Raw genomic sequence first — 72,089 nt, 5'->3', positions numbered from 1 at the left:
ATATATTCAGTAGGCTTTTACTGCAGGACACCTTTATTCCAGTTTCATTACCAAAATAACATTTTCACATATACAGAAAGTCAGGATTTCTATATACAGGAGTCCAGGATTTTCAAATATTGGTCACATCAGGAGATTTCAGGTATAACTTAATTCTTCAAGCAGCTGAGCAATCGCCTTAGAAGAAGATTTAAAGGACAAAGACAGAGATTTCTTTGACACATGCAGCCCAAATGCCTTCCAGTTGCAGACACAGCTCTGTATTTATGATGGATTTCCAGCATTAAATGTCCTGGTGGGGTGGTGCTGTGGGCTGGGCTGGGCTGGGTTTTTCCTGGGCACTCAGCTCCAGGGATGGTGGATGGGACAGTGGTGCCATCCTGCTGCTGGTGGCACTGGCTGATGCCACCCTGAGGAGCTGAGGGCTGTGGTGGGGAACTCACTGAAGTCATGGAAATGCTGCTGCAGGCTGCTACAGCCACGTGCTTTGGGCTATTTTTTCCTTTAAATACAAAAACATTTTAAAGGTTACCATCTCAGTGACATTTCCATGTCTCTCCTCTTGCTGGTGGTGGTGCAGCTGACAAATTGAAGGCAAAGTGTAATTGGAATTACTGTTCTCTGGAGTGCCCTGTTCTCCCTTCTTGGCTCCCTCTGAGAGCTGGGCAGTGTTCCTGGGGCTGCTCAGAAATGCTACAGAATGCTGAATGCTGAATTGGACCCCTCACAGCCCAGAGAGCATCTGTCAAATCCCAAAAAAACAGCTCCTGACTAATGGAAGAGCAGATAAAAATCTGTTAAACACACGTGATCATATGAGAGAATATCCAACGAGGCTATTCCATGTTTTATAACCTTTAATAATTGTCATAACACTTTTGGGGGGGCTGTTCACAGCTGTTCTGTCTCAAATTTAACCTCCAAAGAAGCTATAATTTTTCCAAGAAAGCTTTCCCTGAACAGCTCCTGCAGAGAGAGATCCCTGCCTCCCTTCCCTGTGTCCCATAAAACGGGAGCTCAGGCTGCAGGCCACATCCCCAGCTGGTAAAACTGAGCACTTCTTGTCCAGCTGACGACAATTTATTGATTTTACACTACTAATAAAACCAGTTTCCTCCTTTTATTTTATTTTTTAGGGGGATCTGGCTACAGGTAAAGAAATATTTTTGTACCTCTCTGTACAACGTGCACCCTTTAAATTACAGGCACCTATGTATGCACACACATTTAAATTGATGTGTGCTTGTAACATGAACAGCAAGTCTTCAGTTCACATGCAGGTATTGGGTAATATATTACTATATACATTAAAGTAATTGAGGTAAAGTGTATGGGGAATAACTTTTGTTAGATCAAAGGCTGGAAAAACGTAGATTTAGAGGCAGGTGAGTTTTCTTCAGGTCATTTTCAGGGCTCATGTACCTCCAAACTCGTCTTTCTTCCCTTTTTGATGTTAGGTAAGCTAAAAATAATTGTATTTGTAGCCCCAGCCCGTGTTTCACCTCCATACCTTAACCCATCCTGGTTACCCAGGGCTGAGCACAATTTGGTCCTTTCTCCTGGAGACATCACAGGCCTGAAACAGCCCAAATTTCCTCTCTTTTTGACTTTTCTGGGTTTGGGTTGTTTGTCTTCTCACAATCCCAGAAGCTGCACAGCTCCTCTGTCTGGGGCCTGAGATCTGCTAATTTCTGTGGTGACTGAGGAGAGAAGGGTTAATGAAATCTGTCCATTAGGAGGTGAAAACTTCCCCTTTTTTTCCTTTTTTTCCAATGGGAAGATACACAAGTAATTGCCTGTTCCTGTGCCACCTTCTTTATTGGGAGGAATTGCCCTCTGGCAGTCAGAGAGAAAGGGGGAGAAGATGTGGGGCATTTGTCCAGTTTTGGAAAAGCTTCTGGGAACAGCCTGGGAGAAGTTCATCAGTTCTGCAAGAAGAAGCTCAGAAGCTGAAGCCTTTCTGCTTCCCTAAGAGCTGGCTAAAAGTAAACCAGATTCTGCTGCAATGAATTATTAAAAGCAGTTCATTTAACATCATTGTGATTTGGCCGAAGTACAGAGAGGGCAAAGTGTTTTCCCAAATCTTATTGACTTCCCTAAGTGTCCTATTAGAGGACAAAAATGGGAGTTTGTCAGCAAAAAAAAAAAAAAAAAAAAAAAAAAAAAAAAAAAAAAAAAAAAAAAAAAAAATCTGCTAGACAAAACAACACAGAGTAAAATGTTCTTTGGAGAAAGAAGATAATTGAATTGTAGCTCCTGGTGAACAAACAAACAAACAACAATTTTTAGAATGGCAATATTGTATTTTTAAGTGGCTTGATAAATAAAAATGTGCTCTGAGTGTTGTGTCACACATCAGATTCCCCCTCTCTTTTGCCCTTTTCTGCTCTGGTCACGGTCACCACAGGCCTTCAGCTGGGGAATAATTAGCATTGACTCCATGATTGCAGGAGGCTGATCAATTGCTTCATTATATCATCTTATACTGTATTATAGTATCCTTATTAAGAAACTCAGTAACCTTTACAGTTAGTTTGATACAGCTTTGACCTAATTGGTCAATCAATCCAAACACCATCCAGTGCCTAATTAAGAAATCACCCTTTGGTAAACAAATCTCCATGACACGTTCCACATGTGCACAACAGCAAGTGGAGGTAAGAATTGTTTCTCATTCTTTTCTCTGCTCTTCTCACAGCCTCTCCCAGGAAAATGCCTGGGAAAGTCTGTGCCTGCTCTCTGTGCCCAGAGAGCTGCTGCCACAGGTCACTATTTTAATAATTCACCATCTGACTTAAGAGCTGACTGTGTGTGAACGTGCATGGCAGAACTCAGGGAATCAGAGAATGGTTTGGGTTGGGAGGGACCACAAAGATCCCCCAGTTCCACCCCTGCCATGAGCAGGGACGTCTCCCACTAGACCAGATTGCTTTGAGTCCCATCCAGCCTGGCCTTCACTGTTTCCAGGGATGGGGCATTCACCACCTCTCTGGGCAGGATGTTCCAGAGCCTCATCCTGCCCATCATAAAAAATGTCTTCCTCCTGTCTAATCTAAACCTACCCCGAGTTAGAAACTATTGCCCCTTGTCCTATTGCAACAGGCCCTGCTGAAATGCTGCTCTGATTCTTCACAATTCTTACAGCAGATTTTTTTTTTTACTTTCTCCAATTGTTCCTTCCTTGCAGTTCAGTTTCTCCCAGCCCTATTAGCTTTGTCTGCAGGGCTTTTAACTTCAGGGCTCTGCAACCACGAGCCTCAGATCACTGAGCAAAACCAGGGTATGCCTAAAATCCAGGCTGTGAAGTTCAGCCTCCAAGGCAAAGCTCCCATTAATTCAGGATGGCCAGAACTTCTTGTAATGGATCTCACATAAAAATGTGATAGTAACTCACGTTCCTAAGTGCTTTAATAAATGGATAATGATGCAGAAAGGCTTTAGGGCTCTTCGTTTCTCTCCTTCCCTTTTTCTGTTCTTTAATATATGACAGAAAATAATAACTATCTCTAAAACAATTAATTAGAAGGAAAAAAGAACCCTGTAAATACACATTACCAACTGAGCTGTTAAATAAAGAAAATTTAAATACACAATCCCTGAAGACAGTTCCAATATGTCTTGCATTGCTGCTACTACCAGGAAATAAGTAAAATATGCAGAGAACCAGACTCAGTTTGTATCTGACTAGAGATTTAAAGGGCTCTGTCAAAAACTATTACCACAACCATTTGTTGAATTTTTGTTTCCTTCTGATTTCCAGCAGGACAGTCCAAAAAATGTCTCTGAAAACTGACATCTTCAACATGAATTGTTGTCTTCAGTAAGTTCTAACCATGGAAAATGCTCTGATGTGTAGAAATCATGATGCTTTCTCCCAGCTGAGTGAGAACAGCTGCTGGAATTCTTCATTTTCATCTCTTTCCTTCCTCATTTTCCCTCATATTTTATTAGCATTTTGTACAGCACTGAGCAGTGGCATCTGTAGTGAGGGGTCTGTCCCTGTGCCCCCACAGGTGAGAGCCCACCTGCAGAGCTGCCCCAGCCCTGTCCCAGCCCAGGGAGGAGCTGGAGCTGCTGCAGAGAGCCCAGAGGAGGCTCCAGGATGAGCAGAGGGCTGGAGCAGCTCTGCTGGGAGGAAAGGCTGGCACAGCTGGCATTGTTCACCTGCACAGGAGAAGCTTTGGGCTGAGCTCAGGGTGGCCTTGCAGGGCCTGGAGGAGCCCCAGGAAAGCTGGAGAGAGACAATTTCCAGGGGATGCAGGGACAGGACACAGGGAATGGCTTCACACTGACAGAAATTTGGTAATAGGAAGGAATTGTTCCCTGTGAGGGTGGGCAGGCCCTGGCACAGGTGCCCAGAGCAGCTGTGCCTGCCCCTGGATCCCTGGCAGTGCCCAAGGCCAGGTTGGACACTGGGGCTTGGAGCAGCCTGGGGCAGTGGGAGGTGTCCCTGCCATGGCAGGGGGTTCGAACAAAACCATCTTTAAGGTTCCTGCTAACCCAAACCATTCCATGATTCCATTCTCATATGCTCCTTTCTCAAGCAGGATGGGCAGTCAGGATTTTTAACATCCACAGGCAGGGAGATCCTTGGGAAGCACCACAGGAATGCTTTAGCACCACACTAAACCTAGGACAGGTAGAAGAAGGCATATGGTGCTTTTAATTTCTCTACTGATCCTGGTAGTTCTCTCAATCTCTTCCAGAATCAATGGAAATTAGTTTCCTAAAGAACTGCATTTCTCAGCTAATGGGAGTCCTTGGTTTTGGTTATTTCCTAAATGGAAAAAAAAAAATGCACATTAACACGAATATTCAAATGAGACTGCGAATCATTAAAGACCCATTTGTTCTACAAATAGAGCTGCAGTGGCTTTTTGAATAAATTCCTCGAGAAAAGCAATTTTCTATAGATGTGAGAGGCCAGAAATTATTTACTTACTCACAGAAAAGGGGGAGGTATCTGTTGTTTTGAAAGAGAGTAACTAAACAGACCTAGGAGATCAATCTGTTTTTCTGCCTAGGTTTTCATAATTGCTGGGTTTTGCCATTTTCAACAGGATAATCAAGTCCCTAGGTGAACTTGAATAAAATTCTGTGTTCTTTTGAGTTTGATGGACTGGTTATTTTTAGTCAGGTTTAGATGCTAGAAGCAAATTCAGGTTTTTTTAGAGAGTTTGCACAGATCCTTAAGGATTTTTATAACACTTTAGAAGCACAGGGAAAAGCATTCTACTGCACTTATGATGCTTTCAAAGTATTTTAAAAAATGCTTTCATGAAAAACTTTACAAAATCTTGCCAAGAAACAGGAAATATGCAAGAAAGGTGGAGAGAGATTATTTACAAGGGATGGAGTGACTGGACAAGGGGAATGGCTTCACACTGAGAGAAAGTGGGGTTAGGTGGGATATTGGGAAAAAATTGTTCCCTGTGAGGGTGGTGGGGCCCTGGCACAAAAATGTGGCTGCCACATCCCTGGAAGTGTCCAAGGCCAGGCTGGACAGGGCTTGGAAGACCCTGGGATAGTGGAAGGTGTCCCTGCCCATGGAATTGGATGATGTTTAAGGTCTTTTCCAACCCAAGACATTCCAGTGTTCTAAATATCTGTATATACATATATGAGTATTTGTATTCACATGTCCATGTGTACTGTAATACAAAAAAACGTTGTTAAAACAAGGGGAAAAAATGAGAGGAGCCCAGGTCAGCATCCTCAGACTACTTCAAAGTATTTTGGTCTCCAAAAATGATAAATTTGAGTTGTACCCTTGCATATCCACCAGTGTGTGTGTGTGCAGCCTAAGGCTCTGGGCATTTGTAAACCACAGCTCTCAGATAATAAACATTGCATTTGTAAACCACAGCTCTCAGATAATAAACACTGCACAGACTCCTGGTACACCCTGCAAATTTCCCTTCCTATTTCCTCCTTCTTTTCCTCCTGATTTTGCCGAGGAAGTTCACCCGTGGATGCTGAAGCACTAAAACAAGAGGTTTGCTCTTTCCTTCACCAAGGCAGGCTGGAAGTGCATGTTTTCCTCTTTAGATGGCTTTTAAGGCTTGGAAAATGGATGTTGCCATCTCAGTGCCCAACTGATGCACGGTGCACAGATGCAGAGCCTTGGAAAACATTTGCATTGACTATCATGATGCTTTCCTAATTAGATGCCTCTGAATACAGATCTATTTCCAGCTTGGTTTTTACGTCGAACTGCACAACAAATTCAGTTCAACTGGCAGTTTAGCTTATCCAAATGCCATCCACGGGAGTGAGCTGAAATAAATTAAAGAGGCAGTAATGTGCTCGTAGCGTTAACATTAGCATTTCGTGGCCTTTAGCTAGCTCAGGCAATAAACAAACCCGGATTGTGAAAAGTTTCCTGCTTATGTGGACAGAAGGGTGTCTGATGGCTGAGGGCTGAGTGCTGCTCCTCGTGGGGCCCTGCTGGCACTCCCCTCTCCTGGCAGGGCTCCTGAGAGCCCTCAGCACGCTCAGAGAGGGTTTCACCCTCCAAGAGAGGGCTCGAGGTGGGAAATCAGTGGATCCACGGGAATTTCACGTGGTTTCAAGACCTGGTGTAAGGTGCTGCAGCTGGACCTGGTAAAAACAAAGCTGGGGAGGACAAAATCGAGAGCAGCCCTGGCAGGAAGGATTTGGAGGTGCTGGAGGGTGAGAGGGTGGACATGTCCCAGCTTGGCAGCCCAGAAACCTCCGGGCTCATCTCAGTGTAGGCAGCAAGTGAAGGGGGATTCTGTCCCTGTGTCCCTGTGCTCAGGTGAGAGCCCACCTGCAGAGCTGCCCCAGCCCTGTCCCAGCCCAGGGAGGAGCTGGAGCTGCTGCAGAGAGCCCAGAGGAGGCTCCAGGATGAGCAGAGGGCTGGAGCAGCTCTGCTGGGAGGAAAGGCTGGCACAGCTGGCATTGTTCACCTGCACAGGAGAAGCTTTGGGCTGAGCTCAGGGTGACCTTGCAGGGCCTGGAGGAGCCCCAGGAAAGCTGGAGAGAGACAATTTCCAGGGGATGCAGGGACAGGACACAGGGAATGGCTCCCACTGCCAGAGGGAATGGGATGGATGGGATATTAGATAGAAATTCTTCCCTGTGGTGGTGGCAAAACACTGGATTGGGTTGCCCAGAGATTTGATGGCTGCCCCTGGATCCCTGGCAGTGCCCAAGACCAGGCTGGATGGGGCTTGGAGCCACCTTGGATAAAGGAAGGTGCCCCTGCTCATGGGAGGAATGTTAGGACAAGATGATCTTTAAGTTTCCTTCCAACCCAACCCATTCTGTGGATCCCTCATTCCATAAAATAGAACAAAGGGAGGCAATATGGGGGGTGGATATCAAAGGAGCCCTGCTAATAAGCTGATGGATGAGCAGCTCAGCAGCTGGGGATGCAGCAGGTTCCCCTCCCCGGGTGCTGCCTGCAGTGATGGAGGTTTGCTGACAGAAACCAGCCAGGGTGGATTGCAATTAAGGGTTTTTCCCTCTGGTTGTCCTTCAGCAAACAGCTCGTGTGAGACACCCGCTGCAGGGAGAGGGAGAGGACCTCTGTCAGGATTTCTGGTGAAATTCAGAAGAGGCATCTGTGTTTCTCATATCATCCTACTCCTTCCACAGCTGATGGAAGCAAAAATTGCTTTGAAGTACCTGGAGCTGCAGATATAAATTACAGATGAATTGGGATTTTAAACACTGCCTTGGGCTGGTTTCCTGGAGTCTCAAACAGGCAGGGACATATGTGGCAGAGTACTTGCTACTGATAGAAAGTGGTTTTCCTAGAAATTACCCACCATCGAGAGAAACATGATTTTGCTCAGTAATTAATGTCATGACTTTATCAAATTGTGGTACAGGAAAGGAAGGGACAGTGCAGAGCTGGCAGAAGGCACAAAAGGGATGGAGGAGCTCTCCTGGCAGGACAAAATGGTGCCAAAAGCTGAGCACAGATGGAAATTAGATGAGGAGAGAAGGAGAAAAGGAAAAATCTCACCTTTCTGAAAGTCCAAACTGTGTGGAATTGCTGTCATTTTATATCAAATTGCCTCTTTTTCTTTTTCCTCCCTGAGGAACATGGACTACCTCAAGTACTGGGACTAAAGAAGTACTGCAGCAAAGGAAAAGCTCAGAATGGAGTTATTTAAATAGGTGAGCCCTATGCTTCCCCAGGAATTGTGTGCTGGAGCCCCAGACTGGGGAAAAGAAGGAGAGCTGTTTTCTGCCATGCTTGAAGCAGATTTCCTGCCCCAGGTTTAACTTCAGATGAACAGGAATGAAGTTGGGCTCCGAGAAGGAACCCTCAGGCAAAAGGGAGCAGGGACAGGGGGGGTTTGTGGCCCCTGGGGCCCCTGCCATGCCCTGCTGCTGAGCCTGGGGCTGATGGAGCCCTGGAACAGCTCCAGAGAGGGGCAGGGACCTGGGATGAGCCAGAGAGTGATGGTGAGAGCTTCCCCAGCTCCCCTCAAATCATGGAATGGTTTGGGCTGGAAGGGACCTTAAAGCCCATCCAGTGCCACCCCTGCCATGGCAGGGACACCTCCCACTGTCCCAGGCTGCTCCCAGTGTCCAACCTGGCCTTGGGCACTGCCAGGGATCCAGGGGCAGCCACAGCTGCTCTGGGAATTCCATCCCAGCCCCTCCCCACCCTCACAGAAAATAATTTCTTCCTAATATCCCATCTAAGCCTGCCCTCTTTCAGTCTAAAGAAATGTCCCCTTGTCCTGTCACCAAATGTCCTTGCAAAATGTTTCTCTCCACCTCCTGAGTGTCTGAGCTGGCCACCACATGCTGCTTTTTTTCCCCCAAATGAGGCCATTGCTTGAGAACCAATTCTAGGATGTTATCACAAAAAATTTACATATTGCCACCAAAGGATCGTCAGTATTTCCATTAATTTATATAAATACGCCTTCAGCCACCACGAGGACTGCAACTCCAAAGAGCAAACATTTTAATCGTGTTCCAGAAGATTGCAGTTTGCTCAAGCACCTGCCAGCTTAATCCTGGCAGGCCAGGCTAGGATTGCTCTGGCATTTTACTGTGGCTTGCTGTTTGATGATCAATTTATCCCATAATTTTTTTTCTTTATTTTTCAGGCAATAAATACTCACTGTGTGTGGCAAAGCATCTGGAGCCACTTGTTAGTCCAGCACACAAGGGATGCAGAGCAGTCAGCACAGCCACTGTCTAATTTTGAAGCTAGAATTTATTTATTTATGTCAGCTGGTCAAGCTACATCCTTTCCTGTACTGTGACTGTAAAAGTAACTTTTACAGTCGTGGTGGGTGACTTTTAAAAGCAGAAATGGCCCATCAGGGAGGCAAGCAGCACAGAAAGGAAGGAGAAAGGGTTCCTGCAGTTCCTGCAGCCAGCACAGGACAGGTTTGCATGGCAGAGCAGGGAACAGCCCTGAGGTTTAGCTCAGCTCCAGCTGAAGGCATTGGCAGCTCCTGGCATGGGGCTCAGCAGCAGAGCTTGGGAGAGCAACAATTCAAAACCCACTTCTGTTGCCTAGAAATGTGGGAATACAGCAGGTAAGGTGAGTGCTGCACCATAAAAAATACAGCCTGGTGTTGTCCAGGCTTGATCTCATCTTTTAGCTGGACAACGACAAAAGGTTGTTTTCCAAGACTTTACACACCTTAAGAAATGAAAACCTTGAAGTTTATATAATAAGAAGTGCATTCCTTGCATTGTATCAGCTGAGGAAGGTGGCAAAGAGTTGTTGAAGAGAGGGGAGCTTGGTTTGGTGTGGTCACTGCTGACTTGAGTTAAATCCGTGTCAAAATGTTCCCAGAGTCTGGTGTACAATTATTTCAAAGGGGAACAGGTTTGCATGAATGTTTCCAAGACTGGAGTGGATGGTCAGCACTGTTTGCAAACACAAACACTGTGGCACCATAAAACTCTTTTCGTTGTGCAGCTGGTAGCACTAAAATCAACTTTTGAAGAGATCCCTGCGTCTTCAAATGGAAAAGGGAATTACTGAGTGCTTGTTTAGCTCAGGCACTGCAGGAACAGCAGCCACGCTCTCTCTAAGACAGGAGATCAACTTCTAAAGAAGGCAGGACAGGAGGTTTCTGTCACGTTTCCCTCCTGCCAGCAGATTGCTCCTGTCAGCCTTGACAAAGGGGAAACTTTGAGGCACAGAGGGCTCAGCTCTGCACGTTCTGCAGATACAGCACATGACTCTTTAATGTTAATTTATATTTGCTAAGTTGTGACTCTTAAGCCTCTTAAAGATGGTGAAGATGCAGATGGGCAAATGCAGATTTTTTTAATACTAAAAACTATGACAATCTTATAATTAGAACAATCTCATCTTGTACGTGCTGAAGTTTGACACAGTGCATTAGCTAAGGTTAAACAAAGTACAGCTGGAAAGTTCAGAAGAGTAAAACTTCTCTAAAAAAAACCCATAAAATTATTTAATTCACTGCCACACATTTGTTCTCCAGTAGCTGGATTCACATTTTGATTTCTGGGAGGGAAATTTTCATTCCCTGTTCGAAGTAGTTTTTGAAGGAAGGAATAAGGTCACTTTGAAAACTGTTGATGTCTGCAAACTGGGGAAAACTCCTGATTGATTTATGTTTGTTTGTACCATGTGTGATGGGAACTGAAATATTAAGCAAAGGGTGTGGGGAGGGCATCAGGAATCCTGTATTAGAGAAGGTCAGGTTCTATTTTCAAACATCTTAATTTTTCAGGACTCTGGCTTTCTCTCACACTTAATAGTTATGGCATTTGCTGTGTAAATTCCTAACTCAAATATCAGCAGAAAGATGACCTTGCCAGATTGCAGAAATATGCTAAACATTAAATCCCTTAAGGCTTAGGCTTCGCTCACACATGCAAAGAAGTTTCAAGAAATGATTATGAAATACAAATACGCATCACAGCTACACTGAACTTACATAATAACTTAGACAAGAAAGTTAAGTTCTAATAACTGACTTTTAGATGTCACTGCCACAGGAAAATTCAGGAAAAAAGATCATCTTGGGATGCTAAGGGAAACATACTCCACCAGATCCCCTATTTTTCATCCAAGAAAGGCAGAAGCTCTCTTAGTTTCCCTAAAACTTGAGCTGAATCAAAATACCAAATCAAAGTGCTTTTATCTCCCAGAATTCTTTAAATGTCCATGTGTTTGTGCCCACATGGGCAATATCTGGAGTTAACACAACAATTGGATGCCCTGGCCAAGAACTCACCTCATATCTTCATATCTCAGGGCTGCTATAATCTTTAATTGATTGATTGTCCAGAAAAAAAGAGCTGGAAATAACCTGTGCTTTGACTGACAGTTCAGTTAATGAGCTTAACTGGATAATCCTGCGAGGTCTGAAGATAAATACCACAGCTAAGGAAAGGCAATACCCCTGCTTTTCTCCTCACTCTGACTTTTCCCAGTGCACAGGTCCAAGACAAAAGACAAGGGGCACAGCCCAGTGCCCAGAAAAAAATCCCTGCTACTTCAGTTGTTTTGTTAATGAGGAACAAGGACAGCCAACTTCCACCAACATCTCAACCAAGTTTTAAAATGTGGCTTCTCTTTTTTTTTTTTTTCCTAGGAGAAATTACGTGACTCTTGAAACTACTCTAGTAAACAAAAAAAAAAAAAAAAATTAGAAAACCCCACAAACAGCAGGGGAAAAAAAGAGAGAAAAAGACCTTTTAACCCCAGAGACTGAGGCTTCTTATTTTAGTATTGTAGCTCTTATCAAGGTAAGGTAGCAGATGTGCATTTCTAAAACTTCAGCTGAATCCAGAATCTCTCATGTTGCACTAAGTGGGAGAATAACACAGTTATTCTGCTGAACAGGGTATTTAGAAAGAAATCTCTCTTAGCTCAATTAACTTGGTTGACTGTATGTAGGCGAGAAACAAATTTCTCTGAAATATTTGGCCTTAGTTAATCAGAGAATTGATCAGGCTGTGTCAGTGTCAGGCTGTAGCAGTGAGCTCTTTTCCTTTCTTTTCAGGTTAGAGGAAGAGGGATCCTGTAAAAATTGTCAATTTTCTCAATTATGATTCCCAACCAATTTTTGACTGCAGAATGAAAATCCCTAAATTGCCGTGAAGTCATAAATACCCTGGGTTATATAACCCAGCCTCACATCCTCATTAAAAGTGATGTCTTCAGCATCATTTACTAATTCCTCCTTTTTTCCCAACTTTGGTGAAAACTGCCTTGCAAGGAGCCCACCTCCAACACTTGGCCCCTGTCCTTGAGGGGTTTTTTGGATGAGCTTCCAAGCCTCCATTAACTGTGACTTTCCAGTCTATTAACTATTTACCTCTGGTATCACATGAGCATTTCTAACATAAACCCTGCTGCAGTGAACGTGGATGCTCGTTATAAATAAGAAAGGAGCAGTGGATTGGATCAGCTCCATCTGGAAATGGGATAAACTCCTCTCTGTCTCACCAAACTCAGGTGATTTTGCTGCAGAATGAGGCTGGACACTTTCAAGGGTTGGACGCCAGACTAAAGCCTGAGGAAAGGCTTAAATATGTAGCGAGTCAGCTTTGTTTGCTGTCTAAAAAAAGGAATTTCAGCACCAGGAAAAGGTCCTGTTCCTCCAGAGTTCCTCCAAACTCTCTCTGCAGGCAATTCCTTCACAGCTGATAATAAATGCTGATATGTAACCAGACAGAATTTGTTTGGATTTGTTTCTGATGCAACAGACATATCAAAAAACAATCAGATGTCACTGCAGCTATATTTACAAATGGATGGCTAATAACTGGAAGCTGGTGCAAATTAAGTCAGATTTATTTTGCTCTAGGTGAGAGCTTGTTAATAACAGTGAAATACACGAGGAAGAGAGGCTCTGCTAAATCTCCCTGCTTGGCAGAAGCCTCATCCATCACGGAATTGCTGCAGTTGAGTATGGCACATTTACACAGTCTGTGAAAGATTTGCAAAAGCACCCAGGGGATTAAAGTGCACGAGTGCCAATGACTTTAAATGGTACTTGCTTTTGCAAATTTCATCCCCTGAGACTTCAGTAAACTTAATAATGCACAAAAATACTGTCTGAAGTGCGATCCAGCTTTACATAAGTTGGGCAAGTCTTGCTTTTGTTTTAGTTTGATTGATATTTTAAGGGGAAGACAAAAATGACTGGGTTTTCTGGGTTTTTTATGAAATGATCAGACTGGAAAATAGATCTTTTAACAATGCTTAACTCCAAGGCTGACAAATACAAAAGTTCCTAACAGCCAACAGATCAGATTTTTTTTTCAGTGGGAATCAACAGGTTTTATGTCAGAGAAGAGACAGGCAAAAGGAATTAAGTGGCCTTGACTAATCATCTCACCTAAAGAATATCACTGCTGACAGAGCACAGGAAAAAGGAGTTACAAGAGGGAACAGAATAGCCTAAAGCACACAAACAAAAGTAACCTTTTAAAGTTGATTTGCATCAGAGGCTGTGGACCATTGTCTAAAAATACTAATGTTGACTCCAGCAACCCAATCAAGCCTTATGCAGTATATCAGGAGAAAAGCTTTTCAGCTGGGAATGCTTTAGCAAGGAGCAGCAGGAAAATTGAGAGTGAAATTCGGTTGCTAAGACAAAGAACAAGCAACCCATGCTCATGCCATGATAACTAAGGCATGCCCTGAAAGCCTGGAAGAGCTGAGAAACCAAACTTTCTGTGTGCATGAGTCCTCCTTGGCCGTGTGGTTTGATATTCCTGAGCTGCAAAACATTTCTCAGTGGCGTTTTGCAAGTCCCAGATCCATCACCTGCTTATTGTCAGCTCTTTCCAGGGCAGAGAGGGAGAAGGACACTCCAGAAGTGGCAAGCAGGTGGGGATGTCTTCAAGGTTTTCTGCTGAATTATCCTTCTGGATGAAGCAGTGGCTTCCACACACACACAGAGGGTGACCTGGTTTGTATCACATATTACAATTTCACTGGGGTCTGGTAGGGTGGGAAGGCACCAAAGCAGCCCAAGGGCTGCCCCCCTGTGCCTGCAGAGTCACAAATCCCAGAATCACTGAGGCTGGAAAACCCCTCCAAGAGTGTCCAACCTGTGACCCATCCCCACCCTGCCAGCAGCTCAGAGCACTGAGTGCCACGTCCTTGGACACCTCCAGGCACGGGGACCCCGCTGCCACCCTGAACATCTGTCCCAATGTTTAACAATCCCTCCATATGGAAGACCTAAATTTCAGAGGAAATTCCTCCTGGTGCCCAGCCTGAACCTCCCCTGGCCCATCCTGAAGCCCCCTGCCCTCCCCAGCAAGGGAGGATGAGCTCCAGCGGGCTCTCAGCCCTGGGGTGATAAATTCTGAGGTGATAACTTCCAGCAGCAGGAGCCAGGCAGCAGCTCCAGGAGCTGTATCTCACCTTTATGGAGCACATCCTCCCTCGTGCTGCAGCCCTGCAGTGAGGTGGCACCTGAGGAAAATCAAAATCAAGGGCAGGAATGAGGTTTATGTCGTGCTGGTGCACCCAGGGAAGCAGCTGCTCGTGGCTGCTGTGCACGCCAGCCCGAGCTCTGACTGTGCAGATGAGAAAGGGATGTTTATTATTTGGGTTCTTTTTTTTTTTCCTCAAAGGAGAATTATCTGTTTCTGTGCAGGCAAAAAAATACAACCAACTGTCATCGAGAGAATTTCCCCTCCTTGCTGGATACTTTCAGGATTTCCTTTATTCTTTTTACTTTTTTGCTTTGTTGCTAGTCCTTGAAGCTTTGGCAGCTCTAAACTGAAAATACTATTGAAAATTAGTACTATTGATTACAAAGTGTGCAGGATTAAAATTTCAATGTGCAGCACAGAATCAAGATAATGGACTTTTAATTCAGATGACAGGCACTAAGTCATGTACATCTGTGAGAACGAAGCAAAAGCAGGTAGCTCTCTGATGCCAAGAAAACTTGTATTAATGGAAAGTGCTTCTATGAAAGGGCCATTAACTTCTTCTGTATAAAAGTATGAAGAATATGATGCATAATCCAAGCTTTCCCCTTGTGGGCATCCACACAGCAGTTCTGAAAAAGAGCAGAAACAGAGGAGCTAATCATCCATCTTCTTGCTATGCAGCAGATGTCAATAAACTGGAGTTTGTGTTCCATTCCACTAAAATCCCAATGTCCCAGGCAATAACCTGTCCTTCAATAAACACAGGGCTAATGTCCATTGAGATGTGAGCTAATGCTGAGTGGAGAATGACTTCTCTGTTTACCTACACCCAAATTGCATTTTATTCATTTTCATTTACCAGATAAAAACAATTGATTGCCTCGGCTTATCCTTTGTAAAGAAAAGGCCTTTGTGAACAGGGGAACACTGATGGCACAAGAATTCTAGCGGAATAAAATTGCTCTCCCCGCAAACAGTGATTTTAATTTCTCCACAGATGATGTCTCCCAATTCTTTTAAGCCCTGGATGCAAGAGGTGGTTTGGGTGCTCTCCAGAGGCTGTAGGCACCATATGTCAGGGGGAAGTCTAGAGTGCAAACTCCAGGCTGGCTGATCAAACGGTGAGGCTTTTATTTTTAACTCTGCCAGAATTTGCAGTGCACAGCTGTGCTCCTCGCTGCCTGCCAGCTGCCTTGCATAACCTGGGCACGCTGCTGACACCTCAGCGCTGCTCCCAGGTACCCCTGAAGGCACCACCACGTGTCCCGTTTTACATAACCAAAGGGGAAATCTCTGAAGCCGTTCCCCACCCATTCAGCACGAGAGTGAGTGGGAAATGAAGAGCTGCAGCTCCCCGGCACCAGGCAATCACCTCCCTCCCATCCCTGCCCACCCTTCCTGCCAGGCTCTCTGCCCACACCCTGTGCCTCCCCTCAAAGAGCTGTTGTTACACCTGTCCCCTTCACCTTTTCCAAACCCTTTCCCACTGCAGAAATCCCCTTCCCTGCTCCCAGGCTCTGCTGCCATCTCCCCCTGCTCTGTGCCCTGCCCTGCCAAGTGGTACCCGATGCTGCTCTGGGCTTTTAGGGCAGGGTGGTGACTCCACAGCCCCGTGGCTGATCAGCTCAAAGCTCTCATGCTGATGCCTCTTTTGGCCTTTTTTTTGGCAATGGGATTTGCCTGTTCAGCTCACCCAGCCAGGCAGGCAGGTACGTGCCCCCATCAGCCCCTAAAAGGCTCCACCTCAAGGTTTGCAGGGTCGGGGTGAGTTTTCTCAAAACACCTGATAATGAGAGATGTGACACAAACACAGAGTGCCTAAAGGGCACTGCTCTATCCCCATTGATCCTGAAGTGGGGAGCAGACCCTGCAGCCCCTGTGCAGAGGTGGGGGAAGTGGGATGGTGCCAGCCCTGGGCAGGGGCACAGCACGGCAGGGACGTGGCCAGAAATGTCCCTGGTGCCAAGGAGAGACAATTTGCTGCCACTGCAGCTGGGTTTGGTCACAGCAGGGGGAGGGTGACAGCTCTGCCCGTGCCACACAAAGGAAAGTCTCACCGTGGCTTGTGTGCATGATCTGAACTAAACGTGCTTGGAGAGATCATGGAGTTGTGGAATGGTTGGGGTTGGGAGGGTCCTTACAGATCATGGAATTCCACCCCTGCCATGGGCAGGGACACCTTCCACCATCCCAGGCTGCTCCAAACTCCATCCAGCCTGGCCTTGGGCACTGCCAGGGATCCAGGGGCAGCCCCAGCTGCTCTGGGCACCCTGTGCCAGGGCCTGCCCACCCTCACAGGGGGGAATTTTTTCCTAATACCCAATCTAAGCCCACTTCTTTCCCCCTTGTCCTGTCACCAGTTGCTTCCAGTCTTTTGGAAACTTGTCAGTTTTCCCCTTGCTGTAGTAATTATTGTATCTGTTATTAATCATTGCCATCATCTGCTGGTTATTTTATTTTTTCAATAATTCACTCTATAAAACACAGGCTTGGCTCCCAACAAGAAATTGCAATGGCTCAAGGAATCCAGGGATATAATTTCGCCAAGATCTGCAAACCAAGCACAGAAAGTCACTGTACTTTGTGTACTTGATGAGGCCAACAGATCATGTGCTCACACCCCCTCCCTTTGTCACATTAGTCCTGAAGATTTCTGCAGGAATATTCCTGCTGGAAACTACCACTGAATGTGAGTAATAGTGTAAGTTTGGCCTTTGTGAAAAGATCATTAAATCACAACGCACTGAGAAGGGACAAGAGTCCTCAGGCTTATTTCAAAAGCTATTTTTAGCTGTGGATATGAAGACTTTTCTTATCAAATAATTAGTCATCACCAGTAAAGGCAAGTTAACTTTTTTGGAATAAAATAGGAAGTCATTGAAACCTTTTCTGAGTTTCCAAAAAAGGTTGATTTAGAGATCATTGAAGCCTCTGCACCTGACTGTCATTATTTAGTAACATAAAATGGGAAAGCACAAAAAAAATTGAAACTATTACAATTCCTGCCTTATTTGAAGGAAAAAGTGCTACATATGAAGACATTTACCCAGATTTCTGTGTCATCCCAGTATTGCAGAGGTGCAGGGGGAGTTATAAAATTAAAAAAATAAAGATGTTTTACAGCCAGAGTAGTCTTTTGCAGAAAAAAAAAAAAATAAAAAAAAGGTGAAATGAAATCCTGACCAGCCAGAGAGATCACAGAGCAACTCTATATTCTTGGGAAATGATGTTCTGACTACAGGCCAGCAAAATAATACTACCACAAAAAAAATGCCAAAAGCCGTGTAAATTTGAGGGGCTCATCACTTGTAAAATAGTGGAGATAATTGTGCTGCTGTGCCTGGCACTGGGTACATTTCATCTGGATGGCTGCATTTCATTCCAGGCACAGATAAACGGGCAGAGTTCAAAGGAGAATAACAGAAAATAACAAAAAGGGGTTGAAAAGGAGACCCACAAGATAAGATTAGGGAAACTGGGTATAGCTGGACTGGAACAAATTAATCTAAATGGCAGGAGGGAGGATTTAGGTTTTAAGTACAAACCAACCTTTATAGCTTTAAGAAAAGTTCAGCCATGGAACAAGCTGCCAAGGAAGGTTTTAGCCTTACCATCACTGGAGATACTAAAAGGCAGGAGACCATCTGTCAGGGAGAGTTTAGGGATTAAAAAAAAAAACAAACCAAAACAAAACAAACCAAAACAAAACAAAACAAAACAAAAAAAAAAAAAAAAAAAAAAAAAAAAAAACCAGAAAAAAATGAACTGCCTTAATTTAAGAATTGAGCTAAATAACCCATTCGTGACTAGACTTTAATGGATTAGAAATGGCAGAGCTTCTCTTTTGAGGGGAGGTTCCTGGATCTTCCCCCTCTGAAGATTGTCTTGATCATATAAACCAATACAAGGGATTTCTGCTGTTTTCAGATTGAGAAGGATATTTGCATTTAAATGCTTCCAGGAGATAGATGTCTAAATATTAATTTCATCATATTGATAGTACACTCTGCTTTTTTCCCCATCAGGCTTTGAACACTTGTATAGAGCTAATATTGAGAAAAGAATTATAGAATCATGGAACGTCCTGAGTGGGAAAGGACCCAAAGAGATCATCCAAGCCCAACTCCTGGCCCTGCACAGACATCCCAAAATCCCCCCCTGTGCCTGGGAGCATTGTCCCAACACTCCTTGAGTTCTGGCAGCCTTGGGGCTGTGCCCACTGCCCTGGGGAGCCTGTACAACAAATTGTCACCTTGTTTTTCTGTGGGATCCTTTGTTCCCACACCTCAGCTCCTCTGAGAGGCACTCAAGGCAGTCCTGTTAAAACTTCTGGAAAAATCCAGGTGTCCCTGGGTTCCCAATTCCCACCTGTCATCTCCACCAGCAGCAGGTTTGGGAATCACAGCTGCCAGGTGGTGATGTATCATGGCTGGATCACATCATAGCTTTGGTTCTCTCTCAAGACTCCTAATGAAGTTGCTCTTTGGAAATCCCTGAATTCTGCTAGAGCCCTTTCTAAATGACATTTCTAAAATATGTTGTTAATTTTCCCTGGAGCTGAGCAATGGTTTGAGCAAGGCGGATGTTGTGCATCTGAGCTCCTCCACCAGCCAAGGGTGAACCTCGTGCACTCCTGGTGATTTGTTGGTATTAATTTGTTGATACTAAGAGGGTCAGTTCAGATGGGATATTGGAAAGGAATTCCTCTCTGGGAGGGTGGTGAGGCCCTGGCACAGGGTGCCCAGAGCAGCTGTGGCTGCCCCTGGATCCCTGGCAGTGTCCCAGGCCAGGTTGGACACTGGGGCTTGGAGCAGCCTGGGACAGTGGATGTTCCCTTCTTATGGAAAAGAAGGTCAGAAAGAGCTGAGCTTTAAGAACCCTTCCAACCCAACCCATTCCATGCTTGATTCTATGGTTCTGTGATTTTCCCAGGTTGCTCCAAACTCTGAGTTGTGGGAGCCTCTGCTCTGGGCAGTAATCCAAAACTCATTTCTACTTTCTAGAAAAGTAAAACTGTAAAACTTCCACTTCCCCCACAGGTTTGGCTGTGGCTTTTCTCTCCTTAACTTGACAGACTCCACATTCTTTGCTGTTTCCCTCGTGTGGGCATTCCTGTGCTTTTTCAGGGCTTTTGGTTCCTTCTCTTGGTCTCCTCTGTGTTTACTTCCACAGGTTATTTTACGGTCCAGGCAATGATGTGAACTAAGGATTTCACAGGCTCAGGCAATTGTTCTGATCACTCAGCTGTAGGTTTTTCTCTTTTGGGAAAATCTGGCAGCAATTTGGAGCAGAGGCAGCATGGATGTGTCTGGGGAGGGTGTGGGTGTCAGTGGTGGGAGCCATAACCCCATTTCCTGCAAAATCTACTGCTCTGAATATTCTTCAGAATACCTATGAGAACTTTGGGGTTATCAGCACAGGTATCCCTCTAATTTAAATCTTTCTTTCCATTACTGCATTACTCAGAGTTAGGCAGAGCTCAGTAAGTGTTGGGAAGTTGTCGGGAAGTTAAAAGACCCACATTATCCCTGGAATATTTAACTGTCCTCCTTCACCCATCCTGGTTGGATCCAACACCTTTTCTCACCTCAGCCAAACCCAGAGAGGTCTTTGAAAAGCGTGAGTTAGTGGTAAGAAAAGAAATTAACAGCTGTCACCTTGGATATGGGCAAAAGATGAGTGAAGAGCAAGACTCAGGAGCAAGAAAGCTCTCCTGGGAACATCAACCTGTGTGCAAACACATTTACATAAAAAGGAAATTGTCTGGCAGGGGCAGCCACAATTATTCCAAATTTCATGCCAGATCACCGTTCCCTCATTATGTTTCTCTGTACATTAGGGCTGTGTCTGTAAGATGCACTCTGAACTGCACATTGAAGAAAAGCCCTGCTGCTGAAAGAGCTGTAATTCATTTACTAACAGCCCCTGTTGCTGTGCTTCAATAATGCAATCATTTTCTCTGTGTCCCGACCATATGATTATTCCTGTTGTGTAGGAAATTTAAGTCCAAGGAATGTCAGATCAAATATAAAAGCCTAGTGCTTACCCATAGTTTTTATTCAATTAAGTAGCCATTACAGAGCTCATGCTGTTTCAAATGACATAATGCAGAACACAAATGCAGTCTTTTATTACAAATATATGTTCATCTAAACAAAATGGCACCAAAACAATCCAAAGCCATTACAATTTTTAGATTATTATGCTTAGGCTATCATTATATGGTGAGCAGTTGCTGTGAAAGACAAGTGGGGGAACTGGGGCCTCCACAAACCACACTTTGAGCACAGCAGCACTGTTATTTGAGGTTTATTTGTGAAATTCGTAAATGCAGAGTGCTGATGAAAAAAAAATAATGAAAGCACTGAGCTGCAGCTTGGAGGACACTGACTTTGCAGGTGATGAGTGGGAAAGTCATGCCTAGGACCTGACACACAGAAAGAGGTGCCACAGCAGGGTCTGGGTGTTCCCCTCCAAAATGACTTCTAAAAAACCCTGTGATTTCCCACCCAGTCTCAAGCAGCTCACAAATCATGTTTGCCCATGCTTTCTTCTCTGCCCACAGGATTTCTCCTGCTCAGCATCCCTGAGGTCTCCCTGTAGCCAGCACGGGGCCAGAGCTCTTGGCACACCACCTCTAAAATGATGCCCAGCACAAGTGCCTTAACCTGCAGAAGGTTTTTTTCCTTTTCCTTTGTAATCCCACAGCTCTGCACCTCTCCAGCACTGCTGGGCTCCTGTGGGAAGGCCATGAGATCCCTCCTCTCCCTCTATTCCTGCCCCCTGACCTGGCCTTCTGTTTGAAGGTGACTGCATTTGTCCCTTGCCCTGGTGATCAAACACTCCTGTGGAAGGTGGGAGAGGAAGAAAAGAATCCCCCCTGGGCAGAGCTGGGAATGACACCTGGATCTGTGCCCCCTGAAGGAGTGAAAGGCTGGCAGGCTGTCACCACTCACTTCCCCATTTCAGACACGTTGTAGCTGCTTTTTGTTGACCCAAATTTGGGCTAACACAGCAATAAAGGGGCTCAGAGCTGAATACAGAATCGTGCAAATGGGAAGCCTGTTATGATTTACTCCTCAAACACTGAAAAATAATATGGAAACAGAGAGATGGCACAGAAACAGTCGCTGATTATGCAGAGACTGAAAAACTGCATCAAGAAATAGAGTTTAGAGGGTCAGTTGCTATTTTTACGGACAAAAATCAATCCCAAACTTCCAAAGGTATTTTGTGTCTGGTTTATTGTTTTCTTTCCGTAACAGTCAATGCGGTCCAAGATCTCTGAATGTTATCATGCAAAGAGGAAGGACAGGCACAATTTCCCCACTCAAACCACTTCATTGATACACTTGCAAGACAAAAGTAAACTGCTCCCTGCTTCCTACACCCCTCATGCCAGCTTCTTCTTCATGCCAACTTTTCTTTTTAACTTTCAGCTCATTACAATAAAGTCATTTTATTTTCACATTTTGCTGGCAGCTGGAATTCTCCAGATGAGGGAAGCAGGGCTGAGATGCATCTATCTCATCCCTCAGCAAAAATCCCTGCAACATACGGTGCTGTTATGACTCTGAGCTTTAGGTGGAGAGGGAAACAGGCATCTGGGCTGGGTTCATTTGTAACGCTGCACTTGCTGGATTAATATGGAAAGACAGATGAAGGCAGACACTTTAATTACTTCACCCTAACTTTTTATTACAACATCAAGTAAAATGGTGAGTTACAGAGGATAATGGGCGTGAAACATCTGGGGGATGAAGTCGCACACAAGCTCATGGGTTGTTGTCTGCCAATGGGGTTTTAAATATTGATAATTTCTGTACATGCATCTTTGTGTTATTTCTGATCTTCTTGATAAATCATCTCAGGATTACTTTGTTTTGAGCTGTGAGGTAGCTACTAGGACTGGGACCCCGCCTTTTTCTTCTGGAATTTTCTGAACTGGGACTGTATCGCCACGGCCGCCCGCTCTGTCTCTGGCGCGTCCATGTCTATGTCAAACTCCTCTTGGACCTTCTTTTGCCCATCTGCTCAAAGGAAACAGAACAAAAACATCAACAGCTTTTTCAGAAAGGGATAATCAGTGAACAGCACAGGTGGAAAATTCTGCTGCTTTCTCCTTCTTCCTAAAGATCCTTATTAAATACCGAGGTAAAAGCCCTTTTTCCCTTAACCGTATCTGGCTCTCAATTTTCAGACCAAGGAAAAGGCATCAGTAGACACAGCCATGGCAATGGGGAGCAGATTCAGGGAAAAAGCCTGCACAAGTTACATCAAACCCCTCCCAGTGACATCCCGTGGGGAGCTGGGCACTGAGGAGCAACATCCAAAGGGTGCTCAGCACTCATCCAGCACCTGGCCAAGTCCCCCCAGCCAACGGTGAGGGACAGAGGGACTCCTCTGTGCCACCCAGCAGGGAGAACTTGAAGGTCTTTTCCAACCTAAATTATTCTATGTTTACTCTAAAAAAAGAGATGGATTAAAATATTTTAAAGTAGAGGCATTAAGACCCTGTTTTTATCACACCTCCAACATGAGAGGAAGAGATAATACTTCCTTAAGGCTAATTTCCATTCTATCCACTCATTTCCTGCCTCATCCCTTCCAACATGCACAGCTCTTCCCCTCTGAATCATTTATGTCCAATCTCTCCACCACTGTGCTGCTTCCCTCACTTCTCTCCAGGCTCTGCTCTTGTCTTTCATCCTAAATCCTTGGCTCTTTGCCTTCCTTTATTCCCAGGCCTCAGCTTTCCCTTCAGCTGCATTCAACCTCCATGTGGACAACCCAGCTGACTCTGCTGAATTTTCCTTCACCCAACCCTAAGTTTAAACCCCCTGGGAAAATTCCTGCCCTGGTTGCAAAGATAACCCCAAACTGCCTGGGCTGAGTTGGTGGGAGCACACGTTTGCCCCACTAACCTCATCACAGCACTGAGTTTTTCACCATAAATTGGTTTGTTAAACTCACTGATGTAACTGTTGGGTGCCAGCCTGCAGTGCACATCACACCAGGAGGCTGCAGGGAGCTCTGCTTGGGGGAATTCACCTATTTTGATCCACTTTGCTTTTAATTCTTGACATTAATATCTCCAGGATGCTCATCCCCAAGTACTGTTAATGCAAATAAAGGCAACACGTCCAATGTATTATTAAAATGAAAATAAACCTATCCTATCATTGTCTCTGTCCTGCACACTAGAAAACAGGGATGCCATTCCATGGTTTTAGCATGAGTCCTGCAGGATTTCTTGCCTTTACTTCTCATTCTTACTCAGAACTCAGTTTTTGTGTCCATTTTCTATGGAGCATTCTAAACTGAGGAAATATTTAAAGAGAAGGTTTTGCAATATCCCATATTGATTTTATTTTAACTACAACAACCAAATAAATGCAGCTATGCTAATGTAAGAGAAATGTTCACTTAGTATTTTGTTTTATTTAGAAAACATTTAAGAAGAAAGATGAAAATGGAAGAAGAAAGAGAAAATCTGGATAAAAAAGAACAGCTTGAGAGCTCACCAAATTTTATTACACAGGCTAATGAAAAGCTAAGCTATCAAAACAAAGATTTTTGTGGAACAGAATCAATCCATTAACTTTATGTCATTAAATCACAGAATCATGTCATTAAATCCGAGAATCTGCATGCTTTGTGTAACTATTCAAGCAATGCAACCACCCTAAGTACAGAAATACAATTATACTTTATCTTCGGTGGGGAAAGGCACGAGAAGGTCAGAAGTGACACAGCCAAGGAGAAATTGGAACTGATTTTGATTTGGTATTTATGGGTTAAAGGCAACCTAAGAGTAGAAGTGGAGTCTATCCATCGATTTTAGCCTTTCAGTGTAGTAATTACTTTCCTTTGGAAATGCCAGTTGGGAAAACCAGATGGGTGGATGAATAGACACAATTGGGTCTGTACCTCTTGATGAAATCTGGCTTGTACAGCTCATTTCCTATTACAGCTAAGTTTTAGCACTATCTTAACTTTCAACAGTGACTCAGCAATCTCACGTTAAGACTTAAGAAAATGCAGCATTTAATGTAATTTGTCTCTAAAATTTCCAGGATACTTAAATCTTTGCTTGATGTGTACCGTCCTCACTGACTTAAAATCAACAGTAATACAATAATTTACAATATCTTAAGGTTTCACTTCCTTTTATTTCTTTTGACCTACAGTTGTTGACATCAAAACCAAAATTCCATATGATCTCTTCCTATATTTCTATTTTCCTATCACCACTGAGAAATTCTAGGACAAGAAGTTTTCAGCCATGACTTAGACTTGTAATTAAGAAATTAGAAGTGTTCAAATGGGCCAAGATATTTATATGAGTAAATAATAAACTCATAATTAGCAGATGGTAGGGAAATATAATGATTACACATATGTGCATAATATACATTATAAAACAACATGTGCATTATCTATATATGCAATGTAATGTAATAAACATATATGTATAATTTTCTTTCTCCCTATGCCCATATTTCACTTTTTTATACATGTATGGTCCATCCACATTTCCATACATAGAGAATACATATTAATATATAATTGCACTGACATATTTGCTTAAAGAGTTTAAGTCTTATGTTAAACTGAAAAGAGCTGGATTAGGTATTTCCCAAATTTTGGGAGTGGATTTTCTTGGAGTTCTCCCCAAACCATTTCCTATTGATACCTGTCACAGCACAGATACTTTACCAGATGGACTATAAATCTGGAGAGAAAATTCAGTGGGGTGCCAGCTTGGGCTTTGTCTAAGGGAATAAAATTTTAGCTTTTACCTTGAGCTGCTTCCCTAAAAGCAGCCTTGTGATTTAAAAAGCATCACACCCTGCAAACGACATGGTTTTACTGGTTAGGAGCAGGAGTTCCAACTCCCTCGTGACAGGGGAGCTGGAACCAGGTGATCTTTAAGGTCCCTTCCAACCCACACCATTCTGTGATTCTACAAATTAAGAATTAACCAATTAATTACAATGAAAACCCAGCCTGGGCTCAGGACCTGCACAGACTAGAAATCACTTCACTGCACTGATAAAAAGATTAAAGCCCTTTTGCACCCTTCCTACTCCATATCCACCCATGCCACAGTAACTTTTACCTGTCAGTAGTTGTTCACATATCTCAAGCCTGCAGGCTGTTGGATTTGAGTCCTCAAATCATTAAATTTCTGCAGAGAGTTGAAAGCAAGCCTGTAGAAATGCTCCTCTTTCATGCACTCCTGGTTTTCCTTTCACAAGGGATAATTAGCTTGGAAATGGTCTGAAAACCCAGGAAATTCTCACTCTCAGCAGGCCAGAGCACAGGTAAGCACTGGCACAGGTTTTACTCCTGGATCTGATTGTTTTCATTCCTGCTGGTGGGGGCCAACCATTCTGATAACAAACCACCTTCTCCCAAGCTACCTTGGTGTGGCAGTCAAGGTGGATCAGGATTCCCTCCCCACCCTCTGCCACACACCTTTTGTTGGTATCTTCACTTTCTAAATTACACGATGATTCCTTCCAAATGGATATCTGAGGATCCCTGGACCACACCCACCCCCAGGAGAAAACCGGGAAAAACAAAATTCTTGTCAGCAGACTTAAACCCACAAGCTTCTTGTGATTTTTACAGGGTTCAGAGATGGTTGATAAGCCCTGGACTGCATTTTCTGCTTTCTGAGGGGGGATCTGCTTTCATTAGCACCATAATAAATAAATCCCCCTAACCCTTCCCACTGAACTCAGCTATTTCAAGGCTTTCCCTGAAAGATTCCTTCATACTTTGCTGGACTCTTCTGAACACAGCCTGACAAAGCAGGGCAGCCAGTGCATGTCCCTGCTGGGCTCTGATCACTGCCAGCAGGGGAGGTGAACAATGCCACGCCAGCAGTTGTTGGCCATAACAAAAGATTGTTACCCAATGAATGTCCCAAAATCACGTTTAACCACGAACTGCCTCTGTGCCAATTGAGGCAAATCTGATCAAAACTGATCTGATCTGAGGCAAAACTCCTTGGGGCGCGTCATCAACTGCCTGCTGAAAAGGAGCACCCCACGCCCCAGCACCATCACACTGCAGGCCTGAAGTCAGGGACAATTTATAGGGCACAGGTTTTCCCTCACCACAGGCAGCACTCATCCCAGCAGGAGAGCCTGAAGCAGCAACTAATGAGCTGCTTTCCATGTCTCCCATCATCTTGCACCACTGCAGCTGAAAAAAAAAGATCTGTGTTTTCCCTTTCCAGATGAAACAGCATTAGAATGCTGCCTCCATGATCAGCTACAGAGCCTTGTGATCCATGGCAAACACTGGATGGATAATGAAGCTGAAGGAAAACAATAAAATCTTACACATAAATCTACCCATCAAACTCTGAAGAAATGTGGTGCAAATATAATTATTCACAAATGTGCCTCCAGCTATTTCTTTCATTTACTTTTCAGCTATGAATTGTGAAATGAATTGTGATAACGCTGGGAAAAGGAAACATTGCTTATTCCATATGGGCCAAAAGTTTAAAGCAGTCCTTTGTGACATTTGAACACATCCTAAACAGACCAGTCCTTCCTAAAACTGCTCAGGGAAGGGAAAAGGTTAGTGGGGTGGAAAAGGGGACTCGGTCTTTATTCTCAGAAATTCCCATCTTGCAGATGAAACAGAAATTGCTCGTCACATTCTGGAAAACCATTCAGCATGAAAAATCGCACGGGCTGAAGCCTCTAACTGGCATTTCACGTCTCAGGTGCCATCCTCTGCCCCTGCTCACCCTGCTCACATCCAACAGGAATTATGGGAGCAGACCGAAGATGGAATACATTCATAAAAATACTGCATTTTTCAGGAGCTAAACTGCAGCGTTTGGGAAAAAAAGATTCAATGGAGTGTGGGACAGAATCACAGGGCCAGAAGCAGTGCTTTGCCTCAGGCAGGATCATTACCTCCCACTGCTCCAAAGATTTTTCAAGCTGTGACAATCTTTATCTCAAGCTACTACACCAGCCTGTCCAATGAGGCAGAACAGCCCCTAATTAAAGAGGACCAAAATGGGCAGGATTCACATGGATGTTGACATCCATGTGCAGCATTATCTTTATGTGATGGGAAGAGTCATTTTGTCTGCCCAGAATCCACAGAGCAAGCAGCCAGCACATGGATGCTCAGAGGTGTGGAGGCCACACTTTAACTCCTCATAAGCAACACTTTTAAAAGCCAAGAGGTGATGTTGGCCATTCTTTCCCCTCTGTATCTACTTGAGGGTGAGGAAGTAAAAGACTCATTTTTTAGGAGACTACAGAATCATGGAATGGTTTGGGTTGGAAGGGACCTTAGAGATCATCCAGTGCCACCCCTGCCATGGGCAGGGACACCTGCCACTGTGCCAGGCTGCTCCAGCCCCAGTGTCCAATGTGGCTTTGAACACTTCCAGGGATGGAGCATCCATAAAATTTCTGGGCAAACTGTTACAGCTCCTCACTAAGGTCACAGTAAAGAATTTCTTCTAACATCTAATCTAAACCTAAACTCTCTGTCAGTTTGAAGCCATTCCCCCTTGTACTTGTAAATTCTCTCTCTTCCCAGCTCCTTCAGGCCCTGCAAGGCCACCCTGAGCTCAGCCCAAAGCTTCTCCTGTGCAGGTGAACAATGCCAGCTGTGCCAGCCTTTCCTGCCAGCAGAGCTGCTCCAGCCCTCTGCTCATCCTGGAGCCTCCTCTGGGCTCTCTGCAGCAGCTCCAGCTCCTCCCTGGGCTGGGACAGGGCTGGGGCAGCAGAACCTCACCACCCTCCTGGCAGGAGCTGTGCAGAGCCACAAGGTCCCCCCTGAGCCTCCTTTGCTCCAGGCTCAGCCCCTTCCCAGCTCCCTCAGGAATTCTCCAGCCCCTTCCCAGCTCCCTTCCCTGCCCTGGACACGCTCCAGCCCCTCCAGGTCTCTCCTGCAGGACCAGAACTGGACACAGCCCTCGAGGGGCCTCTCAGAGCCAGCCCAGAGGGACAATCCCTGCCCTGCTCCTGCTGGACACACAATTCCTCACCCAGCCCTGCTGCCAGTGGCCTTCTTGGCCACAAACATTCAGCTTCTTCGTTAATAAATACACATTTTTTCTCTAATTAGATAAGGAACAACAATAATTTTCCTTCCTGCTCATTAGAAGTGCTGCAGGGTGAGATGCTCGTTTTGTGACAAGGACTCCATCCCTAAAGCTGTCCTTGTTTTGTCACTCCAAAAGGAACCCAGGCATTCCAGGGCCACTTTCCAGAGTGCAGGGCTCCCTGTTGTGTTTGTCAGGAGAGAGGCACTCGATGGTGGGGAATTACAGCTTTACACAAGGGGTTTTTGAAGGTGGAATTACAGCTTTACACAAGGGGTTTTTGTTTTCTGGTTTTTGAAGGTGGAAGATGCTGGGGAAATGTAAAGTCCACAAAGGAACCATCTCTGAAACTAAAAAGCAACCCCTGGAGCTCAGCAGTCTCCTGAGACTTCAAAGGTTCCATGTGAAAAAAAATAAAGGTTATCATTAATGATAAGACTAAATGTAACAGCTATTTTTATCTGAACTACACCAACTGGCCCCAGAATATCACTCAAAGCAAGCCAAAAATAATTAGTATCATTTGATTCAACTGTAAATTACAATTTGGTATAAAGAACATGACCTTATTAGGCAACCAGAATCTTTTATTTTTCGAATTGACCTTTACTTTCAGAATATGGTGTTGCTATCTCGAACTTGAAAAATTAGTTTTGCTGTAGAAAATAATGGTTGTTCTTCTATAATTTTAAAAATGTTATTTCAGCATGAGGCTTTTGAATTGTCTGATTAATCTTTCTTTTTTCCTAGCTGTAATAATGTTGGAGAACAGGAATATTATTTCTGACATAAGATAAACGAAGTAGCACAAAAAATATGTACATTGGGGTAATATAATGGAACAGAAAGGAATAGCAATAAAATTCAGTTTACAAAAATTGCATTCTCAAGTAGATTGTAGCCAACTACAGATGAATTGATTTTGCTCAACAATTAATATAAAGACAAATATTGTTTTTCCTTAAATGCTAATATTATGTAAGCAATTATTCCTCATCTTCAAAGTAATTAATGGATCACTGCCAGCCTTTTAAAATGGTTTACAAACACATAACTGATGCACAGATAGGTACATAATTCATGGGAGGCATTCTGGGAATGAAACCAGAGGCCCTAATTCACATTCCCACATGGAGACCAAACTTTGTGCAAGTTTAGCTGGGAACCTAGCAAATAAAACCAGCCTGCTTTCAGCTCTATAATCTCATCTCTTACCGGCTAAAGCTGTGTCTGAGGGATGCTAAACTGGCAAATTCAGTGGGAGCATCTGGGATCTGAAGGGAAGTGGTGCTGGGGATCAGCTGCTGGCACCGACACAGAATCAGAGAATTTCCTGAGCTGGAAGGGGCCCCCAAGGACCGTGGAGTCCAGCTCCTGTCAGGCCCCTGTGTCCCTGCAGAACGATGCCCCACCAGCAGGGATAACACACCCAGCCCTAACTCAGCCTCTCCTGCAGGTCAGGATGCCAAGATCCTCCTCCCAAATTCAGCCCAGAGTTGTGGGAGTCTCGTTCTGCAGCTGCCCGTGATGCCCAAGGCCCTGGCCAAGTTTGGAATGGGAATTGTTACAAGGCAGTTTTAATTTCCTCTGCCATTTCCAGGTCTCATTTCCCAGTTAAACACTGTGCCTCTAACCAGTCTTGCTGTGGAGGGAGCTGCATTTCAGCAGTGCACGAAGCAAGCTGCCCTCCTGACTGGCTCCTCGACTGCTTGATTAATATATGATCAGTTATTTCCCTATTATGGTAGCATGCAGGCGCTCCCAGCCCGAGCTGGGAGCCCTAATGTGGTTACAAATGCAGAACAATAAATTCTTTCCCCTCCACCACCCCTCAGTGCTCTGACCTTTGCAAAAGTGTCTTCAGCAGTAACGTTTAAAATAACAACAGGAGAACTTCCTCAGGGCTACCTCGACACATTATCCAAGGCCCCAGCACAGCTCAGGCATCATCCACAGCTTCCCTAAATATCTGAGAGCTGGTGCAGCCACGGGCATGGCTGGGATTCTTCCAGACAGACTCTGCCAAGGGACTGTGGTGGCACAGGGGGGGACCCCTGGGGTGTTGAGGCAAAGAGAGTTCAGCCCTTTTGATTCGAGCCATGCTGCATCACTTTCCAACAAAACCATATAAAAGGCTCTAAATTCATTTTGCTTTCTAAGAGGGATGTTGCCCCCAGCACGTCCAAACACTTTCCTGCTCCAGATTGCAAAGGAACTGCCTCAAAATGAGTTGGCACTCGCTGCTAATTGCAGGATGACCAATGATACCTGAGAGCAGTCGCCAGGAAAGCACAAAACATTTTGTGAGGATTTTATCTTCCAGTGTGGCACTGCCTCCCTCGGCTGTGCTTTCCAGGGATGCTCCCTCAAGAGCAGCTGGGGAAGAAGCTCGGAGAAGTGGCAGTGATCACAACATGCCACACAGGAGTGGCAGGAAAGGGGGATCAATCCCGTGCCTGCCAAAGTGACAGGAGCTGGGGAAGGTGGCACGAGTTACAGAGCAAAACCTGTCAGTCACACAAAGGAGAGGAATCAATCAAAAGCACCGTGGTATGGAGTCAGAAGATGGTTTTTTCCACACACAAAGAAGAGCGAGACTTTGCCCTGCTCATCTTCAAAGTGGAAAATAAAGGCATTTTCTTGGAGCCACTGGATAGCAGCATATCTGTTAGCAACTAATGAGAGGCTATTTTAAGTTTACAGGGTAGTTTTAATAAAAACTACTTTATCAGCACTTGGAAAGTCACAGTGAGAAAACACTCTCCTCTCGTAAAATCTATCACAGCTTTTAATTACAAATTACTTAATCCCACACTCAGAGGGAAGGTGCAGGAACGGAGCTTTGCCATTCAAAATCACATTCTTAAGCAAAGGAGATATTGCAGAGAGATTCCTCCCTGGGAAGGTGGGCAGGCCCTGGCACAGGGTGCCCAGAGCAGCTGTGGCTGCCCCTGGATCCCTGGAAATGCCCAAGCCCAGGTTGGACATTGGGGCTTGGAGCAGCCTGGGACAGTGGATGTTCCCTTCCTATGGAAGAGGTGGTTGGAACAAGATGAGCTGGAAGAACCCTTCTAATCCAAACCATTCTATGATTCCATTTCAGTATCTTCTAAGCTTTGTAAATATTATCAGTAAGAAGCACTCACTTTGCTGCACTGATTAAGTGCAAGAAACAAACTTTAATAATGGCCAAACAGTGCAGCTTTTATTTGCACAAACGTGGGTATTGCTCATGATGCAATAGGACAAATTAATTTACCACAATCACACCACAAAAAAAAGCCACTGCTTGAATACATGTACCATGTTTTTTTAACATCTTGCACTACCTGCCAGTTTGGGGATACTTGTGGAGGCAATTAGTCCATAACTGTGTAGAAATGGAGCTTGTGAGGTTAAAATGCCCAAGGAAGTACCTGGAGTCCTTTAGTGACAGAATGGAATTGTCAGAGGGTAAAAACGGGCTGGGATGAACAAACCTGCTCTAAGACATTCCTTTAGGAGCGCATTTGGCAAAAGGAAGTTTGTCACCCCTCCATAAAACCAAACTCATCTCTTCAGGGGAGCCCCAGAGATGTGATGGATATAAAACCCAGACTTCTGGAGCAGCTCCAAGGTAGTTCAACCTGAGCAAAGACCAGGAAACTCTGATGGACATCGATTTACCATGAAACTTGGCCTGCCACTGGGTCTCAGGTGCTCCTGCCTCACTTGGCTTTGTCACTTCTGCTCCAGCATCCACAAGTTCAGCCAGAGTGCAGGACAGACTCAGTCTGACTAGAAGTTGTACTGAATGCTCCACAGGATGAAATTTTCTCACAAAAGGTACAGAATTTTAACATCTCTGACTCCTGAAAGCAGTCACCCAGCTGTAGTTTTCCACCATAAAGCAAAGAAACCCTGTTGCAGGAGGCTTGGTTCTAGGAAATTTCCACTGTTTTCTTTTGCTTGGGCTGTTACCCGAACAGAATCATTAATTTGAGTTTACATGCCTCCGCTGAACGCAAAAAGCCCCATTCTCTGTTTATTTCCCCTGCAGGCTGGCTTGCTTAACTTTCCTAGGAAGAGAGGAGGGGCTCCCCAGGAGAATGTAGGATTACACTGAAACAGCAGCAGATAAATTAAGATCCAGTGGCAATGTGGCTCTGAAAGAGGATGAGAAGGAATTAAATGCTGGAGGGTACTCTGAGTGTGTTCCAGGCTGTCTTGCCCAAGAGCCACTTGGAAAGCCATGTTACATGTTCTGCAGAAGCTCGTTAAGCCAAATATTTCAAAACCAGATTCTAGGTAAAAAGGTCTGGACAATTTCTAGGGGGGGGGGGGGAAAGATCCTTCATCTACTTTAGAATCATAGAATCATTTAGGTTGGAGAAGATCTTTGAGATCATCAAGTCCAGCTATAAAGGAAGCCAAACTTGCAGGTGTTTAGAAATGGAGAAAAGCAAGGATTCCAAGGGTGCAATTCCAACATTTTTTGGACAGCATGAATCTCACCCTTGAATCCCCTTCCTACACTGGTTAATTTTAATTCTCCATTAGTTGTAAAGGCAGCTCAGAGGTTCAGATGTAGGTATTGTTCTTTAAATGAGTTACATTGCCTGAGCCTGAGTGATGCCTGAACTACACACTGTAGAATTTCAGATGAACACACTTATCTGCTATTTCATGAGAAATTCCTTCTCACCAAATGAATTATTTAGCCCTTATGAAAGGTACTGCACTGAAACTGCAGCAGCTAAGAAATCTTGTTTGCTCCAGGAAGGAAGAAAATAAAATAAAGGTAGGCACACCTTCTCCCCCAACTCCATCCTTGTGCTCTGATCCCATGGGATGGAGAAGAGAACAGCTCACCTTCAGTAGAGGGTCAGAATGAACATTTGTTCCCTCTGCTGAGATGGCCAGGGAAGCTGCCAGTTGTGCAGCTGATCTGGATCCTCTCATGCTCCCTCAGGAGCTGACTGAACAGTGTGCATACACTTTTCTTTTTATAGAAATATAGTTGAACAGACAAAAAAAAACTCTATCAGCACCTCGTGCTCTCCTTTCGATTTAATTCAGATAGTGAATTTTTGTGTACACTGTGTGCCTTTATGTGTATATCAATAAGACTCCTTCTATACCTCTAATAAGGGATTACAGCTAACACCAAGACAAGCAATATCAAATGCTTCATGTGAACAAGCAGCCAAATGACATTTTCTGTGAGAGCTGTAATTGAATTCACCAGCCACAGCAAACACCAAACCTCTGCTCTGCTACTTAGCCAAGAATGAGCCAGGTGATGGCTGCTGCCATCCTGAAGGGTGGAGGTGCTCCAAGGAACCTTGCTGAACCAAGGAACCTTGCTGCACCCAGCATGTGGCAAAGGCAGCCAGAACAGGGCTGAGAATGCAGGAGGAATAAAACGTGGGTGTCAGATGTGCTGGGTGGCCACCTGTAGAAGACAAGAACACTTCAAAAGGTATTGCCATGATTCTCATGGCTGATCCAAGCCAAGCATTGCTGACATCAGACTGGGATCTGCATGCAGAGCTCAAAAAACCACAGTGACCACCTCCTAGTGCAGCTCCCCAACATGGTGCACTCAATAGAGAATTCAGATTTCACAGCACAGTTGCACTCACATGTTCCTTACGTGCCAAAGCACACAACTTACTGCTTCATCATTCCTCAATGGAAGAAATACAGCCCCAGCACACATCCTTGCCATGCTTTTTTCTTTCCCCTCCCCTACTGTGGAAACTGATGCTTAGGTGGACACGACTCTTGGCTCTGATGCAGAACTGGAGCACAGCTCTGCTCTTCCACTCATTTCCTGTCCCAAAGTAATAAAAAAGACCCTATTGTCACACAGGACAATGTACTGTTTAGCAAAAGGGAGTAAAAAATGGCAGTGAACAGATCCTATAAAAGAGGGGGGAATGAATCCAGAAGGGCAAGGTGTCCTTCTGAGCAGCCTTTTCATTACCTAAAGGCAGTTACTGTACTGGGAGGCTAAAGCCTGGAATTGTAACGAGTCAATACCAGAGCTCTGTGGGATTTCTTGTCCCTGCCTTTAGCCTCTGTATTTATTGAGTGAGGACTGATGGTTGTAGGGTAATGTAATTTTCCAAGCCTTTCCAAAGCAGCAAAGATAATGAGCAAGGTCGGGCTCCAAAGCCACTAGACAGTACTTCAAATCCAGCTTCTGCATTTTTTTTTTTTGCCTTTCCCCCACCTCATAAAAAAACAGAATTCCAAACCTTCTAGGTCCTAGGCACTGACTCAGCAACATCCTCTTTTGAACTCGATGCTATTTCAGAAAAGGGTGGAGGGGTTGTTCTCCCCTAAGAGTGCAGTTCTGTGTTCTGACAAGCATCTGACTAAAGTGTAGATCATTAAGGCTGCCTTGCAGTGGGCTTATTCTCAGGAGTGTAGCAAGGAGGAGTATCTACCTTTTTATAGCCTGTGTATTGATTAATCACACCCACACATCTTTTTATTTTATTTTTTTTTTCTTGTAGGTAAAAGCAAGCATGTTTTTCCAATAAAGCCCCTGCAGAAGGAGAAAGCAGGTCCATATTCCGAGCTCTTTATCTACATCAGGAGGTTATGGAGCAGGGAAGTGAAAATGGTCTCATTATCCTGACAGATGGTGCACTTTACAAACCCACACAGAACACTGGGGACACAGAGGAAGGTTGTACGTGCTGGAAGTGTGGTGCGTTTTCAGCTGCCAGCAAAGTGGTGTGTGAGGTACCACACTGGCCCTCCAGCCTTGCTGCTTTCCAGTCCTCAGAGCTGGAACAAATCCCTTTTGTCATCCCCTGCCTCCTTCTCCAGAAAGGACTGTCCCCCCTTTTAATCCTCCCATCCTGCAACATCTCAAAGGAAGCGCAGAAAGATTCCTCTCTAACTTCAAGGGGTTTTTTTTTCTTTTCAATGCAAAAACATGTTAAGGCAAAACAAATCAAAATGCAAGTTTTATTAATATGAGCTGTCTAGAAGAAAAGGAGGCTTCCTATTCATCTTATCTTGGTTTTCACCTCAGTAAGTTTTCACCTGGTGCCTTTTAACAACAGCTATTTAAAATCAATTTTATCAGGATGGATGGCCATTGATTTAGCTAAATGCTGCAACTGCAATTAGAAAGTTATTAAACCCTGTGCCAGACAGACTATGACATGAAAATCTGACTGAGGCCAGGGGAAAAAGGTTTCCCTCCTGCTTCAGCTGTAAGTTTATTGCACACATAAAGCTATGTGTGCAATCAAGAACATTCAGGTTACAAAGCTGAACATGAGAAAGTTAATAAATGACAAAATGAACTGATACCATTAGGCAAAATTAACTGTATCACTGAGTGGGCAACTTGAATTTTTGACATTGAAACTTTCATGGTCTTAGGAGCACAGTGTTTTCTAGATTTAAAGCAAAAAAATATATATTTTGATGCAACATATGGACACCCACATGGCTCCTCAGCACTGGTGCTTGGAACTGTTAAATCAACACCAGTTTTAATGGAGTAACTGGCAGTGGTGGGAGGCTGTTGTCCTGCTCCTGAGTCAGCAGGAAAGGGAATGAACTTGACTATTTTTTGGGTGGGATTCATGAAGCTGACGGGAAAGGAACAATGAGAAGACTCTGATGCCCTCAGATGTGGTGGCTGCTCCTGCTCCACCTCGTCCATCCCAGCTCGGGGCCAGCCCCAGCTTTGCCCCAGCCCCCATGGTCACCACGGCTCCCAGCAGACCTCAACAATGCTGTGTCTTTATCTGGCTACTCCTGCTCCCCAGAACTGCTGCAGGACATTCCCTAACCTCTAAATTCCAGCCCAGCCAGTCCATATTCCTCCCTCCCGCTCCCGCTTTCCATCCCAAAAGTATCAAATCCTTGTGCTTCCAGCTTCCTGAGGAGCCCTACTGAATTCCTTTGTCATCCCATCCTTTGTCCTCCCTGCTCCAGCTTCTGGGACCCTCTGCTCCCAAGCAAGGAGGCACATTTTGTCCTAAGCAATTGTGATGTTTTGGGAGCACAGAAAGGGCACAATCCTGCCTTTGGCTTCAGCTCCTGGCCAAAGCATCACTGAATGTAGCAGCAATTAAGGAAAACTATGATTTCCTTAAGCCTTTAAAAGACAGTGTTGGTTTAATTGCTTTAGTGTTTACTGTTTGTCTCAGTGATGTTGAGTTTTCACAGAAAAAGAAAAAAATAATTAACTGCTTCACTGAACTCACACAAATGTAGGACTTGTATAACAGATAGAAAAGTCACATCCCAGATGACAAATCTTACATTTCTGTTCAAAATTAAAGGCTCAAAGCAGTCAGACAAAAGGCCACCAGAAATTGTTTTTAATTTCTTCATGTGCTAACATTTTGCTCAAGCCTCATTTTTGGAAACTACTGGAATGACTTTGCTGAACCCTTCCAAAATAATTCTGCTTGAGGCAAGCAATCAAAATGACAAATTTCAGCCTGAGCAATTGGATTTTGGCAAGGTTGTGTGCAACTGAAAAGGGAGCTTTTAACCAGCAGAGTTCAGCAGCTGTTAATCGGCCTTGCCACCAGTCCAGATTGCAATAAACAAAATAAGTGCAAGTAATAACAGTGAAGGAATGTAAACTGAATGAAATAAAAGTTACAGATAGCTGGAAAATCTTTAAAAGGGATCAAAATCACAGGGTGAATGTTACTCTGCTGGTGTTTTGAGAGTTGCTGATGATTTCTTGAAGATTTAAGCATGGGGAAAAAAATGAAAACAGTTGAATCACTTAAAATGATTACATGGAAGACAAAAATTAATCTGAGTAGTGCTTTACACATTCTATATTGAGGATTTCTCTCGACTTATCTCTGCTAGTCATTTAAAAATTCTCTAGAAAACATTTTCCCCTGTGTGAATTTAAACCCTGATGGGCACTTTTTAAGGTCTGTCAGGATTTACAGACATGTCAGATTGTCAATAAAGCTGATCAGAAAGAGCATCTGAGCTGACACACGTGGCTGGCCAACCTCAGATCATCTCTGCAGCCCGTGTTTTCTGATCTAGAGAGATCCATTCTTCCTCCCCCTGTTTCTGAGGATTACAAGGACAAAGCTTACAAGCATCTGGAAGAAGGACTAAACCTTTCATGCATCTGTTCTGCTTCAGAAAGCACATGCTGGGTTGGTGCAAGGAAGGACTTAAGGTGGGACTCACATCCCTCACTGCCTCCAAAGTGTTGGCGGGGGCAGAATGCACAGGATACAGCACACCCCAGTCCCTGTTCCACTAAAACCCAACTAATTGTCTTCACTGCTCAAATTTTAGATCTGAACGTAAACAGAACCAATTAATTTTTTTTCTCCTCTCTTGCTCAGGAAATCAAATTATTTTCCTTTCCGTTTCCTCCTTTCTCCTTCCCTTCCTCCTTCCCTTCCCTTCCCTTCCCTTCCCTTCCCTTCCCTTCCCTTCCCTTCCCTTCCCTTCCCTTCCCTTCCCTTCCCTTCCCTTCCCTTCCCTTCCCTTCCCTTCCCTTCCCTTCCCTTCCCTTCTCCTTCCTCTTCTAATTCTGCTACTTTAAAAATTGCTTTGTCTCTTACATGTGTTTCTCTCCTTCCAGGTGACTCCTCACCTGGCCCTTCCTTAAACCTAGTCTGGGAAATTGTTTGTAAGACTGTAGAGGAATGAGAAACTTCAGGTGAGGGTCACTATGACCCCAAATTAGAGCATTAGTCAGGAACCTTCTTTTTGGCAAATGAATTTTCTTTACTAATGATCCAGACTGCAAATTTGCCTGGGAAAATAGGAGGGGAAGTTAGACAGAGAGAGAAGTAGCACTTGATCTGGCTGTGCTGGGAAGACTCAAAATTCTCTGGGGTAGGAGAAGGAATGAGAGGTGAGACAGAAGAAATGAGGGAGACAGGAAGAGGGGCAGACAGAGAAGACCCTTCTTGTGGAAAAGATGAAAGGCAAGCCTCAGGTTTTATGAGCAAAGTAAGGAATAACTGACTTGATCACTGCAGCCTGGCCTGCCTGGCAGGAAGAACCAGGAGTTTGGATTCATCCTGGAGCATCCCACTGCACCACGGCCTTCATCCCACTCCCATGGCACATCCACTTGTTGCCTGTAACAAGGGGTCTCAGTGGCAGGAAAATATCTACTTACACAAGCCAGTGACTGGTTAAAAGCTTCAATATTGTGAGTGAATGTCTCTTGGGCCTTGCAAAAACCAGCAGAAACCACTGCCAGGAGAGCTGTGGCAATGTCCACCATGGATCTGAGTTTCACTTCAATCTGTGCAACCTCTCCTGACTAGCAAAAAGCAAAACTTTCTTCTTTTTTTTTTAACCTAATCAATCAGATTTTCTCCTGAAACAACTCACTGGTGGTGGGGGCAGAACACCCTGGAGGTTTTTTAAACTGCCTGGACTGAAAATCCACATTGTTTTTTGGTTTTTGTTTTGTTTTCTGGCACGCTTGGCCAAGCTCATCAAGTGTTTTGTCACATTCAGACAGCATCACTTACAAAAACAAAAGGTATCCCTGACACCAGCAAATGAGGCTGGCAGCTCTGGGCTGCATCACTCCCTATCTCAGCAATTACACTGAAAAAAAAAATAAAGTAAACTCAGCCTTTTGCCAGAAAAAATTAACTCTGCCAGGCCAGAACCCCCAGAAATTCACAGCACAATAGAAGCAGCTGCTCTCTAACTCAGCTCAGGTTAATTGTTGGTTTCTACTCTGCAAGTTCAGTCAAGAAATTCAGCCCCAAATATGCACTATAGTACTACAGAATCCTGCAGAAAAGTACAGCCACAGAAAATCACTGTGATGTCCAAAGAGTTGTAGGAGACTCAAAACAAGGTCAAATTTATGGTAGTTATAAAATCTTTTCATGCCAAGTTTCAAGTAAATTTGGATATATTTATAGTTTGGAGAGGAAAACAGTAACTTCTTAGTGGTCTCACATAGTGCCCACTCAAAAATAATGTCAGTTGTGGATGTGCTTATATTTAATTTCATTTAAACTTGAAACTTAGAACCAAACTGAGCTGGAATTAAAAGCTCACATAAACAGTTGTATGGGGAGAAACTACAAAGCACTGGTATCCCTTGATGCAGCTTTCTTCAGTGGCTTTTTTTGTGTCCATCATCTCCTAGTGCAAGAAGAAAAAGAACTAATAAAAGGAAAGAAATAAGTATTCTAATTCCAACTCAGTCTGGACCTCAGCCAGTCCACCATGTAATAGCAAAAATGCTAATGTTAGCTGCAGTAATCTTCTTAAGATGATGAATAGAGACCAAAAATCTACACAACTCTGCTGCATCTGAGAACAGCTTCTAGACTGTATTGTCCCCAAGGTTTGCCCGTGGCATGGGGAGGAATGGGGGGGATTGCCAAAAATTACATTTTCTTTTTGATGCTCTTCCATAATGGAATGGTTCTGAGCTGAGGAACCTCCGGAGGATTCCATCTCACGACTTAAATCTTTTGCTTTTTATTTCTGTGGTCCCTCCTGTGAAAACCATGAATACTTACACGAGAATTGTGACACTTTTCTCTGGCATAGCTGTGGAAAAGCTTCAAAGAGGTCCAGCAGTGAGAGCAGACAACATCCACCAACCCTCCCACACCTGGTCCCGCTGGGCAAATGGCACAGGAATATATACACTATTGTTTATGGATCATTAATCTCCAAATTCCTTCCCACTGGGGCCTAGGAAAGCTATTTCTTTCCCTTTAATTTGACAGAGGAAGGAATTTAAGCCAAAGAAGTTTGTCTGAGATGAGACCAAGTGGTGCTGATGGAGAGAATGATTGATTGACAAAGCCAATGTCTTGCTCTCTGCTGACAGCATCCATCACCCTTTGACAGAAAAAGTCCAAACCTCCACATCTTCCATTTGTCTTCTTACCTTCCTGGCTAAAATAAGCCAGCAAATGCTTTTTTCCCCAGTTTCTCCACATCTTTGCCTGCCAGAGGCAGAGCTCACATGAGAGACACAGATCTCTCACCGGAGACACAGAGATTTGTTGTGAACAGATTCATTGGAAAGGTCACCAAGAAACTTCTGCCAGTGACAAATACAGGTGAATGCTTGATGAATACAACCATTAGGTGAGATTAAAATACACATTTTCTGCTGGCAATTATTCTGCTGGCTGCTTCAGGACACCAAACAGCCTTGGATCCACCTCAGCTCTGTCTCAAAGTCCTTTCCTTGATGGGTTCTGTCCCAAGAGGTGAAAAGAAGGAGGTTGTCTGATCCTCACCTGTGCTCTATGAGCCTAGATAAGCCAAGATGGGGGTTTATGTGCTCCCATCATTCCTCAGAATGGGACCCAAATGCAGCTGGAGATCTGGAATACACACAGCTGTATCCACATCTTCCCCCAAAGGTACCACACCTGATAACCTACATTCAGCTCTGAAATCAAAGGCCAGAAGAATAAAAAATTCTTCAGGCTTAATTAATCTCACCTCTGCCACCCTTCTGTTTGGTTCTACCACACTGCTGGGGTCTGCTTGCTTGGAATGACCCCGAAATCGTAAAAGTCCTTGTTCCCCTAAGCTGGCAGCCAAAGAAGTCTGGAATGTGTGAGGTCGAGTTTTCAAGGTTGGTTATTTTTTCTTATCTAAAACTTTCTCTCTCTGACCTGCCAAGCTCCATCTAGTACAGAAGCCACAGCAGTCTCTCTTGAGCCTTGGGCGGCTCCCACGTTATATACTCAAAATTACATGTTTCATGTTTACAGATTTGTGCCAATGCCCAGCACCTATGTTAGACAGCGAATCTCTACCTTAAACCAACAGAAAAGTGTCACCATCACAGCAGGACATGGAGGACAAGAAGAAGGAGAAGAAGGCCAGGACACGCCCAGATTCCTCCATCTTGTATCCCTGAATCACATTCTAAAAACCCCAAAATTCTACTTTTCCACACTGTGTCAATTCAACTATTACACTGCTCAAACCCTTTTGGCTTGTAATTCCTCTTATACAGAGTTGGCAGCTTCTCCCACGGGCTAAAATGGAAGCCACAGGTGTTTTTGACTTCGTGCCCCTTCGTCCCCGAGGCCCCTGCCAGGGTCTGGAGACAGCCAGGGCAGCCAGAGGGATGTCCTGGACTCCATCACCACACAACAAAGGATGTAGCTCAGAATTTCCTCCACAGCTAATTCCTGTAGCTCAGAATTTGCTCCATGGCTAATTCCTCTAGTCCAGAATTTTCCCCATGGCCAATCCCCGTTTTCTATCAGACACCAGGGTCAGAAATTCTCTGCAGTGTCTGTGGGCACTATAAACTAAATTTTAGGTGTCTATCAGTATGAGATCTTAGATCAGGAGCTGGCTGCAGTGATAGTTACTGCTGGATTAGCACAGGCACATAATGAATTCCAAAATCCTGCAGTAACGTGTTGTGCTCCTGGCTATTAGCCTGGGTTTTAATTAGTTTGTGCTAATGAATATATTTGTACATGTCCATCTTTTATTGGCAGCTTTTACAGGAGTATTAAATTGGTCACTGTGGAGTGCCAGTGTTTCACTAAAACCTAAGGAATAATTAATGCTTTCTCCACCTAGAGTCAACCAGCAGTCTCAGGGGGTTTTAGGTATAAATTAGAATGAAAGATGAGATACTCAAAATACAGTTAGAGAACTCATTCATCAGCAGTGATTAAATAATGTCACTGTGAGACCCTGGAGAAGTGCTGAGAGCTGATTTCCAGCTCTGGAATACCCACACCATGTCCCAGGAGCTGCCAGAGCACCCTGCCCTATTTTTTTTTTTCCACTGTGACTTTCAAAATGCCTTTTCCATATCCGGTGCTATCCAACTTTCTTCTGTTCTTGGAAATTCCTCCTTGGAAAATATGTATTTTTCTCAGTTTTTCCTATTCATAACCCACTGTGGGCTGGGGGAAAAATGAACCAGTACTAAGAGTGTTTAGCTAAAGCAAATGCTTCCATCAAATCCAGTATCCTGGCTAACAAAATCCTCAAGCCAGAAAATATTTGGATCCATATTTCTACAGATAAAATGGCTGTGAGAGCTGGCACAAGGTGGTCAGGATAAGTCAAATCTGAGTAAGGATGGAGTGGCTTGAGATGAATTTAAGGAAAAGTTAAATGTCCAAGTACAAACCAGACATCTGGAAATGAGCTTCCACTTAACTCCAGCAATAGACAAAAAACTCTTACATTTATGATTTATTTTATTACATTATTTTTATTATTTTGTAATGTTAGTGTTACCCACAAATTCCTCAGCCTTGAGAGAGCTAAGCAAATTAGAAGCCTAAATCAAATTAAGATCTATGAACACCAGGCTCTCCAGAGAAGGTCATTCTGGTAAACACAAAAAAATGTCACCAAAAAAAAACATTTTTCTCTGTTGAGAACAAACAGAGCTTTAGTTCTCTCCCATGGTTGTGCACCCAAAGAGCCAGACATGAAGAATTTCACCCCAAACTTACAGAGAGAGGCACAGGAACCCAAGACACATGTCGGGCTTTGAGACACCCCTCTCTTCCCTTGGACAAGCAACCTAAGCATTTTATAGAAGGTCCTGAAATACTCTGAGCACAGGGACCGAAGGGGAGGTGTTGTGCTGGTTCCTGATGCAGCATTTACTTCCTTCCTGCTTTTTGTTCTGGCCACCAGTTCAGCAAAGGACCACATTTTCATCATGTCTGTAACACTCCTGCTGTTCTAAATTCTGGTGCCTGCTTACACAAGGGAGCCTGATAACACCAAATTACAAGCTAATTTTGGAGCATCGAGCTAAGTGCCTGAAGACAGCTGTGTGCTACAAATTAAAATCTTAAAAACCTTCAGAAAAAAAAATATGATTAATCATTTACCGATTGCTAACGGAGGAGCTCTTAAGTAGGAAAGTATTTTCATTCCATTTTCAAACCCAAGTCAGAAGAAAACAAAAGCCTGTGGTGTGAAGTAAAGCAGGTCTGTGTAGAGTCATGTGTGTAAAGTCAAAAAGAAAAGTGATGTTTCCACAACAGTAAATCCTAGTAACCACTGTTGGGCATTGATTGTGCTCCTCTTTCATTTTTCACTTCCACTAAATTAAAAAAAAAACTTGCTGCTCAGCTACATGCAGCTCTTGTAGCCTTTTAATTATGTGTTGTTAGTGTCGGGGAACGTGGAGAGATGAATCTCCAAGTTGTGCCGGTCATCGCAGCTCCATGGATTCCCAATGTAAATATTCCAGCTCTCACATCCCACTGACTCCAGTCCTGACACACCCCAAACCACCCCTGGTGATGCAGGAGCAGATTCATTTCAGAGGTAACGTCAGAGGTGTTAGCAAGATTATTGAGGGGCTGGCTTGAGCTGTGTCCTCCCTTTGGATCAGCACCAGCATCAAAGCAGAATTAAAGGCTCCTGCTCCCAAAAAACCACATTTTCCAAGCAGTGCACATTTGTGGAAGGCAGCCAGTTACGTGCCAGTCAGGGAAAGAAGGCTCCTTCTCCCTGGTGCACAGTCAGGCAGCTCACTGATAATTACAGACTGATTTCCAGAAGAAACATGGCACTTGTCAAAGGCATCATTTCAATCCTGTCTTTCCTCGTTAACACTTGATGGGAACTCCAGCATATTTATGACTCATCCAAAAGGTAAAACACACCAAAGCATCACCACAGCTTTATTTTCTTTTGCTTAATTTCATTTTTTCTTCATTTCTAATCACTGACTTTTTTCCCCCTAATGACCTTGGCTGATTTTCCAGACAGTTTCTCAGAAAGGAGCTGGGCTACCACCACCTTTCAGGTGTTCAAATGCCCACTTGAATGAGGCACCTCATGATGATTTCCTTGGGCTTCTCCTGATCTCAATACTGCAGGAATGCTGCAGTTCTACTGACTTCTACCTCCTGCAAAGGAGCAGACTGTGAGGGACCATATAGAAATATATATAACTCCTATACATGTGTTCATCTCTCACATTTTTAGAAATGCAGCCGGATTTTTGGATGCACTGGCTTTGAGAACATTGCATCCACGCAGGCACACAAGGTTCCCAAGCTGTGTGCAGGCACTGTGTGCAAAACAAAGATCCCATAAATTAATCAAGTTGTTCTCCTGGCAAGCTGGAAAGAAAGAGGTGGACCAGGGCAAGAATTGTTATTGTTATCTCTATTTTTAAATACTTGGAAGACTCTCAGTTACTATGGTGGTGAGGACCATATAAGTACCTAGACAGATTCATTGGTAGCACGAGTATTGTGTGCAGATTCTCCATTTCAAAGGTACCAGTTAATAGAAGCTTTATATTTTGAAATCATTTCCCTTTTTTTAAGTCCCTAAAAAAGCAGGTTTAAAAAGCTGAAATTTTTATTCTATGCTTGTGCTGTTCTGCTCTGTATTTTTTTTCCTTGTGGGACTTCTGCATTAAAAAAAGACAAAAAGAAAAAAAAAAAGAAACCCAAAACATGCAAGAAAAAGCTGCACAATTAACATTATATAGCATCATACTGACAGATATCCTTTCTGTGGATAGTGTTATTTTCTTTGTTTGGGAAGATGGACTTATTTGGGAGTCACAAGAGTGGTTATAAATGATATACAAAATGAAAACTTGTGGGGAATTCCAGAGCCAGGGCATAAGCCAGACTACAAGAGCACTGCTGTTAATTGATGACATTTTTAACACAATTTTTTTTTTTTAAAGATGCTTCTGCCTAAACTTTTAAAAAATGAAAGCTCCTCATTACCAGACAAGGTAACGAGGATGCATTGTGTAATGCACAAAGCCAACTTGAAAGATAACAGAAAAATAAGAACAATATCTACTCTTTCAGAAGTATTACTTCAGTTTGGATCAGACATTGATTAAACTCCCTCAGAGGCTCCTCTCCATGAAACCAGATGGTCACTGCACATGGACAGGCACACGTGGGTGTAGGTGAAGTTTCAGAAGGTGCCCACATTATCTCAAACACACATAAAAATCATCACTTTAGAAGTTTTGTTGCTGGATAAACACCAAAAATTGCTGATTGGAGAATTTTTGTGAACAATCCTTCATTGCCTTCATCACCCCAAATAAATAAGCACACAGCATCCCTCTGGGGAGGACTCATGCTCATCCCTGGCCTCCAGAAATGGAAGTTCACCTAGGAGAGGAAATAAAGTTCATGTGTAATTCCCTTCTCTTCCTCTCAGCATCCTCTCCAGGGAAGATCTGTGAACAATCCCAGAGCCTTGTTACTAAAGGCTCAATCTGCCTTTAGCTGAGTCCTGCTGCCTGCTGCAGGGATGGGCAAATTCCTTGGGCACATTCTTTGACAAACACACCAGGATGGGCAAAGGAAGAGAACCAGGCCAGGAGAGGACCTGAGACATCTTTGGTTTGGTTCTGGGCAAACTTTATACGCAGCTGTCCCCAGGCAAACACCTAAACTGAAACTCAGCAGTTTCCTGCAGTGTTTTTGCCATGCCTCGAGATAGGATTCATCTAGAACTGTTCACTTGGGACTTTTTCTCCTCTCATCTCATCCACCCTCAGCTAAAGATCACAGTGTTGAGTTCTCACAGGATTTTTACACCTCTCTCTGAGCCTCAGTGATCTGTACATGACCGAACTTATATAACCATGCTGAGGGCTCAGACACTTTTGGATTTAGGCTCTGTGAAGGTGTTATGGTATTTGGTGGTTGCAGACACGTCTGGGAATGTTGCTGAGGCACAGACTTTTTATTTTAAGAGATGTGGGATGAGGTACAACAAATCATTCTCATTACACTTCCCAAATCTCCACTAGTACTGGCTAGATTGGATGAAATAGGGCAGAATTTGGCTTTGGATATAGGCTGAAAGTAGAATAAGAGAGTGCATTACAGTGAGATCATATCCCTTGAAGCATCACTTAAAAGGGATGAGAGAATTTTAGAACACCGCAGTGAAAAGAGACAACAAGGCAAGCTAATTTCCCTGCCAGCTCTCAACCTATCACCCAGGAAAACTCAATATTAATTACCTTCATCCAATACTCCTCATCCTAACTTCTGACGAGTGCTGTGGGGGTGAAATATCAGAGAGCAGCAGTTTGAAAGGGTTGGGTGGGGTTTTTTTACATTGATTCAGCAGTTGCTTGCAATAATGAAGATTCATCTCTTGCCACACAAGTGATGTTTTGTGGGAAAGAAAATACAGGGGCATTGCAATGCAGCAGTTCAGGCTCTGTCCTTTCCTTGGACTAAAAAATGTGACCTCTAGGCCCGGGAAGATACAGCAAACCATGTTCCATGAGGTCCTTTGAATATTTACACAAATAACCCTCATGTGTTCCTCTCCCTCCTCAGAATCGTTTTTTCCACCAGTAAGTTTATTTGTAAGGCTGTTCCCAAAAACAGCACATTTTTTACGCAGTCATTGGAGAATATTAGTGGAAAATTAATTTTGAGTTCTTAAAGAGATATTTATATTAGCCCATACTACAATAATGATCCTGGCCTCTAGCCAGGAATTGAAGCTCTGTTAAGCTAAGCACTCTACATAAATAACTCTGAAGATTACTATTCACTGTCAGATCTGGCAAGAATTTTTTTTTTTTTTATTCCTGAGTGCAGTGACCAGAATTTCCCAAATTTCTTGAGTAGAGGCAGTGGGTGAAGGGACTGTTGATAACACTGCAAGATGCCTGTCCCTACACCAGGAAAGCTTATTAGAGAGAGATCTCTATTCTCCCTCACAGAATTGCTTTGCAATTATTTACCCTTACCCTTAATGTTTTCTAGAAGCATTCAGACTGAAGCGACTCCACTTTAGATGTAAAATATAAGAATTTACTTTACTAAATCTACTGTAGCTTCATCTTTTACATAGAAGCATCACATGGACAGGATGAAACATAAGAGTATTTATTCATGTATAATTTTCTGAATGCCCCAAAGCAGAGCTCATACACTGACAAGTGTTTGGGAATGAGAAGAAACTGAAAATACAACTGACCATGTTGCTGTGATTGGATTAATCCACCATGACATCTCAGTTCATGCAAAACCTACTCATTTTCATTTCACTCAGAGCCAGGAAGGCACAGAATTCGTCCCATGAAAACACTCACTTTGTTATCATAAATATTCATGTTACTGAATGATAAATCTCATCTTCCAAGAAAAAATATTAATACTCATTAATAATCACATGCTTTATGTAGTTTGAGAAGAAAAGGCGAGATCTATTAATAGGAAAAAGAGTGATTCTAAATTTGAAGACAGAAATAATTGCTTCTGATGCAATTGTTTCCCTGGCAGTTGTGCTGGGCTATTAAAGAGTAGATTGCATGAGAGCAGATTGCAAATTACACCACAAGAAAAAAAAACAACACAGAGCAATGTGAAACAGAACAAGAAGTGACAAGTGTTAACCTACAAAGGAACTTCATGACATTGCCAAGGTCACAGAGAAGAATCAATTATTCACTGAGAATAGTCGGGGGGAACATTCTGGTTTGATATTTACATCTGCAAATATGACTGTCCCAACTAATCAAACCAGGTGAGCATAAAAGAAATTACAGCTTCTTATCCCACACTGAGCTGTGTGGGAATAGTAGTGCTGTCTCCCCTTTGGATTTTCTTCCACAGAGAACAGCATTATGGAACAGGTTTTCAAGTTACATTTGCAGTTTCACAAGTAAGCATCTCCTGGGTTTCAGGTAGACTGAGGTCCTTCAAGGCCCCAGTGAGATTATGGGTTCAATACTGGACCCAGATTCTTTAACTTGTTCACCAATGACTTGGATGAAGGGGCAGAAGCCTCCTCAGCAAGTTTGATGATGACACAGAGCTTGGAGGAGCCGCTGGTACCCCGAGGGCTGTGCAGCCCTTCAGAGGGACCATGACAGGCTGGAGAGATGGGCAGAGAGGAACTGTCTGAAATTCAACCAGGGCAAATACAGGGTCCTGCACCTGGGAATAAATAACTCCAGGCACCAGCACAGGCTGGGGGTGACCTGCTGGAGAAGGATGTGGGAGTCCTGAGGGACACCGAGCTGTCCCTGAGCCAGCAGAGTGTCCTGGGGGCTGGAAGGCCAATGGGATCCTGGGGGGACATCGGGATGGGCACTGCCAGCAGGTCAGGGGTGACCCTGCCCCTGTGCCCAGCCCTGGAGGCACCTCTGGGTGCTGTGTCCAGCTCTGGCTCCTCAGCACAGCAGGGACAGGAGCTCCTGGAGCTGAGCAAGGGCCTGGAGCATCTCCGTGCCCAGGAAAGGCTGAGGGAGCTGGGGCTGCTCAGCCTGGAGAGGAGCCCCAGTGAGAGGGGCCTCAGCCCTGGCTGTCCCTGTGTGTCCCTGTGTGTCCCTGGCTGTCCCAGTCTGTCCCTGTGTGTCCCAGTCTGTCCCTGTGTGTCCCTGTCTGTCCCTGTGTGTTCCTGTGTGCAGGAGGGCAGAGCAGCCCCAGGCTCTGCTCCAGGCCCAGCAATGGCCCCAGAGCCACGGGCAGGGGCTGAGCCCAGCAATTCCTGCACAGGAGGCACAACTTCTGCCCTGGGCAGTGCCCAGCCCTGAGCAGAGCCCAGAGAGGCTCTGGGCTCTCCTCCCTGGGATATTCCAGAGCCATCTGGACACAGCCCTGTGCCCTGGGCTCCTGGAGCAGGGAGGTGGCACCAGCTGTCCCCTGTGGTCCCTGCCATCCTCACCCATCCTGTGTGTGCAGCGCAGCCCCTGCTGCTGAAGGGAGGTTTGCTAAGAGCTGCCACTGCTGCTGTGGGGGTAGGAACTAAACACAATTAAGGACAGACTGTTCCTGTCCAAGGAAGGTCAAACAAGAACATGCATTTGTGCCTACCCAAACCACCCCTGCTATAAAAGGAATCCTCAGAGACTGAATTTCCCTGAGTGCTGCACGGTGACAGCAAGGCCATACATGTCTTCAACGAGGGACACTGCTGATTGCCATGGTCATTATTTCATTTTCTTCAGTTTCAACCTAACCTAGAGGCCAGCCCAAAATTCATTTTCTACTGCAATGCACAAACAAAGTTTGACCCCAGAGTGTCTCACTGCGTGAACCAAACCCTGAGAAAAGCCAAGCATCGTTGCTTGTTGTCTGAGCCGGTTTTCAGCAGCTTTTCCTGATCTGTAAACAAGAGCACAGACAGCAACCAGACCAGTTTGCCTTTGCAAACATTGTCAGAGCATGACTTTTTTTTTTCCCTTCTTTTTATAGGATGAAAGAGTTTTTTGTTTCTCCACTCTCCCTCCTTTTCAACAAGAGGGAAACAAAAGGGAAAGTTTCCTTTTGACAGGGAAACAAACACCTGAAGAAGAGGCTAATAACATTTAAGACATGGACATATTGTAGAGTTCTGGCCAGAAAAACATGGAACAGAGGATTTATATTGTGTATGTAGGTTTCCAGCACACCCCAATTTTCAGAGCAATAAATCACTGCTTGAGTTTTAACCACACAGAGCTAATAAGGACAAAGAGTTACACATTTCTGCTTCTTTGATTTAGCATTTAATCTCAGGTTCAAAGTTCTGATGCTGCTTTATTTTTATGCAAGCATGTAGGCTGGGGAGATCAGAGGACTCTATTCCATCTCCCCTGCTGCTCCAGTGTTTATGTAGGTGACAGCTTTTCTGCTATAATTTCATTACAAAAAATAATTGGTATCTATTTACCCAAGATTAACTGTGCATCTGTCTGTGTATGTTATACATAAAATTATGCTACAACTAGAACCATATATATTTTTGAATTAAGGATGCAGCCCTTGCTCACTCAACATCCCCACTAAGAAAAAAAAAATTGCTTTTAAAAAGGCTGCAGGATCAGTAAATCTAAGCTAAACTTTGACAACAGGATGATTTTATTTGGGAAGAAATTTTTATTTGGGAAAGAAATTCAAGGCAAATGAGCTGAGTTCATAATGTGCTCAAACAGAAAAGAGAAAAACATGCTCCCTATGCTGCCCGAATGGCTGACATAATTTTGCTTGCTTTCCTTCCCTGTTAACTTGAAAATGCAAATTGCTTTGCTGTCAGGGTACATTTGTTCCCACTAATTCAAGACACTATAACAAGCCAAAATATTTATTTGTTGTTTTTTTTTTTTTTCCACCCCAATTTCTGTTTTATCATAATGGGAGCATCATCTATGGATTTTATTTACTGAAACATTATGCAAACAGCCCTCATGGGAAAGTCACCTCCCTGTAATAGGAAAACTATCCATAAAGAAGCTCTTAATGCTTTAGGATGTGTTGCCTCAAGGGCCCAAAAATTCTACTCTGACCAACACTTAAAAGGCCAAAACATATCCAAGATAACTGCTCAAATGACCCATTGGAAAAGCCTTTTCAGAGAAGGGACTACTTGGATCTTTCCTGCTTTTCAGGGGATGGGATGGACATGGAACACATTCTTTTGATTAGAACTGGATGAGCAAACAGAAGCAAAGAGCACATTTTATAGTTCAATCCTCTTTCTGATGCTGCTTCTTTTTCAGCTGGGTGTATTAAAAAAATAAAATATTTTAAAATATTTTCATTTGGAAAACGTTTCTGATGGTAACATCCTTTTAATCAATTATCACTTGTGTGTAAAGCATTTCTGCTCCTATAAGAAATAAAATGAGATTTCAGCTGATAAAACCCCAAACAATTACGGTTTTCCTGAAAATTCCATTTTGCATTCTTCTGGAGGGAAAAAAAAAACATTTTAAATTAGAATTGTTTGTGCCACTTAAAGAGCTGACATTAGTCTCTGCCAGCCCTGTTGTTAAGGTCTGAAAAAGCCCCATGAGTCACCCCTTGGAGGAGTGGAGATGAGTCCAGACTCACTCCAGTGATGAAATTCAGAGCCTCTTTGCCATCTGGTCCATCCACAAGAGCTGCTCCATGCATAGCTTCTCTCTAGAAACACTCAAATGAGCTCTAAACAAGTGGATTTTAACTTTGGTATCTTAGTGCTGGGCCTAAAGTTAGGTAGGATTGATCAGACTACAGAAACTCTACAAGGAAATCCTTTGAAACTTTATTTCTCTTCACTTTTCTCATTCATGGAGCAGCTCATAATACCCCACCTTGTTTTTTGGTGTTTCACACATATCTAACTTTGTTTTAGCCCCATTTGTGTCTGCTCTGATTTCTGTGAAGTCCTTTGGTTTACCACAGTACGCACTCAGAAAAGAGACTCTACTTTAGCAAAGGGTTTAAACACGCAAATAAAAAGAAAACAAATCCCCTGAAGCCCTTCCAGTTTCTCAAATACAATCAAGTCTAAGTTATAACACCAAAGCCTTCACTACAGACATCTGTCATTACAGTAAAAAGTATTTTGGCTCCATTTGACTCAGTATTCTCCATCCAGAAATAAAGGCAACCCTTACCATTCTCACCAGACGTCTTGTCTTTCCCATTTGCAGCCCCGGTTCCTTGTCTCTGTTAGGGGGGACAAAAAACCACAAAACAAGAGGTTAGAACACACCTGAACACGCATTTTCCCCTTGGAAATTCCTGGTAATTACAGCCTGATTTCTCCTCAATACATTGGATAATCCATTCACCCTCAAGCAACGCTGCTTTGAGACACTGCCAGTGAACCAGGAATGCTTAGTTCCATTTCAAGGTTGGACTCTGTGATCCGGGAGTTTTTTCCAATACAAAAGACCCAGGTTTAGGTCCAGCTGCATCACTGCTTGTGCCCCTGGATGCAATTTTCACCATGAGTGATATGTGTGTGTGCAATCAGGTTCCCAGCAGTACCAGGGTAGGAAATACTCTGCAGCATTTCATTTCTTCAGCTCCCTGCTGTGCCTCCCCTTCCATGACTCAGGAGGACTACAGGCAAGTCGTGAGGTTTTGCAGGGACAAAATGACAAGGGTCAAAGCCAGCCTGCAGTTAATTTGGACAATGCCACAAAAAAAGACACAATAACAATGTTCCCTAGAAATACATTAGCAAGAGAAGGAGGGCTAAGGAGAATTTCCAGATCTCATTTTGGCTGGAAGATTCATTTTCTGCTTTGGCCACAAGAGATGATGGAATTTCCCACTATAATTCACTTTGTCCAAAGAACAGCCTCGTGAATTTCCATGAAAAATAACTGATTTAGATCGCTCTGCCAGGTGACAGGTGGCAAACACCAGGGCAGTAGAAATACAGTGGCAAAATACCAGAGTGGTTACAATAGTAGGGAACTTCTTAGCTTAGGAATGGTCACTCTATGAAAAATATTCTGCATCCTCCAGAGAAAGCATCTCAAGGTGGATTAAGGTATTTAAAGGGTAGGGCAAAACTAACATTTCTTATACAAAATTATTCATGCTTTTGTGTGTTACTGAAATAGAACTAAAGAAATAGTCCTTTAGGGCTGTACATGTAAAAATCTGGGAATATTAAACTCAGAGAATAAATCCAGCTGCACTCAGCCATCAGAGGCAGCACATCCTCAAGCAGCAGGGAAGTGAACAGGTACAGGAGCACTGCAAACCAAATGGTTTTTACCAACAACTGGATAGTCATGTGGATTCTCCCATGAAAGTTCATACAGCCATACTTATCTGAAGGCATTTTCTCTAAAATTTCTGGTTAAAACCTCCTCTGCTTTGGTTTCTGTCTTTTGCCTTTCCGAGCAGTGGTATTTCCAAGGTATTTTTTGCATATAGACTTAATTATGAGGTAAGTACAAGACCTTCACATGTGCTCTTAGCTCTGACATGGAAAATGGAAATACATTTGTTTTCTCCCTGGAGCCTCAGAGCCAAGACAAAAACTTGGCCAATAACAGAGAATGGGATTCTAAAGGAATAAACACCTTTGACAAAAGCATAAGTTACCAGCAGCCAGAAATCAATACATCCACCCAACAACCAGTTTTGCTTTGTGCCTTTATATGAAGTCTGGCTAATAATTCCATGTTTCAACTCTAAACAGCACTTTAAAGAAGATTTTCGTGTTCATTTACAAAATACTTTACTTTTCCTATCAATAAAAAGGTACCTATATTCCTTTTTCTTCCCCTGTATATTTTTAAATGCTTTTCCAAGTTGTCTTATTTCCTGAGCATTTCAGGCTGTGCTATTTAAGCTTTATGAAAGCTTCTCTTTCCTCCCTAGGCTATACCTGTCAGGTTCAGTCTGCTTATGATGGAGTGCTGGAATATGGATTCACACATTTATTTCGTGTCTCGAGATTTCCCCTCGGGGAGAGCAGAATGTTGTCAAAGAAAAAGAATAAAAACTTGGGTTTGGTAAATTAAGGTTTTTCTATTCATGAGGTCACAGTATTTTTCTTCAAGTCTGAAATCAGTTGCAATATTCTGCAGCCATTTGTTTGATTGGTGACCACTGGACTTGTACAGAAGAAAACCTGAAAGTCTGCCAAGCCAGCTCCTGAGAGCTTTTCCTTTAGTTATAGACGTATTTTGATCTATGAGCCCTGTGCTGTCTTCCAAGTGACTGCAATGGATTTGAAAGTCAGAATCAGCTGCTCATTAACAAGGCACTGAAACTCAGGAAAAAGCCAGATACAATGGGATCATCCTCCTGCAAAAAGCCTTTAGTCTTTCATTTCAATACATTCAGTGGACCTACTTTTCAAAACATTTTCAAGGTGTTGGTATTATTAGCAGCTGGAGTTTCTTTCTTCTTTCATCACCTTTCATGATGCTACTGCAGGTTTCAGAACAAAGCTGAGCTTTTTAATGTGGTTCAGAGCAAAAGGGATTAAACACGAGGAGGAGTTACCGGGGGTATTTTCAAGAAGCAATGGATGAAATGCTGGTATAGCAGATATTGTCCATAGATAAAATAGATGAGATTAAAATCACTGAAATAGAAGCAAAGCAATATTAATTTCTGGCATCTGATAGGCTGAAGAGCCCCAGCTCCCTCAGCTTTTCCTCCCAAGAGAGGATTCCCATCCTCTATAACTTGCAGCCAGCTCCCTTCCTTCAGAGACTCTGGAATTCCACAGCATCTTTTAAGGCAAGCACCAGGACAGAAACATTGAATAAACTTTCCACCAGGCATCAAAGAAACATCAGAGCTAAAATGAACACGAGCAGACCTGGAACGATTATACAGTAAAACATGATAAACAGTTTTGTTGCTATGTTGCGTAGGAGGAAACAGAGTTTATGACTGCTTCGGGCTATATTAATTTTTAACTCAGTGGTTTTACAAAACACGTAATTAAAAATGTCTCCAAAAATCAAAGTGACTCCCAATTTGTCAGCAGAGGAAGTTAAAAAGACTTCTGCCATATGCTCAAAATCCCAGTAAGAAAAGAACAGGTTTGCTTTCCTGTTAAACTCTCACAGCTATACGCAGAGGCCAGTTAATGTGCTATGAAAATCTGTACTAAATTAGTCCCCAAGGCGAGCAAACTAAGGTCAAAAGTGAACTTGCAGCCACGAGGACATTTCAAGAAGAATGTTAAATTACTGCAGCAGCTTTTTTGACTCGTTCTTCTAGCCCCTGCTGCACCCCCAAGCTTAATTTTTGCCTTTAATCTTACATTCTGTTCTTGTCTTGAAATAGCCTGACCTTTTCAGCGATGCTTTTAATTAGCACCTCAGTGTTAGGGATTGCAGCCAGGTGTTGATTAGAGAATTTTTGGGGGCAGAAGGGTTGTTTGTTTTATGGTGAGCCACAAAAAGTCCAAGATCAGGGACATGAAACTGCCAGAATGTTCTGACAAATGGGCTCTTCCAGATAATAACATCATGCTGATGCTTCACCTCAGTGCAGGGGGTCAACAAGGTACAAAGGGCTGAATCCCAGGAAAGCAGTGCCTGCAGATTTTCAACAGGATGTGTTTCTACATAAAAGAATGGGGAAAAAAGATCCAAGAGTGGAATTAAAAGAATAGAAACAGGTGGAAAGTTTTGGTAAAGTCGACAGCAGAAAAAGTCAGCACAGACTGGGTGACACACACGAAAAGTTATTTAGGATGTTCTGTATTGGCAAGGAGAGCAGCATGGAAATTTGTGCATATCCTAAGCTTTTCCTAAGCTTTGTTTTGATACCCTAAGGTGTGACAAAAGGAAATACATGTTGGTACTAAGCAACACAAAAAAGCTGTGGCTTTGCCAAGCAAGCCTTCCCTCTGCATCACCACTCCTTCTCCACACAAAGATTTCTCTTCAAGAAACATAAAGTGAATCCAACTAAACTATTTCATAAGGACCCTATTTTTTTATAGTATTCTGCTTTAATTAAAAAAAAACTCAGCTGTTTCAGCCTTAATGTGAAAAAAAAAATTACTGAAAAAATATATTTCAAAGATTTATGGAGTTTATGATCTTTCTGCAAATAAAAATGTCACTGAAAATATCTGCTTAGGGACTTGTGTTTTCCAAGCAAGGAGAGTTCCCAATCACAGCAGAATGATCAAGAGATATATCAGAATCTAAATGAAAATCCAGAATTTAAGTAGGGGTAAGAAGCAAGCAGTATGACCTCAGATGAGTGGCTACACTCTGCAGAATTTGGGATTTCAATATGATTATTTAGGTTAAGTTCTCCTTTACTGGAGATTTTTGTGTCACTTCCTCTTTTTAACGTCATGTGCCAACCTGAAACTGTGGTACTCAGCATTTCACACCCTGAAGTGTGAAAAACATCACTCTTAGCCACAACACAGGAATAATTTGGTTTAGAAATGGACAAAATAAATCATAATGCTTAAAAATAAAAATTAAGAACAGGAAATGTTACTGTGACAAAAAGATTTTGGTTGCTGAAGCTGGAAGGGATTCCTAGCCTCTAAGTAATGGGACTGGAATTTTAGCACTACTGTATTTTTTGGAATTATATATCAGAAAGCATGGAAATGAACAGCTGGGAGAGATAAAATGCACTGCTGGAGAGCCAGGCACAACTTCTATCATTTCACTCATTTCCTTCTAATTATTTCTTCTGCAAACTGGTCTGCAGCACAGACAGATGGCAAATCCCAAACCAACTCTGTGACGTCCAGGTTCACTTACATCAGTCACCTAAAGAACATCTGCAGACAGAGCTGAAGAACCCCTGACAGGAGTTTGGATAAAGCAATAAAAATTGCACAAATAAACCTTCCTCACTCATCTACTTGTGCCTCCTTTACAAGCTCCTCCACTCTTCCACACATTTTTATAGATGTGCTACTGAATATTGATGAGATGGAAGTGTCCTTCAAAGGCCACATTTAAGGGAATTGCAGCAGGTAGAGAATACCTAGCCAAGAGTTTGTTGGAATGATGGATAAATCTGATAACGTGTCTGTTACTTCTGTCTTACACATCATTGTGAGAAATCACAGACCACACTTCCTGAGCAGCCTGACAGAAAAAAAAAATATTTATCAACTTATACCTCCTCACCTATGTATCTCCTCCTCCTTGCACGCTTCTCTACTCCAAGGGAGTTTTCCACAGCCAGTTTTCTGTTTTGTTTTGCCAGGGCAGCACAATGTTGCCAGAGCAAGAGCACCAAAATCCATCTTTCCATCCTGGCTGTCAAAGCTAAATGATCCCTGGCACTCTGACAACTCCTGTAATTATCCTCATGGGTCAGACAGTTTTCTGCTTGACTGGGCTCCTGATTGTCCCTGATTTTATTAAGGCTTTCCTACAGCTATTTTAATAAATTAAAACTACGCAGGTGGGCTGAGATGAGCCGATGGGATTCTAACTGCAGTGGCTTCAAGCTGGCAGAGGGACAGAGGGACAGTGGTTTTTTGTGACTTTTTTAGTCACTGAAGGGACATGGTTATGCACATGAATGCACACTGTTACCTGAAAAGCACAGTATTATCTGTCCAAAATTAACCAGTCTCTGATAACTACAAATGGTGTTGTTTCCAGTGTAGCCATTGCCCATGTGGAACACACATTTTTATTTACATGGCTACAAAAAATGCACAAAGAGTGCTTAATCACATGATTGCCCATAGGCTTAGGGCATTTCCTTCAATTTAGCAGGTGTGATTTGTTCATTTTTGTCCAGACAGAACTTCTGGCTTGAGGTAAATGCTCAGAGTGTACACAGACAGCAGGAAATCATTCAGCACTGAGCACACTTAGAACCATGGAATGAGATGGGCTGGAAGGGACCTTAAAGCTCATCCAGTGCCACCCCTGCCATGGCAGAGACACCTCCCACTGTGCCAGGCTGCTCCAGCCCCAGTGTCCAACCTGGCCTTGGGCACTGCCAGGGATCCAGGGGCAGCCACAGCTGCTCTGGGAATTCCATCCCAGCCCCTGCCCACCCTGCCAGGGAACAATTCCCAATTCCCAATCTCCCATCCAGCCCTGCCCTCTGGCACTGGGAGCCATTCCCTGTGTCCTGTCCCTGCCTCCCCTGGAAATTGTCTCTCTCCAGCTTTCCTGGGGCTCCTCCAGGCCCTGCAAGGCCACCCTGAGCTCAGCCCAAAGCTTCTCCTGTGCAGGTGAACAATGCCAGCTGTGCCAGCCTTTCCTGCCAGCAGAGCTGCTCCAGCCCTCTGCTCATCCTGGAGCCTCCTCTGGGCTCTCTGCAGCAGCTCCAGCTCCTCCCTGGGCTGGGACAGGGCTGGGGCAGATCCCAGGATAAATTAGGAGGCATCTGATGAAATGGGCTGAAGGAATCACTGCCTGGGATAGAGGAACCTACTTAGAGTGCTGGCTTTAAATATTCTAACAGCACAAAAAAGAATTTTAGCTGTGCCCCACTTTTGCCGATGCTGGGCTGTAATTTATAAATCAGCACAGTGAGAACCTGCTGATTTTGTATTCAGATTCCATATAATGTTGTAAACTGAATATTTACACCAACACCAAATGTAATCAACATAATTAGCACAAACAGTAGCTTGCTTAATATTTAGGTTATTAGCATATTTTGAATTAAAACATTATTTCTCCAAAGACATTGTAATCACAATTTTTTATTTTTTTTCAGAGGCAGGGATTAATGGAATCTTTGAAGTTAATTTTGAAAGCAGCTGCAAGAATGCATTTCCCAAATCCTGTTAATTACCATGCCAGCCATGAGAAGTAATCCCCTTTTTTTTTTTTTTTTTTTTTTCCCTGCAGGAAATGGAAGATTTGATCCAGCATGGTTTATTTACAGGGCTAACTCAAATGTGCACAAGGAGTTGTCTTCAACTCAGCAGAATTACTTTTATGAGTGGAACTGGAACCTCAGTGTGGTACTGTAGAATTTCCCTGAATTGCATGTTGGGCTTTGTTTAGCAAAGGGCAAAGAGAGTAAAATCAACTACAAAAAAACCTTCTCACATCACTTGCCAAAAAGTGACCTCATTTCTCACTTGGACATGGGTGATACAGCCCATATCCCAATTACACTTAGGTCTCCTCTTTATCCATTTCCAAGGTGACCCAAGAGATATATTTCAATTACATAAAAATTGATTAAGCTAGATGGCATAAATAAAACCTGACTGTTTTTTATTTATCTCTATTTTATTTATATTTATCTTAAGGTGGTTTCTTCCTCTTTTTTTCCTCCTATTATTTCTTATCTACTGGTAGCATCAGACCTGGCATTACAGTTCCAAAAAGGGCATTTTTGGGCAGGAAACCTGCCTTAAGAACTCCTACTTCCCATCAGAGCCCAATCCAGCCACACCTTCCCATCCCCAAGGCCTCATTTCTTTGGAAACAATTGTTTGCAAGGTTACACAGAAAATAGGAGTACTGAAATTATTCAAGTTAAAAATAACCCTTCAGCAGAGCTGTGTTGAAAACAATCATTGAAATGATCCAGCTAAAAAAAGAAATACATATTTCAGCTGTTTCTGTTGATCATTTCAGTCGTGTAGTTTATGTCTCTGATTGACAAACAATTGTACCAGGGCAACCTAAACTATCAGCCTTGGTCCCCTGTGTGAGAAATACAGGCAGGGCACCTGATTAGGAACAAGAGAACCTTGGGGATCTGGAAACAGCTTTTGGATACAGACAATATCCTGGGTATCCTTTCATATCAGCATCCCCAGACAGGAAGAGTGTCCTAAGCCAATTAAGAGGTCAGAGTCCCTGCCTAGGCATAATATAACTGATTATGGATAGTGGTTTTGTAGCAAAAAATTTACTTTATATTTTATTCCTCCGAGCCCTTCTGAAGTTTTGGGTAATGCAATTTGCTGAGCTCTAAACCCAGCTGTAATTGAGTTAGTCTTCAAGGGCCAGCTTGGATTATTCACAGCGAAAATCGGCGCTGACAAATTGCTTCATCTGTGATCATATTGGCTGTCATTATTAAAACAAGCTGCTTCTTCCCAGACCTTCTCAGACTGTAAAAATTCTGGCACTTGTTTTTTTCTGTTAGCATGTTTTTATTTCCAGTTGTACAATTAAAAAAAAAAAATGTTCTTACTTCCCTGCTGTCTCCCTACATATTTCAGAGGTAAACAGGTATTATCACAGTCAGTTAGACTGCTCTAGTAACTGGGCCAGCCAGGATTTTCCAAAAATATTCATTATGGCAGTTTCAAGCCACCATGCAAAGGAACTTTCTGCCTTCAGCCTCGGGCAAAGCCTTTGATTTGCAAGACAAGAGCAAGACCAAGTGGCAGGGATATTTCTGCATCACTTACTCCACTGCTCCACCAACCCCTGGAAGCCAGTCTGGTCACAGGGAGCAACTGGGAGCAGCCCCCAGGCATCTGCTGGGATGGCAGGGACTTCTCCAGGGTCACTCCAGCGCCAGGGTCACTCCTGCCCAGGGGGGTGACACAAAGCTGGCACCCCTGGCTCCGTGCCACGGGCACATCCCTGCCAGGGGGAGCCAGGATGGGCTGCTGGAGCTGCCCTTGACATGGGGCATCGCTCAACAGAGGATTTGCCCAGCATTGTTCCAATCTGGATCGGGAATGACACGCTGAGAGCTTTAGAGGAGCTGCTTTGTTAAGGGGGGGATGTGGTTCAGAGCAGAGCTCTTGGCACTGGGAGGAAAAACCATGGCCAAGGGATTAGGAACAACCCTGCCACAGTGAAAGGAAAACGGGCAGGATGAGGCACAAGGTCACCTTGATGGCCACAAATCAGGGACAGCAATCAAATAAGCTCATATGTAGCAAGCAGCAGACAAGTCAGGTCACTGCCTCTGTCCAAGAGATAAGACAGAAAATTGGGATTTCCACAAATCAGAAACTCTGAGGACCCTACAGCTGCTCAGGGAAATTGTTGCTGTGATCCATTTCATTGCTAACAGCAGCAGAGAAGATAAGAAAGCAATTTTCACAGAAAAGCTGTAAGAGTTCCCAGGTTCCCTGGCCCCAGCAGAGACAGACCAGGTTACCTGCCCTAAGACCAAATCTGCCCTGTGAGGGTGGGGAGGCCCTGGCACTGGCTGGCCAGAGAATCTGTGGATGCCCCATCCCTGGAAGTGTCTAAGGATAAGTGGGACAGGGCTTGGAGCAACCTGGGATAGTGAAAGCTGTCCCTGCCCAAGGCAGGGTTGGAATGACAAGATCTTTAAGGTCCTTTCCAACCCAAACCACTGTGTGATTCTATAAAATGTGTTTTCCAATTCAAGTTCAATGAAAACTTGCAAGTTTCTCCATGTAATCCTCTATCATTCCCTCTGTCTTCAGTCTCACATTATGAACCAGGCTCCATTCTGCACTTTGTGCCTTGCATGTGAAATAGAAGAAAAAACATTTACACCTCATTCACACATGAACATGGCAAAACATCAGTGCTCCTACAAGGAAAGTCATGCATTTTGGTAATAGTCTCCCATACTTATCCTATGACTTGAGAGAAAATAGGTTCCTTAGAAGTTCCATGCAGAAAGCAGATTTAGATCCAGCTGTGCTGCCTGACACACTGCAGTCAGACAAAAACATCTATTAAAGACTTACATGGCATGACTGCAAAAGCTATTGCTAGAATTCAGGTAATTTGCAATTTGGGTTCTCTGCAATTCACAATATTAAGGTGGAAGCTTTGCTACCAATGTTCCCACACCTGCAGATCCATCCCCTAAGTCCAGTTCCAGGATGGAAGCGCACAAAGCTTTTGATCCACAGAAGGAATACAAAGCAATGCTCAGAATAAAAGCCCTGTGAGAAAGAGAGGAGCTCCTGTAATCTATCCTGAGAGGTTCATTCAGCTTGCTTTGGGTGTTAGTGCTCTTCAGTAGCTTGCAAAATATGCTGAAGGAAAGAAGTGATAACTAGCCAAGTCTGACTGGCAAATTAAAATTGGCATCAAGCTGGCCTGCCTTAGGCATTTGGCTGCCCTGCTTAAACTGCAGCACATGTGTGCTGGCACATGCACTCTCAAATGTGCCAAGCCAACAATATGTTTGCTCTCTTCCAGGGGTGTGTATCTGTCAGCTCTGACTGCAGCAGTGATATGTGTGAAGCAGCCATGAAGCCACATGGCTCATTTCCCCCCCCCATGTCATCTGCCTGCCCAGCCATCCTTCCTCCTCCTTCCTTCCCATCAACTTAATGCCTCTAATTTCTGGCAGTTTATCTTCTGCCTCCCTTGACCTCACATTTTATAAGTACTCTTTTGGAATTCCAAGAAACAGATTTCCTCCTGGAACACTACAGTAAAAAGTTAAAATAAAAAGTCATTATTCAGAGCATTTCCATTAATGTCAAAATTATGTGCTTTACAATCAACATGCAGAGTATTCAGTATTTTAATACAAGGGTAATTTAATGCTGGCTATTGCAAAGAAAAGTCTGTTCCCTCCAAGAGAAAAAGAAAGATCCCCAAGAGAAAAAAGAACCCCATTTCTTGAAACATTAGGGCTAGAGAATGAAAATCACTAAAATTCAAATGGAGAACACACTTGTGATTTTTATAAGGGTTATTTTTCTGCCTCTGTACCCTCTCACCTAAACTTGGACTTCAGCCTTTTAAAATGTGTTTTCATATTTACCTAGTCATTGTACCCTGATACTCACCTGGCCAAACCAACCTCACCCTGCTGCCTGCTGAGGCAAACATTTCATGGGAAAATGCTATGATGTCTGTGAAAACCATTCTCACAAATCACTGGTCTTCCTTCACGTCCTGAGTGTCACTAGGAAAAGGTCTAATATCCTCAAAATCTTCAAGAAATCACTTTTGTCCTCAGATCTATTAATTTTTGCTTCACCTGCTGTTACACACTTGCATTTTGGGAAAAAGACTGTTCAGATCATGGTAGCTGCTGGGTACCAAGGCTGATTTTGTTGGTCACAGTGGACACATGGAGATGCAAAAACCATCCCCAGATATTAGCAGTGGGTGCTGTCAGCCTCCCAACACTCTGCCCAGGGATTTTGAAGCTGTGCAGACCCCAAGTCTTCTTTTAAGATCTCTTCCATACCCTGATTCACTCCAGAGGAGCTTGTGAACTCTTGTCAAGCTGATGTAGCAGGATATGGATTTGTCCCATTTCCAGGGTCAGCCCTGGTCAGAGCTGGCTTGGGCATGTCTGAACTCTGCTCCATCATTCCCAAAAAAGGGGCAGCCAAAATCCCTACAAATCCATCCACATCAGTGTGTGCAGCCAGCCAGAATACCCAAAGGGATCTCTCCCTTTTATTTTAGGAGACTCCTGTTGTGCAGTGATCCAACATGAACCTCCAAAGCCCTGCTCACTCCTTCCAAGTTTAAACCATCATAACCTGACCACACTTCAGGTTTCTCTGGTTCTACTGCTGCAGCTTTCCACTTCTGTGGCAACCCACCAAGAATCCAACTGCCAGCCAAGAAACACCAGGTAAGGCTGGTGACAAAGCAGCTCAGCAGGCATTTGGACACTCAGACTCAATGTTAAAGAGATTAAATACGCACCTCCAAACTTTTTGGCAGAGCTAGAGTCTGCATTTCCACCCTTCTCACCAGCTCCCTGTCTCAGCCCAGGGATCTCTGAGGTCTCCAAGGTCAGTGAGAAGGATACCAGTTTTTTTACTTTCTTCTTTTTCCTTTTGTTTCTTACTTTCATCTCTCACAAAAGAGCTCTCTAACATCATTCTGTCTACTGTTACAGCACTCACAGTGTCAGCTACACCACTGGTTAAGGTCATATTTCATGCACTCTAGACTAAGGTGATAATGCAAGAACATTCAGTATCTATAAAGTAATACTTTTCTCTTTAAGAGGAAAGACAGTTCAGCTGTAACTAATATTCAAGTCATGTAGGCACACAATTTTCATTTCTTCTCTGACTAAACTTGTGCTTCTCCCTCCAAATTCCATGCTAGTACATAAATAAGGCTTTATGCCTCTTGGTATCAACTGATGATGTGAGACAGCACCAGCCAAAGACCTGCCCTGTGAGACACTTGCCCAATTTACCTCTAAGTAGACTTAGTGTGAGGAAACAGACATGGAGAGTGGGGATAAACTGCACCCCCAAATCCTGTCATTTATAATGTTTCACAACTGATTTCCTTTGCAGTTGGCTTGCCATTTATTTTGCTAATAAGACTAATGTTTATAGTCTGCCTTCCACCTCTTTTTTATAAGAGAACAAGAGATTGGTTTTCTGAATTAAAATTAGAGGACAAAGTTTAAAAGGGATTATTTATGATTTGACCTAGTTTATAGGTATCTGCCATATTTTTTTTTAATTTATTTAGAAACCCAATATCCAAACAACTGAAGAAAAAGAAGAGCTTTCATTAGAAAGAAGGGGAATGTATGTTTATCTTCATGAGATGATCCTGTGCCTTGCAGAGAACGTGGGACATGGCTCAGGGAATTGAAGGCTCTGTTATCAATGAGAGGCTGAAGGAAGGCATTGCTTTCCCCTATCCTCTTTCAGGGTGTCTCAGGATTGACATACCCAGTGTTTAGCCCACTCTGTTACAAGCTCTTCCATAGCTGACTTAGAGGCAAAACATCCAAACACATTTTCCAAGCCATCCCTACAAAAAACTGAGACAGACAAGAGCAAATGGCTGTTTGGAAATAAAATATTTTATTCAAATTAAAAAAAAATGCAACAACAACAAAATCAAAATCAGAAAGCTTTAATGGAAATGCCACTGCTGTCCCTGCTGAAGTTAACTGCTACTTCACACCACATTTCATCGCTAGCATGATCTAGATAATGTAATAACTGTTGGATGATGACTCCTATAAGCTTGCCAATTCATTACAAATTTAGGGATATTGGACTGGAAACTAATATTCCTTTGCAATCTGAAATTATATTGTACTGTCAAGTCCTGCAGCATGAAGGCTGGAGTAAGTTACTCTTTTACAAGGAAACGTGATATCAAAGCACACTATTAAAGCTAAATGTCCTTTTTTAGTGTGTTGCCTGAATCTGCTGGCATTCTATACATGGCAAGAAAACCCGTGAGCTTCTGCCAGTGTCATCAAATTAAGATCAATTTCCAACATCACTTCTAAGTGCTATTTTAGAAGATGCTTGATCCCACTGAAACCACACTGATGGAAAGAGTAGGCAAAGTGACAGATGTAAAACTTATTGTTCTCCCTTCTTCCTCCTCTTTTGAGCTGCAATTTACCACTCAGCTAATAAATAGATGTGAGTTAAAATTAAAAACTGATGTTCATGTGCTTATCGATCCCACCCCCATCCTGTAACAGCTGCAGAATTTCCTCCTCCTCTCTGCCATGTTCTTGCTGGGGTTTTTAGAGCTGCAGTTTTTGTACCTATTGTGGGTATGATAAAGCAAATAATTAACAATTAGAGTCATGGCACTATCTGAAAAATGCAACCAGAAGGGCTCCCCAAGGTGAGGGGCTGGCTCAGACACTCACCAGGACTGGAAGTACCAGAGCAGAGAACAGGAGCTCCTCGAACAAATACGGTGTGTTCTTCCCTTACAAGCAGCAGTTCTCAGGCTTAGTGCCATCAGGATTATGGTTGTATAATCCTCCCTTGTGTCTATGTGGTTCCAAGATGCTAAATACCATTTCAATGGAATGGTTTCAAGGGAATTCAGGAGAACAACCCAGGAAAGAACCTCAGTTTTACCTTTTAACCACCTGAAGCAGTTTCAGCCCAAAACCACCACTTACACCTAACATTTCACACAATCCCTGTCCTTCTCCAACAGCCTCCTGCTGGACACACCTGTCCAGAGGGACGGGGACATGTTCCAGGTTCTCCCTCAACTCTGGGGGAAAAGGACACTCTCTCCAAGCCTGCTTGCTGTGGGACATGCCCAAACCATGGGGTATCACTTGTCTGGAAAGCAGAGGCTGCCTTGCTGGTGGTTGTCTTACGGACACACCCCAGGCACTGGTGAAGCTCCTTTCTCAGAAGAACATCTTTGACCCCAGAGTTATCCCATGTCAGCCTGCATCTTTGCAGAGCTGGCTGCTTGGACACCTCCCAGTGAGGGTGGCCTGAGCTCCAAAGCAAAGATTCAGCTTTCCAGGCTGCAGAGCAGAGCTGTCTGCATGAGCACACCCACCAGGACAGCTCATCCCCCAGGAACACCCTGCACCTCCCAGTTACAGGACACACAAACACCCTCCATGACCCTTTTGAAGGTGGGCACAGCACAGCAGGGGCTGCAGGATTCCAAAGCCAACCTAAGGCAAAAGGAAAGAGCCTGGTGTAGCTCAAAGAAGCAAGATCTGGTGATCTTTGCTTTCAAAGCCTGACCAAAAATTCTGCATTTATGCAGAGATCAAGTCCCCAGCTCCTCACCTTCCCAAGTAAGACAGTCAGACCCTAACAGCTCTCTGAATTTCATGTGCCCACTTGCTTGACAGCTGTTTCCAAAGGAAAGCCAGAACATTCTTGCTGCTGTCTGGTAACCAGGCTGATTCTCAAATATAAAAGGCTGCTGGCTCAAAGTACACACCACTCAAGGGGCGCACATCAGCACCTTGGCAATCAGTGCAGCACTTCACTCACATAGCACAAGGCTCTTCCAGTGCACGTTCTTCAATCATAGGTGCCTCAGGCAATCAAAAAGAGATTTCCCAAATGGCTCTCCTAAAGTCACACACCTAAATAACACCTATGAAAGCTGAGCTTGTCCCCTACACCTGTAACACCACTCTGATGCTTTAAAATCAAAAGGAAATAGATGCATCCAAGGCAATCTCTGCTGGAGACTCCTCATCCCTGAGCCACTGGAGCAGCACCCAGGGCTGTGAGACCACATTGTTTAAATGCTCTCCTTCCTAAGCCCAGAGCTGATTCCTGATGACAACCATGAACATTCCACACAGAAGGCAAGAGTGAACGTCATAAAAACATCTGTGTGATTGAATGCTTCTTGTGAAGCCTCATGGCAGGGGAATACCACGACCCACCATCATCTGCAACATGTCAGGACAGTTAAATGACTGACCAGGTGACAGGATTCCCTGTGGTGAACCGAGTTTATGGCAGATGCGAGTCCAGAGGCTCACTGGTACCACTGCTGACTGTGAATAAACATTTGGCATTGGTCTGTGGGCACATTACCCAAGATCTCCTCCCCCAGTCCAGCCTGTGTGACTGGAAATCTTTAATGGAAGCCAGGCTGCATCTCATGGCTGCTCATTGACAGCAGCTGATACTTTTCAGCACAGCTCTCCTCTCCAGGCTCATTAAAAACAACAGAGAACAGCCACAGACCTACAGAAAAGGCTCCCCAGTTATTTTGAGGACAGACTTTCACAGGTAAAAATGCATTTCAATGTACACTGACATTCCCAAGGAATTCCCATACAGCTAAGGGACATGCCTGCCACTAAAGCAAGCAGCAGGAAGCATAAATCACAATTTGCAAAGCCACTAGGTCAACTCCTACACCTCACATTCCCACTGACTACTTATAGGACCAGACTTCTGCCCAGCAAAAGGAACTCATTAAACACATTTTCAGACAAATGCTGCAGAGAAAGTAATGTAATGTCCTTCCTGCAGAAAAGGTCTTTATCCTTCCTGAAAAAAATATAAGATAGATGCTAGAAAATAGAGAAGTAATACAGTCAGATGAATAACTGCTTCATTTTCAGCTTTTTCTTCCAGGAGACTGGTGATCACAAAATGGTTTGGGTTAGAAGGGACCACTTTAAAGATCATCTTTTTCCACACCTTCCACTATCCCCGGTTGTTCAGAGATACATCCAACCTCTCCTTGAGCACTTCAGGGATCCAGGGGTAGCCACAGGTGCTCTGCACAACCTGTTGAAGTGCCTCACCACACTCATAAATCACCTAAATCACTGCCCATAAACAGGGAAGAAGTTAATTTTGCTTGAAGCAGTAAAATGAGAATGAATGCAAAGTCTCAGTAAATAACTCGGGGAGATGAAAGCTCCTCTTAGAGATTTCTGTGACCGCATTTCCAGCACTGCTCAAATCCAGGCAATTGGTAACATAAAGCAAAAAAAAAAAAAAAAAAAAAAAACCCACAAAAAACAAACAAACAAAATTCCCACTTTCCCAACACTGTTGTATGTGGGATAATCTATTAAATGCTCTAATTGAGCCTCTTTTTAATCACCCTATCCACAATTTTTTTTTAGCAGATTAAGCCAAAAAATTAAAATATCTTTCAATTACAGCACTGCAAGTTAAAATCACTGAGACCCCCCCGCCCCCAACCAGCAAACAATTATCCAAGAGCTTCCCTTCTGCTCAGGGGTTTTTGCCTCATTTTTTAAACAATCTTTTGCAGTGAGGTGGTTTGGGGTGGTGTAGTTGCTCTCCTCTGCCTTTCGGGGAAGAGCTGACAAAAAGGAACAGCAGGGAGGCTTTTCTTCAGCGGAGCTGAGAGTCATTAACTCCCCGGTTTTGTCAGGGGAATGACAGCAGCACTGAAGACACCGAGTGCAGTGCTCAGTGTCACAGGCACAGGACGCAGCTCTGCACCAGGGAAACATCTCCCAGCTCCCGGGGTTTGCCAGGAATACAGCTCTGTCAGGCACAAACAAATGCACTGGGAACACAGAACCCCTGTGCTGGTAGCAGGGAGGATCTTTAGCTTCACTGTGTCTCTTTAAAACCAAAAGGCAATCAGTCTAATTTAAATTATGAAAGGTAATTACTGAACAAATAGAACCCAGCACAAAGCTGGGACAAGAATGCCTCATATACTTATAGCAGATACAGCAGCACCACTCCTCTCCATAGGATTTTCCCCCAAATTATTAAATTTAAAGTCAATTTTAGTGCTGCTGCATCTCACAGCACACTTCAGCCAACCTGGGCAGCAAAGGCACAGTGGCTTAAACAAACAAAAAAAAAAAAAGGCAACAAAACCCCAAACAAACACTGCATGAACTCCAGCCAGGTGATAGAAATACAGGCAGCAGCAGAGGAGAGGTCTTGAAGAGATCCCTGTGCCTGATCCCTGCAGGCAGCAGAGATGAGGATTTCCTCTGCTCTCCCCACCTGACATGACCTGAAAGCCAAAATGTGAGCTGCTCCTCCTCACTGATCCCTGCACCACAGACAGGCTGCTCCTGCTTTCCATCTCTGGTTTACACCTCGTGGAAAATCACAGCTGAGTGTAACACCTGCACAGCGAACAGTCACAGCTTATCCCGTGTCATTCTCAATTTTGCTTCTAAAAAAGGAAAATCCCATTTGTTAACGGAGTAGCAGGTGTTTTGTAACAAACAGCCTCCAAAAATAGGTGCTGGGTTACAGGTACCTCTGCTGATTCCCAAAGAATGAGCTGAATAGAAAGAAGGTTAGTCATTCTGTCTAACAGTGCATTTAACTAAAAAAAATTCTAGTTTGAGCTTTTCCACTGCAGAGAAAAAAAAAAAAAAAAAAGGCAAGCAAAAAAACTCCACAAGCACAAAATTTCAGCTGATTTATTTACAAGGGTACAAGCGATCCTTACATGTTTGGCACTATTTACATTTTTTTCGCCTCGATTGTAATCCTCCTCAGGACGCTACTCACAAAGTTTACATCAGCACCCAACCAAAAACAGAGCGGTTTTTTCCATGACCTCTAGCAGGCAACTTTCTCACAACTTAACTAAACCCGCCTTCACACACCGGAAAGCTCCGGGTGGGCAGAGAAATGAGAAATTACCGCGGATCTGTAATTAGGGCAGGTATGAGAAATTACCGCGGATCTGTAATTAGGGCAGGTATGAGAAATTACCGCGGATCTGTAATTAGGAATCTCCACCGGCGCGCCTGGTCCTTCACGGGGCAAAACCTTGGGCTTGCCTTGTGCTCTGCACGCACACACCTGAGGGGACGCGTGTAAGGGGAGATGCTGAGATCCCCTCCCGGGACGCGCCTCTCGCCCGCGGAGAGGCGAAGGTGACACCTGACCCTCCGTGCTGTCCCGCCCCGTTCCCGCTCAGCCCGGCTCACCTCGCTCATGTCGCGACAGTGACGGTGACAGTGGCAGCGGCCCCGCCGGCGCTCAGCGCTCCCGCCGCCCCGCGACGCGCGTTAAGAAGCGGCGCCGCGCGCCCGGCCCGGCCCGCGCCAGCCAATCAGCGCCGCGCGCGCGCGCGGGCCCCACCCAATCCCCGCGCTCCCCGCGTCCCGAGAGCGCGCGGCGCCCCCTGGCGGCCCTCAGAGCCCTCACGGGCCGGGAGCGCTCCCCGCGTCCTCCTCCTCATCATCATCCTCCTTTTTTTTTTTTCTTTTTTTTTTTTTGTTTGTTTGTTTGTTTGTTTTCCCTCCTTTTCTCCCTCCTTTTCTTCCTCCTCCTCCCCCTTCCCCCCAGCACTTCCCCGAGTGCTCGGCACCCTGCGCGCCACTCTGGGGTGGCTTCGGGCATCCCCCACAGGGGAGAGACACGAACTCCAGGTGTGCTGGAGGCAGCCTGGCAGTGGGGAATTATTGCGGCAGATGGGGTGAATAAATTAAGTGGTGAACGGTTTTGGATTTTTACGGTGAGGGGGGTGAGGCAGTGGAACAGGTTGGCCGGGGAGGTTGTGGATGCCTCAAGCCTGGCTCTGTTCAAAGCCAGGTCGGAGCCTTGAGCAGCCTGGAATGCTGGAAGGTGTCCCGTGGCAGAGGGGTTGGGGCCAGATGATCTTTAAGATCCTTTTCTAACCCCTTAACGTTCTGCAATCCTATAAACCAGGCAGAGAATCACTGCTCTGCCCACCCCTGGCTTTCCTCTCGGTCTCATCAGTCTTGCTGCCATTCCTGTTAAAATATACAGCATTTCTTCCACAGATACAAGGAAAACAGCCCTTTCTATCATTTCTCTGAGTGGTTAATTAAAGCAGGACTTTGGGATGTGTGCTGTTGTGCTCCAGCATCCGTCTTTTGATGGAGCACAATTGCTATATTTGGCAATACACACTCAGATTGTCTGACTCACTTATCTGTGAAGAAATATAGGTTCAATTAGCTCTGGGAATGCACTTAACTCCCTCAAATTTTTCTCAAATCAATAAAAAAGTTAAAGTATTATATTGGAGAGCCCAAGAAGCTTGACAAGCCCTCCCACTTCCAGGGACTACCTTGCAGCAGCCTCATCTCTTCGCCAACATCTGTCTTCAGGGCCAGCATTAATAGAGGCAGGGAAATAAATTTGATGAGAAACCACATTTTCCCTTGGAGCTGGAGAGGCAGGAGAGGCTGGGCTCCTTCATCTGAGGCTGAGGAGGCTCCACGGGCAGTGGAACCAGGGGTGTGTATCCTGGGAATATTTTAGGGATGCTGGCCAAATATGTAGGGATGGGATCGGGACAGCTGGAGCTGAATTTGGCACGGGATGTGAAAAATAATAAGGGCTTCTACAAGTGTGTCAGCCAGAAACGGAGGAGAAAAGAAAATTTACCCTTCTGGGAAACAAAACAGGAAATCTGAGGTACTGAACACAATTTTTGCCTCTTTCATCATACCACTATTCCCAGGACCTCCACCAGCATCTGGCATTTTTTAAAATTAACATGAATTGTCCCGGTTTTTGTTGTGAGTGGCCCAAGCAGGCAACAAACACGGTAAGAGTTCATTGCATGAGCAGCTTCAGGAGCTGCCCTGTGAGGACCCAGAATAAAGATGATGAAGTTTAGCCCCTGAAGAAGCTGTGTTTCGTGTGACATCATTTTCCAGTGAAGAGCAATTGTGCGTGTATTGCATTAGTATTCCTGTTCTGACAGGAGTGCCACTGGTCTGTCAGCTTATGGGTACAAGGCACAATGCTAACATAAATTATTAACAGAGTATTGCTGATCAAAGGGCTCCCAATCCCATGGGAAGAGACACAGACCGCTGAGAGGAAATCTCTTCTGGTTCCTTTGACTCTGAGAGGAATCACGTCAGTCTCGCTCTTCACCATCAAAATAAATGTGTCAAATCCAAGCAGAAAATCTCCTGGTGATAATTCAGGCTGTGTGCCCCGAGAAGCAGGTTAGCAGAGAAAGCTCTTTGCACTAAATGCTGCAGGAGAACATACAAAATTCTTATTTTCTGATCTGTTTGGAGGAGTTCACAGTTTCAAGAGAGGCACCCTGGAGGGCACGCTGAGCTGTCTCTGGGAGCTGGCACTCTGGAAACACAGTACGCAGCCTGGTGCCTCTTCTAGGGGAACGATGCTGAGGTGACAGTGCCCTCCAAGCAGTGACTCTGCTCTGAGGACAACTTGCACATTTTGTGGCATGCAGACACAGTAAAAGGTGCATTATCTGCCCGCAGACAGGTTCTTGAGTGAGCACAGAACTCCCCTCTCCCAGGGAAAGCCTTTGACCTGCAGAGATGCATCTGTTCTCTCTCTCCCTCTAAATCTTGTTCCTTGCCTACCAGCTTTGCATGTCATACACTGC

At 44.0% G+C, this 72,089-nt stretch overlaps 1 protein-coding gene and 1 long non-coding RNA gene across 2 annotated transcripts; both read right to left on the bottom strand.

Moving 5' to 3' along the window:
* Nucleotides 1-21,609: 21,609 nt before the first annotated feature.
* On the bottom strand, nt 21,610-69,779 carry PCP4 (Purkinje cell protein 4). The gene is made up of 3 exons (XM_053971897.1): nt 69,676-69,779; nt 51,804-51,855; nt 21,610-22,412 (listed from the first exon to the last, which is right to left on the bottom strand). Exons 1-3 carry the CDS (start codon nt 69,682-69,684, stop codon nt 22,285-22,287), a joined length of 189 nt encoding a protein of 62 aa, XP_053827872.1. The 5' UTR covers nt 69,685-69,779; the 3' UTR covers nt 21,610-22,284.
* Nucleotides 64,373-65,734, bottom strand: LOC128804266 (uncharacterized). The gene is made up of 2 exons (XR_008435985.1): nt 65,149-65,734; nt 64,373-65,040 (listed from the first exon to the last, which is right to left on the bottom strand). It is a non-coding gene; the product is annotated as an uncharacterized LOC128804266 (long non-coding RNA).
* Nucleotides 69,780-72,089: the final 2,310 nt, after the last annotated feature.

Source organism: Vidua macroura, chromosome 2 (assembly GCF_024509145.1).
Source record: "Vidua macroura isolate BioBank_ID:100142 chromosome 2, ASM2450914v1, whole genome shotgun sequence".
NCBI lineage: Eukaryota > Metazoa > Chordata > Aves > Passeriformes > Viduidae > Vidua > Vidua macroura.
Note: the sequence above shows the minus strand (reverse complement) of the source record. Positions and strands in the feature narration are given on the sequence as shown.

Excerpts from the sequence above, each read along its gene's own strand:
- PCP4 (XM_053971897.1), bottom strand. Across the intron at positions 22,413-51,803 it reads CAAGACGTCTGGTGAGAATG|ATGGGCAAAAGAAGGTCCAA; the intron begins GTAAGGGTTGCC and ends TCCTTTGAGCAG.